The sequence below is a fragment of the Manacus vitellinus genome, unplaced genomic scaffold (genome assembly GCF_001715985.3).
Source record: "Manacus vitellinus isolate BGI_N305 unplaced genomic scaffold, ASM171598v3 scaffold_8_pilon, whole genome shotgun sequence".
NCBI classification, from domain to species: Eukaryota; Metazoa; Chordata; class Aves; order Passeriformes; family Pipridae; genus Manacus; species Manacus vitellinus.
Window position 1 is genome coordinate 20486329 of NW_021940864.1, and position 72089 is coordinate 20558417.

Below are 72089 nucleotides of genomic sequence, written 5' to 3' on the forward strand. Positions count from 1 at the left end.
TCAAAATGAGAAAGACAAAATGGCCTAGAGAGCCTCACACAGGGAAGGTTAGGGCCTTGGGAGACCTGGCCCTGCAGGCCCTGCAGTCCTGGCTGCCACAACCCAATCACAAATGCATTTCCAAAATGTCAGACATTCCCTCCAGAATTATGTATGCATCTTCACTCTAGTGTGATCGCAAATCAGTGCATGTACCTTGCCAGGGACTTCAAAGGGTTTTTGTGCAACACTGTAGTCACCTGATAAAAAGTTCTGCTTCTTTTTAGAGTCAGAGTCCTGGTCAATATTCTTTGAATTTATCACAGATAAAGACTGCCATTGCCTCAGGGCGATTAAAGTATTACAAAAAAAAAAGATGCAGATAAGAAAAAATGCACCAAGAAATGCATGTTTATTTATAAATACTGGCCAAGCTTGTTCGCTGCACGAGTCTGGTGTTCAGTACAACTCCTGAGGAGAAGGCAGCCAAGATAAGCAGGGAAGTCACCACAGCTTCGTGATATTCTACTCATCTTCCTGTTTCAGTTCAAAATAGATTGCAGGACATCTTGCCAAAGGTTGAAAATAAAGCCACCCTTTTTAAGACCAAAGAGATAATGAGGATCACATGAGCTCGCCTCCCATATAAGGCATTCCAATATCTGTTCAAATAATTTCCATGACAAAGATGTCTTGCAAGTGGCAGAGGTCAGTATACCCTGCCAGGCACATAAGACCAAGACTCTGCAGTTCTATAGCCTGAAGCAGTTGGACAACTACTGATATCCAGCTTGAAGATTTTTTCCCCTTTTAAGGGGCCTTTCTCTCCACAGAAGTTACAGAAAACCTGTACCTATGTAACCTGGTTACAAATTTAAATTCAGGAGGAAGGAATCCAGGTCATGACCACCTTTGTTGCAGAGACAAGTTCTCTTGGCATTTAAAATTTTACAGAAACTTACTTCATCTTCCTTTATTTCTTACTTCTTTGCTTCTACCTCCAGTTTTCAATTGTGATTATTCTACTTCTCTTCTGAGCATCTCTTCTACTGCATTTTTCTTCTATTTTTTTAATTTTATTTAAGACTTGAAGGACATAACACTGAGCTGAATTTTTCTTAACAAGGGTCAGCTTATACAGAACACACCATGAGAATTACTCTAATTTATATCTACACTAGAAACAAGAACATCCACCACAAAGATCTCTGCTGCTCTTTCAACTAGTTCTGAGATATCTGTTATTCTCCCTCTGGTACAGGTACAGGATCCAAGGTGTTGTCTTTCCTTTCCGTATTTGTACCTTGTACCCTTTCTCCTACAACCATTGCAATTAGTGGGGCACTCCATGAGATGAACAACATCAGTCACCTTTCTCCTTCAGCTCCTGGCCGAGTGCTCCTGCTTTTTTTCCTCACAAAGGGCTTTTCCTCGAGCAGATTCAACCCACCAACCTTGCCGAATAGTAACAACAAAGTGGGTTTTTTTCAGCCAAGTCAGTGAGTCGAGCGACCTAATGAACACGGGATTGAGCGCAAGGAAGGGTCTAAGTGTGCTGCTTTAGGCGGCAGCAGGAACCCGTGGCACGCCGGTGCCATTTGCTCCCTAGAAACGCACCGCGAAGCACCCGGACAAGAGAGGAACAGCGGCGACGGGAGCGCGGGGGGACTTTTCCTTCGGGCGCGTTCCCAGCGCCGCCGCCGGGCTGCGGGAGGGAGGGAGCGCCGGACGGAGACCCGGCCCCGCGGCCGCGGGGCGGTGGCGCTCGGGCGACACCCGGTGGCGCCATTGAGGTGCGGCCGCGTCTGAGGGCGCCGAGGGGAGACGGAGGTGGGGTGGAAATCCCTCCGGAACAATAACCCGAGGCTGCTGGGCGTTTCCCAGAGCCTGTGGTGTGTGGGCAGAGACTCGGGATCGTGGTGGGCTCCGCGCCCCTCCTGCCCGTGGAGCACGCAGGCTGTGCACGGCACAGTACGCGGTGTGGCTCCTGTCCCTGCCGTCTCCTGCCCCTGCTCTCACACGGGTCACACCCGCCCTGAAACCAGGCAGCGATGCTGCTTCTCACACTTCATTGCAAGGCTGTCGTGTGACCCGGCTCCTGTGGCAGCTGTGGTTCCCAGGCTGTGCCTGCCCATGGCTGGCACGGACCGATTAGCTTTTGTGCCAGGGCCGTGCTTCGGCACGGGTACCCCTTGTCCCGGCCTCCCGCAGCGCGTGTGCGCGGCAGCCTTGTCCTGAGCTCCGGTGCCAGCACCCCTCGGCAGGAGGGGGCTGTTGCGCCTTTAGCCTTGGCAGAGTTCGGGGCGCAGAGACAGTGGCAAATGGCAGGGTGCCGTGTGACTGTGAGACAGGTGGTGTCCCCAGGGCCGTGTGTGGCCTCGGGGAAATCACGTGGGCCGAGTGTGCCTCAAACCGCCTCAAACCCCTGCAAAAGCTTTGCTCTTGGGGACTGAGGGAACCAGCCAACACTGATTATGGGGAGGCATTTGTATCGTGGGTTGCTTTGGAGTCAGCCAGTACCCGACTTGTGCCCTGAGCTCCTCAGCCCGGTGCTGCTGGTTGCTTGCTCTCCAAACTCCCACTTGCAAGCCTTGCATTGGCAGTTCCAAACATCGTGGCACGGAGACATAACTGCATCATGACACTTAATAGTGGCGTGATGATGTTTTTGACAAAAATATCAAGGAAGATCTAAATGTTATTGCCCAACGTTAGTTTGCAGCCTAACACAAATGAGTAGAAAGTATCCTGAAATTAAACAGATTTCTTATTCTACACATTTACAAATTCTGCTTGCATGGTCATTTGGGAGAACACTGCACTAATTTTAAAAAAAATAAGCACTTTTTTTAGCATTCTTTCTGCATTTTGGAACCAGGATCTCATGCAAAATAGTGAAATGGATAACTTATCTACATCATTTGTTGCCTCACACTGTTGGCACTTTAGAGTAACTTGATGTGTATCAGAATTGTTCAGTGTGGTGCTAGATTTTATGCTTATTTCAAACTTTTTGCTCAGTAGGACTTGTGTGAGGAATGAAGATCTATAGACACCTTTATAGGCATTTTAAATTTAAATTTTTTTAATATAAAATAGAAATGTAAAAAAGGATTGGTTTGCAACTGGAAGATATACCATATTTTGGTATATATCATATATGCCACAATACTTTTGGAAATTATTTTTTGCCTTTGAAATAAGACCAAATAAGACCAAACCAACCTTTACATTCCCATTCTATTTACAAAGTGACAGACACAATCCCATTGAAATAAACACAACTTAATCAAAATGATTTGACATTAACTTTTCATTTTGCCAAATCTGGGACAAGCCCTTCCATTTCTGTATTTGACTTTTCTAGGTGTTTTTGTTGCTAAAGTCCCACTTTCCCAATAGAAGACTATTGGGTAAAATATAAAGTGCCTCCTTTATGAGCACAGATGATCTTGAAAAGCTGCTTAGTAACGTGCTAAAGTGGATTATATCAATATGTAATAGAAGTGTGTCAAGTACTTTATGTGCCTGTTTACATACAAATCTGTATTTGCATATGCATTGGAAAACAAACCAAGAAAACAGAAAAACATGTTTCAGTTGTTGGTGCAATTTCTTCTTAAAGCTGGAATCTTACTCTATTGCTCTCAGAAATAAGTGGTATTTCAGTTTGACTGAATTTTCATATGCCAGCGAAAATGCTTTGAAAACAACTACTCTGGCCAAAAATCTGCCTGTTTCAGAGTAATAGTGCAATGTTGCCTGAGATGCTTTTCTAGCCGTTTATTAGATTTGGATTTTTGAAACTCCATATTGAATAACCATGCAGTAGTTTTAAATAGTGTCTATAAGAAGTGGCAATAGAAGAAACAGTTTCACTGCTTTCACAGACAAGAGTAGTGCTTGTACGCCAGAATGTACTAGGAGGGATCTTCTGCAAAAATGAATTACAAAATTCTGGGCAGTCAAAACAGCCCAAATCACAATCTGGACCACAGTGAATAATGATTCCCCGTATAACCCACCGGATTAATCACACTAACACAGTTTTTCTATATTAGAAAAAATATGCAAACATTTCAAAGGCCGTAATTACCATTCTTGACAATGAATCTTAATACCGTCTTTTACAAGTGTTGCAGTTGCTGCAGCCTCTTTTTCCACAAGATAGCAGCACTAGAACTATGAATGAGCAAGGGGCTTGTAAGCCCATCTCGCCAAAATTCAGAAAGGCCACCTGCTTTATTTACTCCTTAACTTTCAGGAATCTGAAGCTCAGAATCAGAGGAAAAGCTTCTTAAACACCAGGACTGAGTGCAAACACCAATTAAAATAATAAAATGTACATTTACAGTTTACTTTAACAGACCCATCTCCTGAAAAAGCACATCACAGGACTTAAAACAATCTGCAAAACTAAAATGCTGTGTGTATAATTATATTTGTGTGAGTGTATATGCATGCGTGTGTGCATTGAATACAGTAGAAATCTTGAATATAGCAAAAGAACTCGTCTTCCTTGTACACAGCAAAAATCTTCTAAGTGATTAAAAGTTTGTTTATGCTTCCCCTTAACTTAAAAGTAATTTAATCACTTTTCCTCATACTTTTAGCTGCAATTATTGATTGTCATTGTCCAAAAGCAATCCTACAGTGAAGGAGGAACCCCTTTACCAGTACACGGCAATTGCCAAGGGGAGGTGAGCTCCCTCCCTCTATTCACTCTGTCCTACCTGAATGATTGTGTAACTCTCATCAAAACCTCCTAGTGTAAATATATATGTATCAAATAATGATTTGGGTTGGATTAGGTGTGCACTTGGGAGGCAAATTTCTTGGCAACCTTTGCTTCACCATGTACCAGGCGCAGAGCACACGAGTTGCACTTTGGCAATATCCATTGCAGAAGCACACCCAAGGCACTGTACCCAGAAATGGGCACACAGCCCCTGTGATCCGGCTTGGAGCTAGCCAGAAGTTAACCCAGGACACAGCATGGATGGCATGACATCAGCACGAGCTGTTTTGCCTACAGCCTGTCAGTCCCCACTGCTTGCTAATGTTCACAAAACCTTAGTGGACTAGATGAAAACTTAAAAGCAGAAGGGAAATTTTTTTTATAAGCTCACAAGTGGTAGTACAGAAAAGGTGCAAAAATAATGGAAGAACAGACCACATCACCTGCATGATGATTGTTTTTTAATGTGAAATTGCAGACATCCTAGAGCCATATAGTAGTTGATATTTACTAGAGGGATTGATCTGTGGAGTTCAGGAAGGAGCACACTGGAAACAGTAAAGCTCTTTAAAATACTTTAATATGCTCTGAAATAGCATATTGATAGGGAAGCTGAAAAAAAAGACACTTCTCATTCAAATACAGCAGGTGACATAGAATATGTGTGTACATACACATATATTCATAAAAAGTTTGACTCTTTTTGAGTTTTGACTCCCAAGGAACATAAAAATATATCTGTAAAACATACATTTATGCACACATATTTTTTTTGTTTTTATAACTATTCATATGTTTTTCCTCTTTGGAGTATACCCAGGCACTCCTAGGACCATTTCTCTCTATGAAGAAATCAGACAGTGCTATGGAATTACATCAGATATAGCCTCGACTATTTATTTCTATTGTTGTCAACACAACATATGCAAACTCTTCTGGGCTGCCAACTCTCATCTCTTGCATCAAGGAAACTGAATCACGTACCTTGGCCGGAAAAAACTAACACAGCTTGCATAAATATAGTTTGATAATGTCCTTGAGTTTCCTGAAGATGCAAAGAAGCAGTAACAGTGTGTACGTTTTTTCTTTTTCTCTTTTTTTTTCTTTTTTTTCCTTTTTTTTTTCTTTTTGAAATGCCATGCCATCAGTGACCATTTGTACTTGGCTGAAACTGCAGCACTGGATCCTATCGACAAAATAAATAAATAAACAGATGGTTTATTTATTAGTGCAGTTGAACTAATGAAGCCAGGTTTCCTATCAGGTTATATCTTACAGTTCAATTCCCTCACATCTAATAAAATGTGAGCTCTGCTCCTGTCCTTGCAAAATGCTTTTCTCCTGTGTGGGTTCTCAGTTGTGCACCAAGGGATAAGCAATCTTTCCTGTAGTGGTGGCACTAATTCAGGGCTTTCTCCTTTAAAAGATCAACTAACTCAAAGAAATTTGTCAGAAGTTCTCTGTAGAATTTGACTGAGATTGGCCAAAAATCCAAAAATATTGGAGAGGATGTGGAAGTACACTTAGATTTTTACGCCCAGCGACATACAGGCAGCAGCAGTCTCATCTCCCCTGGGAACTGTGCTAAGCAGTATATCTTTATTTCAAGAAAACAGAAAAGGTCAGTGTGCTATTTCCCATCATCTTGAAACTTCAATTGATTAATTCTTCATTAAGGGGACTGGGCAACTGTTCAGGGCAAAAGCAGCAGAGAATATAGACAAGTCTGATAGTGAATGCTTCCCTTTGAGGTAAGATATGATTTTGTTTTTATAGCAAAAAACTCAGGAGAATTCAATAAAACTTGATAGAACAGTAGGTTTTCTGGCAGGCTGGTTGCAAGTCTGGTCAAAGGTGTTTAAGCTTTCACAATGTTTGGTGACTTATTAACAATGTTTGACTTTATGCCTACAACACAACTACTGAAGTAATAAGTATGAACTGTTACTAATACATTAAAGGTTTTTGTGTTAGTAACAGGCAGTAGATTAATCTCTAGTTGGGGACAGGGGGTGGAGGAGCATTTCAGAAAGAACATCATACCATAAATGTACAGAAGAATTACAGCTGAAGAATTTTATGTCAATTGTAAAATACGAATGCCTCCCATACAAAAAAGAAACCAGCAGTAAATTAAGGTATACCTTGTCTGAAAACAGCATGAATCAATTACTTACGATGTCATGGTTCTCTGATCCATTGAACATAATCACTCAATAATAAGCTAACTTTTCTAACATGACACAAAAATACTGTCCAAGTTCAAGATTTCCCAAAAGACCAGTAAACAACATGGCCTGGTTTTACAAAAATAGTGCTGTAAGAAGGCTGGTGTCCTAGGCAGGTGTGTCTGTGTTGCAGCACTGGTGTGGTAAGGTCACGCCTGTACATCTGCCTGGGGCCAGGGGTGGATGGAGGCAGGATGTTCACAGGGTCTTACCACCCCAGAGGTGCTGGCTTTCTTGGAGCAGCCTTTCAATACTTAAAAGAGGGAAAACGACTTTTCACTAGTGACAGGACAAGGGGAAATGGTTTTAGATTAAAAGACGAGAGATCTAGATTAGATTAGTTAAGAAGAAATTCTTTACTGTGAGGGTGGTGAGGCACTGGAACGGGGTGCCCAGAGACGGTGTGGATGTCTCATCCCTGAAAGTGTTTGAAGCCAGGTTGGATGGGGCCCTGAGCAACCTGGTCTAGTGAAGGGTGTCCCTGCCCATGGCAGCGGGGTTAGAACTAGATGATCGTTAAGGTGCCTTCCAACCCAAACCATTCCATGATTCTATGATTCTATGAACTGGACATTTTTTCTTCTGTCACAATTGTCTGAAATAATTTCCAGGTTCAGGAGCTAATGGGTTGGGAAAGTGTCATGGTGTTGCTTGACAGAAGAACAGCACACGGACAACCTGGGGGCATAAGCTTTGTCTTCTTAGGAAGTAAGCATGAAAATACATTAAAAATATTTGGGGCAGGCCATTTTATAACAGATGGTTGTCTGGGCTTGCATGTTTTTTAGGACTTCAAGTACAAAGTTTCTTTTGAACTAGGAAAAATCTGCGTGCAGAAGAACAGTACTTTTCTAAAAAGTTTATTTCAGTTTTTTAGAACTTATGTCATATTCAGGCCAATTGAATTGTGTCCAATCTGGGTAAATGCATGTTTAGTTCCTCAGGTTGGAAAGCTGTTGTCTTCTGGAAGGTTACTACATACATGCAATAACTTCTGTGCTTCCAGACTGCTCTGCCTGGGTAAAAGGGCCACGGGTAAAAAACAAACAAGGACTTTGGGACCAGACAGGGGGACTTGATTTTCACACTTGCTACATATCCAAGAAGCTGTAGATGGCAATTCTCCTGGGCCATTACTTTTGAAAACAGGTCCCCTTGTCTAAGGCCTGCAGCCTGAGACAGTCACTTAGAAAAATCTCTGAAAACACTCACTTAGGTATTTGCATCCATAGTATTTTGTTTCAGCTTTGTGCTGTGTTTGCCCTTTGATTAATTCTCTTTTAAAAATCCTTTCCTGTTTTAATTGGCTTATAGAAGGATTTTAGCAGATTATACTGAAAAAAAAAGAAAACAAAAATTAAAGGTTATTCAACACATTTAAATTACCATTCCTGAACATTTGGAGATTCATGTTGTCTTGTTACATTTTAAAACATCGATGGATTGTGTAACTGAAAACCATTACTTACAGTAAAATTTGTTAAAATAATTTGAGTTTAGTGAAGTTTCCATAAAATTGAAAGTATTTTCATCCTTGGCTTAAAAATCTCAAATTACAAACATGAACAAATGATACTGTTGTTGTTGGGTTTGTTTTGTAACTAGGAAATCTGTAGAATACTTAAAGAGTATTCGTTTTTCCATTCTAACAAATTTCTGTCTTTCTCTCAGATTGCAGTTTGGTCTTATGTAAGGCTAGTTTCATCCTCAGGTTATTAATGAAGAATTAGTAAGGAGCTGTAGTTACTTTAAACTAAATCTTTGTTTGAAGATAAATAGACATTAGACTGATTTACAATTGCTAATTTGCACTAAGACTGAAAATTCTTGAGTTCTTGGTACCTCATTTAGGTAGTTTTTTTGTTTTTAACAGCACTTTGTTTACTTTTTAAAACTCGCTAGTATGTTTTTTAAGATCTACATCATGTTCCTTTGATTGATATGGCTGAGGATAATTTCAGTTGTTGGAGAGCAACTTCTTTCATTGTACAGAAACAGTGGTTTCCACAATGGTTTCCTTAAGCCCTCACACATAAGAACATGAGTTTTATGCTTGTCAGTCGTGGCGGGATGTTATGTATCAGCACCCTCCAGAAGCCTTCAGGGAGACAAACAGTCACAGCAGGTTGGCTGTGATGATCCTTCTTCCATTCAAGGACAGAAATAGGAGGCAGATCCAGAAAAAAATACTGTTAAACTCAAGTTCCGTCCCTCTACTCTGTTCTGTTGAGACCCCACCTGGAGTGCTGCATCCAGCTCTGGGGTCCCCAGCACATAAGGGACATTGACCTGTTGGAGGGAGTCCAGAGGAGGGCCATCAAGTTGATCAGAGGGATGGAGCACCTCTCTTAGGAGGAAAGGCTGAGAGAATTGGGATTATTCAGCCTGGAAAAGAGAAGATTTTTGGGTAACCTAATTGTGGCCTTCCAGTACCTGAAGGGAACTTACAGGAAAGATGGGGCAAGGCTATTTATAGGAGGTAGTGAAAGGACAAGAACAAATGGGTTCAAATTGAAAGGGAGTAGAGTTAGATTAGGCATTAGGAAGAAATTCTTTACTGTGAGGGTGGTGAGGCACTGGAAAGTTGTGGATACCCCATCCCTGGAAGTGTTCAGGGCCAAGCTGGATAGGGTTCTGAGCAGGCTGGTCTAGTTGAAGGTGTCCCTGTCCACAGCAGGGGGGTTGGAACTGGGTGATCTTTATAGTCCTCTTTCAACCCCGACCATTCTATGAGTCCCTCCATGACTCTGGGCAATCTAGAATGGGCTTTGGTGAAATCAGCCTTGGGCCTTTAGATGGCTAAAAGTGCAATGAAGCTTTTGTGTCGGGACTGCCCGTCTTCCTGGCAACTGGGCGGGGTTTCGCTGTGATTTTGAAGCTTCAGGTCTCCACTAATGGAGTGAAAATACAGTTTCTCTGGAGCTTAGAAGTAGCAAAAGGTTAAATTGGCGAAATCGAGCAGCCAACACAGACCGAGGACAGACACACGAACAGGTACATTTGCCCTAGAACGGCGTATTCGAGCGTTGTGTGTGGCAGGTGCAGCCGGGCGTCCCCCGGAATTCCCAGCGCTGCGGGAATCCCTCCTCCACAAGGCAGGCCCGTCTCCCGGGCAGCCCGGGCAGCAGAGCGGCCGAGGCCCGTCCCCCTCGATCCGGGTATCGCCGCCCCCTGTGCCGCGGCGGGATTGCTGCGGGGCTGCCCGGGCCGGACGCGCCGCCGCTCCCGGACTGCTCCGTTCCGTTCCGGCCGTACGTACGTACCAGGGGCGGGCCGGGCTGGGCTCCGGGCCGACGCTGCTGGGGCTGCCGGGGCCGGGGCCGGGGCCGGGGCCGGGGCTGGAGCGGGCTGCGGGGCGGCGACCGCGGGGCTCTGGGCAGCCCGCTGGGGCTGGGGGAAGTGGGGCGCTGAGACGCCCCTCCGGGCGGCGCTCCGGCCTGACAGCTGGGTTCCTGCCTCTGCAGTGCCTGAAAATCCGATTATATGAGTTTCTCGCATTGAAACAAACAAATCCCGGGCTGCCGGGATGGTTGGAAGTGAAGGCTGCGGTCCTGCGCGCGTGCCGGCGCCCCTCACACCCCAAACCCAGCTCCGTCCTGGTTTTGCTGTCTGATATATACACAGAGCCTTGTATTGCAGAACCTGCGAGAGTTGTGGTGTAACTTTGTGCCTGCGGCAGGCAGGTTCCAGCCTTACACGCCAAAGCAAAGCAAGTCGTTTGGGTAGGGTAAGGGAAGACGTCTTAAACTCTGTTATTGTTGTCTCGTAATTTTAGGAGCGTGCAGAAATGTCTCCCTTCGAAAATAAAGGAGTCATACTGGGTATAATGGCAGGGACTGCTGGATTAAGCCTGGTGGTGGTTTGGTACCGCAAGATCCGAAAACGTGGGGCAGCTGTGCGTGTACGTGCGTTCCAGGACATAGGTAACAGACTTAATTCTGTGGGCTTGCAAAATGAGGTTCCTAATGAGCAAGGAGCCGTGATGGTTTTACATGGGAGGCAACTGCAGATATTAGAAAAATTGAATGGCCTGCTACTAAGTGTGGATGAACTGAAGAGAGAGGTGGAATTTCTGAAAGAAGCTATTCCAAAGCTTGAAGAGCTTGTTCGAAATGAGCTTCAAGGGAAAGGTGATGTTCAGAGAGTTAGCCCGTCACACAGAGCAACAAGGCGGAGAAAAGCTGAGATAACTTCTGGTGCAAGAGAAACTACCAGCTCTGAGGAGGCGGAAAGTGAAGGAGGGTGAGTTAATAATAATTTGTATATACAACAGTACACATGCAGTGCAAATTGTATCAATACCTATGTGAAATCGTAAACAGGAGCCCTTTTAAAGTTTTATGTAGATTTTATACTTCTCTATATTTAATGGGAAAAAAACCCAGAAATTCAGATTAGCAGGTTTTGAATCAGAGAAGACTCTTGGTGACCATCTCTGAACCTGCACTGTGGCTGAAGTTGGCTTAATGCCAAGCATAATACAGATTTTTTTAGGAATGTGTTTGGTAATGATCTGATGCAGTATTGCTACATAGCTATGCAATGAGAGACAAAGTTCAGAATAATGGTGTAATTTGGAAAGTGCCTCTAGTAAGAAAGTACTCTTCTGTCTTTGCTATAGTTAATTCAAACTGTATGAATGCTCTTGTGCTTTTCATGATAATTGTTTTCTATGGGCCTCACAAATGAGTTATTGCAGTGTTCTGCCTAGAGGTATTGCTTACTATGAAGGCAATGTCCCAATGCAACACACGTACAAGTGACAATGTTTATGTATATTTGTGATTGTATACCCTTTCTAGTGGCTCAAAAAGTAATCATGAGTGATTTAGGATACTGACTCAGTAAGGTAGAAAGTTCCTAGTTTTAGCCCCTTCTTGTAGTCCCATTGTGGTTAATGGGATCTTTTATACTTGTGAGTTGAGGAATGTACTTGTGGGGAATAGGGCCTGGAAAAAAACAGACCTTTGCAGAGGACAGAGCAACTCATTACAGTAAACTTTTCTCAGCTTCACCTCCCGAGTCTGTGCCTCAATACAGCACAGTACTGAAGGATCAGATGTACCTGAAGTCCAGGGGAGGGACTATATTTTTGTCTTTTCAAACATTGCTTAATATACCCTCCAGTGGTAATGTAAAAATGGTGATGACATTACTCTCCTGTAATTATGACTGTGTTTTGGTATAATCAGATTAGATGCTTATGTGCAATTTAATAAGTGTATGTTTATAGCAACTGAGTTTTTTGAACCGTTTCCTCACTGTGTCTTACATGTCTGCGTAGGCAGCATTATGTCTGCAAATTGCCTACTTATGTCACCTTTTTTCTTTAAAGATATATTAATCAACTGTAATATTCTGAAGCTAGTAACATGCTGCATATAATAATTAATGGAATTCTGGTTTTAAGAGTTTCTCCACATTCATTTTCTCTTCCTGTGAACAGAATTTCCTGTTGTGTTACATCCCAGCCTACATGCTTCACAAGTCTTATATTTGGTACCATATTTTAAGACCTGTCAGTTCTACTATGAACTAGTTCTTTATTTTAAGTACTCAGCATTGGCAGAAGTATTCAAAGATATTCCTCCTTCATCTGGTGTAGAAAAATTTTGGTTCTATTAGTTTCTCAGATTATTTTATCTGTTGATTAGTTTGCATAGGCCTTTATGCTATGCCTAAAATATTTGGAGATGTAGATAAGACTAAGGGACCAGTTTATGAATAATCAGTCCATTGATGCAATATAGAGGTTATTCCACACCTAGTATTTCAGAAAATCCCGTTTTTTGGTCAGGAGAGATGGGTGGCTCTTTGAAAAGAAACCAAGGAAACAGGTTCCTGTTTGTGACGAAGAAGCTGATGTGATGATCCAATGCAAGTAATTATAGTGTGCAAGAGCGTTGAATGTGTCCTTAAGAGAGGCCTTCTCTGACAAGTATTTGTGTACAGTCATAAGGAAGGAAGATAGTTCAAGGTTATAGTTAGTGTTAGTCATTTGGGGATATGCTTTTCCAATACTATTTTTCAATCCCTTTTGAAAAGAGATGTTTTTTCCCTACTAATACCTTGTACTTGATGTTCTTGTTTTGCATATCTTCTCTAAATTTAAGATAATTTAATTTAAGTAATTTTTTTTTTTCTTCCTCTTGCAAATAGGTTGTTAATCCTAATGTGTGTACAGTTGCAGTGTATATAGCTTTTTCTGGGGTCTTCTGTAACTTTAAAGACTGTAATGCATGTTCTGTGAGAGTTTACCAGGAGAATCAATAGCAACACATGTTCTTTTTCCAGTTAATGTACATCACCACTTCATGTGCTGTAGGTATAACACCATGTGCATTGTTTTATACTGTTCTGATGTGAATTCCATACGCATTAATGCATTCGGTTGCTAGATTGTGCACTAGAGAAATGATTTCGCTCTTTGTTACTGATAAAACACTTTTTCACTTTGTGTACTCCATCTAAAGTACATGCAACGTGTTTCACTGCCTCAGCAGTATTTTCATGATATAGAAGATAGGATTTTGCTTGTGTTAAGCACTTCTGGTATTAACTGACAAATGGGTAGATGCTGGCAATTGACAGATAAAGTAATCTGAAGAGTTTTATGGATTTATGCTGGATGACTATACTGGTTTAAGGTTTGTAAACTTCTGGAAAAGCATTTAATGCTTCCTCATTTTTTCATGAAATATTTGAAGCTGACAGTATCTGATATCACCTTTTGATCTGCTGTGGGCATATTCTCAGTGTCACTGTTGGGATTCAACACCTTGGGAAAAGAAGCATTTTTGCCTTTCAAAATTATATATTTCTGTAAGTGGAAAAATATCACATGCTTTTTAATAAATGAGCTATAGTTTTACATGATAACAGGTAATTTAAATGGAAGGTGCACTGAATGGATGAGACATTAAATGCTAAAGAGCCTGCAGTTTCTAGTCTGTGCTTTTCTGTATTCTGTTCTTACTAGTTTGTTTCAGTTTCCATCATTTACTAGTGAACTTTTAACAACTGAGAATGGGTAACAAGCTCTCGTTCATTTACAAGTACAATAAATTGTGTCTAGATGATCACCTGAGATGGAGTGTCACTGAATTCTCCTTTTTGTGATTTTAAAGCTGTTTCCTCCCTGATGTGGCAGTGATGAGCCCCTGACATTGGTGTCATGTTTGGCTCCAGTCTTCATCTGGCCCCATGTCCCAGCTTTTCAAATTGCAGTTGGCATCAGTCACCACAAAGATTCACCACAGTACATTCTTTTCTGACAGATGTTCTGTTTATAATTTTTCCTTGAAATAGTTTAAATATTCAACAGGAAGAAACATTTCCCTTGCCTGCTTCTGTGTATCACTTCCCTTCGCATTTCTTAATTTATTTTGCTGCTCGTTTCTTTCAAATGCAACCTTCAGTTGGCCTAAGAATCCAGTTTGCCAAACTTTTCCTCAAAGGCCTCTTACCATTATGGGTGGCTACACACTTTGCTGGAGCATACAGTGCAAATTTGATCCAGATCAGTCTGTGACATATAATCTCCTTTCTTTTGAATTGGCTCGAGCAGATGAGACGGTGTTTGTGTCAGCTTCTGATTTTTCTAAGTTGGCAGGGAGACAACAGATGATATTTGATCTGTCTAAGAGCTGAGGTGTTGTGAACAAATGATACCTGGTTAGGCCCAGTGTCTGCCAGTTTACAGGCAATTCAACTCAGTCTTTGAACCACCAAAGTGCATTTACACCACAGTGGTGTTTTGTGCCCTATAGCTCAGGTTTTTTTAATCCAGTACTGGGTGCTGGGATTTACTGAACTGCTTAACCATAGTGGGGTGAGTCTTCAGCACAGTTTCCATTTGTTCTTTGATCTTTGAACAGGTCATTATGATACAGCTGAGTCCTGTTGGTTGACTGTTGCTCCTCACATTCTTATCACAGTTTTTCTCTTCTGTTTAAAATCTACTGGTAATAAAGGTGAAAACAAGTTGGCACTGACTTTAGACATTTTTTAGAAGGTCTTCCATTTTCTCAAATATTGATCAATGTGTTTATCACATGTAAATACTCACTTTTCTGTTTATCATCTGATAAAACCTCTTGCAGGCAAACACCAGGTAAAATTGCAGATTTCTGTTATATGGAATATTTGTAAAACAAACCATAATGACTCTTCCTGGTTTTGTGTTAATTTCCTTTTTGGATTAGTGTCATTATTCCACAGATGTCTGGAATTTTTAAACTGTGTTAAGAAGAATCTCCACTTCTGTTTGTGTTAGTAGTGATTTTTAGTGCTTTAGAATGAGTAGATGTGTAAGACTTAGCTGCTTTGTTAAAGTTGGTTATCAATCAACAAATAAATTGAAATTTGTGCTCATCAAGGTTTAAGATGGTCTGTTCCATATTTAAATTCTTTGAGGATTCATAAAGCAGATAAATAGAGGAGGTAGGAGAGAATTTCCCGGGACAGTGGAGGTAAGAGGGACTGGAGAAGAAATTACCTGCGCTCTTTGCTCTTTCTCAGCACAAATGTAGCCTGGAGATCAGATTTCTGTAGGAGAGATGGGGTGAGGAAAGGGTTGGTGCAGTGTGGTCTGATCTTAAAAGATTATTCTTCCTTGATGTTTTATAATTAGCTCCTTAGGGGTTCGCATCATCTGTAAGATAGTGACCTACTTCACACTTTTTCTATTTGAGTCTCCCAGTAAATACTCTCCTATGACTTATCTGATGTCATATGAATTTGATGTTTGGCCTCAATTTGATGTTTGGTCATGACAGTTTGATACAGTGCTGCTGGAAATCTCTGCTGGGCTTGTTTGGACTGACAGCCCAGTGGGCTTGGCTGTCAGCCCAACCTTGACCTTTATGTTTTTGCTGGGAGAGTAATGTTTTGTAATAATCACTTTGGTCTATTATCTAACCTTGAAACAGTAGTGAATTTTAGCAGATGTTTACGCAGCAAAGATAAAGAAGACAACATCAACATTGACTCCCAAACACTGATTCTTTACTTTCATATCTACCTGATTAGGTAGCATTTGAGGCAGTGCTCAGATTTCTGAAACTAAGGAAATTGCCTTGACTGCTTAGCTGTTGCTCTTTTATATTATCTAGTGCCCTTATTTTAGGTTGGTAATTGCACAAATCCTCAGTGTATTTATCTTTTAATTAGAGGGAATGGGGCATCCAAACCATGGGAGGAAAAATACTTTCCAAACATACTTTGCATCATAGAACTGTGTGCTGGAGCTAAAAGGCCCCACTCCCAAAGAAATACCTTGCACTTTTGGTAAAGTTAGGGCTCTTACAAATGCAGCCTATATATGATGTACCTCTGCAACCACTTCAAAAGAACTGTGGAAGAACAAGATGCTTCTGAAAATTAAAAGAAACGTTCAGTGACTGAATATAGTCTCTGCAGGATACAGCATAGGATGTGTCATCAACTTCAGCACCACCAAGATTATGTAAAACAAATCTGTAGGAACTTATGAAGTTTCCTATCTCTGCTCTGCTCCATTATGTTTTTCAGTTTAAACATTCACATGTGGTTTATGTATGTATTGTTTTATCTAAAAGTATTTTTGACTGCTCTTTCCCATATTACTGGGTTAATTTTGCAGCAAAGCTGTCATACCACATCTAGCACTTCCATACCTTGATAAGCCATTGTACTTGTTCATTTGCAGGCTGAAAGTGTGTCTGCTCATGTGTTAGTTATGGACACTTCTGGAAACAACATAATGAAAAAGGGATACTTAAAAACCATGATTAATAACCTCCACCAGTAACATTCTGCACTGGTTCTATTTCTGAAAAAAACCCAGATTTTATATATTTTGACTGTCATGGCGTACTTTGATTATTCAGTTATTTAATGTGTGCAGTACATTCCATGCTTTTTGTGCTCCTAGTAACCATTTAAAAAACTCTCTGAACCTAATACCTTTACATTATTATTTCTCCCCAGAACAGTATTTTCAAAATTGGAAATTGGGAAGATGAGGCTTTTCTTTCCATTTTTAGTGCATACATGAGCAAAACGCTACTTTTTAAAAACAATGCCATCAGCTGCTCCTCTGTGAAATTGGAGTACGCTAATGTGTGCTCATCACTTTGGACAGTAAGGCCACCTGCTTATCTCTGCGTGGTATTTATGCTTTTGTAAATATTTCTTTGTCCTTGACTGCCTTGTGCTGAGTACTTATGCAGTAAGCATAATTAATTAATATAAGATCTTTCCCAGTTTGAGATATTCTGAACTTCAGAATGCTCAAAAGAAATAATGAATTGATAGCAATGGTGTTATTTATATTGGCTTATATTTAGATCTTAAAAGTGTTTAACAAAATATTGTATAAATTATTCTTATAGCACTTTTATTTTGGTTTGTAAGCTCATTCCTATTTCAAAAAATAGGGAAATTGAAGAGTTGAAGAGACCTCTTCAGGGTTAGAGAGGATGTCTTAAAACACATGGATGATTTGAAGTGTTCTGTGTTTGAAACACAAGGCTACGTGTTTCTAATATGTACCTGCATTTTTTTAATGAAGTATTAAGCAGCAGAACAGGGTAATTGCTTGCCTGTTATGTTTGGAGTATGATTGTACTGTCCCTTTGAAGGTAAAGCTTTTGTAATAATAATAATAAGCTTGATACCATGAATAAAAAAATCCTTTAAGGTTGGACAACTGGGATAAATTGTGCTCTGAAATTTTTGCTTCTGAATTTAAGAATGCTTTGCCAATATTTTTATATAAAAATGGTTATTATTTTCTGTGATTTTAGTTATCTTACAGCTCATACTGATTCTGAAGGAGACTCTGAGGAAGAAAAGAGATGTATGAAGCCACCTGATGCCGTGGTGAAATCAGAAGAAGAAGAAGAATTATTTAGTTTTTTACAGCAGGTGGACAATTTGCACAAGGGTTCAGAGGATGATAAAAGGAAGGGCTTCAGACTGCTGCTTGAGAAAGATAACAAGGTATTATGGGGTAACTTAATATTGTGTTGCTATTAACTTATGCTTTGCACTGCTTTTAAGAACTTAGTATGAGCTTTAAAATGCACATAAAAATGGAAGATGAAATTTCAAGCATATTTTTAAAATACAGTGAAAAAGCAATATTTCAAGATGGTGTCAATATTCGTGTTGTGTGGGCATGAAACTTCTACAATTTCATATCCCATTCAGGCTCAATAACTTTGAGGCTTTGTTTGCATGCAACAAAGACAGATGATGGGCTTTTTTCTACATAAATGATACTTACTTTTACTGGTTTTGGAATAGTCTATGTGAGAAAATCCTGTGAAATTAAGTAGTAAGCAGACCTAGTGTTCTCAAGAAATTATAACTATGAGCATCTAGTCTGCTTATCTCTGATATCCTTCGTGTGAATTTTTCCTTTGACTTTACTGTGCACATATGTAACTCCAAATAAAATTTAAGGGTGTTTTGTTGTGCGGTGCTTTATTCATGGTACCATTTTCTTCTGGTTTGGCAAACATTCTGATTATATTTTCATTTACATATTGGAATACCCAAAAAGGTAGATAAGAGATTAATTGTGAGTGAGTGTAGTCCTTATGGCCTCCCTAAAGAAAACACACATCACTTCATTCAGGGATCTATTGTGCTTTACTGGGTTACCTTTTAAGTTTTTATATTAAAAATTTAAAAATAATATTTATATTCATTTATATTATATTTTTATATTTACATTTTTAAGTTTTCATATTAACCTGATTCATAAAATAAAACTCTTTAGACAGCCTAGAATGTTTCCAAAAGCTATGTTCTCTTTTGTTAATGAAAATTGGTCAATTGGTTCTCACATAAACTAAAAGTAGTATGTAGATAGGTGCAAAATAAACAAAAAATTATTACATGTTCTGATAACTTGCTTTAAGCATTATGAATGTAAACTGTTTAAATCACATTCTGATCAATTTAATTATGCAGCTGTGGTCTACTTTCAGTATGAAAACTGTGTGGACTTTCTGTGGAGACTTGCACGTGCTTATGGAGATCTGTTTGAGATGACTACTGATGCTGAGGAGAAGAGGAACTATGTCATTGATGGTAAGCAGAAGAAAAATGTTTATGTAGAATGATATCTGAATGTAATGAAACATACTTTAAACTTTAAGTTTTCCAGTGAAAGGAATTTGCAATCCAATAAATGGGAGCATTTGTACTGTAATAAGAATATTTTGTGCAATAAACTGCCACAGTATACAACTTCAGTTCATTTTTTCCTCACTGAGAGATCCAAAATTGGTGAAGGAGAAGTATTGTGGGTCATAGTCGAAGGCTGTTGACTCTGGATAGTGCCTTAAAATCCTGTATTTTGTTGAGAATCAGATGAATACAGAATGTGAAAAACCCCAGATACTGTCAGCAGTTTCTTAATTACATCTTTGGGAGAGTGTGAAGAATAAATAAATGCCGAGGTTGGGTCAAGGTTTTTTTTTCTGCTGTCCTGTGGCAAGGACCACTCCTGCATATATTGTGGTGAGGGTGGGGATGAAACTTTGTGAATCTGAAGAAACTGTTGACCAGAAACAGAAGTGTGTGACAACTGGTGTTGCTTCTAGGCATCTCTCCCTATGTATCCTGTTTGACAACTTAATCTCTGCAAGGTTCTGGTTTTCTTCTTCAGAGCACTTTTTCTTTGTTGCTTTTAAAAGCATTGCCCTTTCCTTTGCTGTCTGGATGCATATTGGCTGGAGGTACAGTTTATGTTTCCCTTTTCGTTTTGGACCACCTTCGTTTCATTACATTAGAACCTACATCTTCTCTACCTGTGTCACTCTCCTTCAGTCAATGCACTGTGCTTAAAATAATTATTTTTGCCTAGAAGTACTTCTCTCTCTCTTTTGCCTCTTGATTGCCTCTCTCTTTTTTGCTGCACCAAATGAGGTTTTTAAATGTATTCCAAGTTTGGGTTATTTTGTCTTTTGTGATACTTTTTGTCAGCTTTTTATTCTGTCAGCATTGACAACATCACAGACAAAGAAGTCTGGATGCCCTTTGTCATCCTAAAAGACAGTGTCATGTCTTTGTGCTGTTGTTTCACACTCCATAGCCAATCTCAGCTTGTTCTTCCTTGTTCCTTCCCTATTACCATCTTTTAGTTGCTTCTTTTACTCAGGAAGATTTGCACTGCCTTAGCTACTTAATCTATACTGTCTTTGCTTTAGTAGGAACTTGGCTATTTTGTATGGAAATCTCACAGTGCAGTGAGGATTATGACACAAAGTAAATTACAACAGTAAATTCTGTTGTTGGAGCCTTTGCTTTTACCAGTGACTACATGTAGCCTCAGCTGATGGAAGATAATGGCATAGCAAAAGACAGAGAGGTACAGAATGATGGAGTGAAAGTGGGTCTTACGTGTTGAGTAACCAGCCTAGTTTGGCTCATTTTCATGAAACGGGGGTGGTGGTAGCTTTTTTCATCTCAGTTTTTGGAAGTGGTGCAGAGGGATTGAGGCTGCGGGGGAGCTGGCAGTAGTTTCGTGGTTATTTTTCCTTCCACTGGGTTGGAGGGTTGTGTATGCTATTCTTTGTTTCTGTGAAGTTAACTTGCAATACAGAAATGTCAGTGGCTTAATTGGTTGCAGCTGAGACTCTGCAAACAGCAAGCATCTCATTTGAACTTCTTACTGGGAGCATGAATTTGATCAAATCACCTGCTGTCATCTTTATTCAGTTAGGGGAACTTTTAGTCAGTTAAGTGGAACTTAAGGGAAGTCTTTGTGCTAGAAACAAACTTCAGCTAGTTTATTTGTGTACCCAAGTCAGGAAACAGCTTTGCTGGTTCTTCTGACAGGTGCTTCTCCAACCTGCTGTTAAGAGTCTTCAGTCTTACAGACAACATGGTCTCCTTTGGCAGTCCAATCCAATCCTTCCCTAATTTAACTGCATCTGAATTGGATTTAAATAAAAATAATAATAAATTAAAAAAAATAGATGTATGCATGTGTATATGTGTATGTATACATATATATATATATGTATGGAAATGTAAATGATGTAAAGCCAGGATGTTACAATGTCCATCTAAATGTTTCTAAGAACAGGAAGCAGTTTCTTCTTTGCTGCTAGAGTATATCAGGTCGGTTTGTTCTTGGGAGACACCTAACAGGTGGAAGAGTACAATAAATCCTTTAATATATTCTACTCCTTTTACAGGAAAGATTAAAGCTGAAAAAGCTGTTCAGCTGGATGATGGGAGTGCTGAGAGTCACCAGTGGTAAGTTTGAGAAAGTGTGTAGTTTTAAAAACTTGTGTATATTTATCAAATCCTACAAACCCCCCAGCCTTCTTTGGCTCTAAATAGTGCCCACAGCAAGTTACATTTATCATACTACAGTTTGATATCAGTTTCATAAGTTACTCATTAATATTTTTTCATAACTTTATGGAACTCAATTATCCCCAGTTGCAGCTAAAAATTACATTGAAGTATTCTGTGAATTATGTACTATAGAATGTGAAACAACTCAATAACAATACTTCAGCATGACCATGTATTTTGTCCTTTCATTTTCTTGTAATAATCTAAATTCTTATAATTAAAAATAGATATAGAGGACTATGGAAATTTCAATTAACTTCTCAATTTTTGTTTATCATATAGTTTTCCTTCAAGCTTGACACTTATTTTAATTTCATAGGCCTTATCAGAACTAACAAACTCTGCAAATGTAAATATTTTTTATCAAATCAACATTATCAGGTAAAGGATAATTCTACTGAGTTCTAGCTGATAGTTCTTCACCTTACTATTTTATTAGTAAATATTACTGAGCTCCTGATTTCTTTTCTAATACTGTTACCTTTTCCATTTTTGTTTCTACGTTCTTCACTACTTTTGTCATTACATATGTGGGGTGGGATTTCACTAAATTTTTACATACCTAAACCAAAGAGTTTTATCTTAGGTTCCTTTCACAATCAAAAAGAAAGCAGCCAGTTCTGGAGTGCGGTTCATCTGAGTCAGTTTTGCCCATTTTGTCTTGCATGAGGGTGAGATGAATTCCTCCTGAGGTTCAGTTGACAACGTCTCCATTGCCAATGAAGGGAGCACGTCAGCTAGCTCAGGTTTAGATACTTGATTAGACATAGATCTTTTTGTTTAATTAGGTGACTATCTGGCTTGGTTTATGTGTTTCTGAAAGCAATTTACAGCCATTTGTGCTCTTTGCCTGACCACAGTCATGGTCACTTCTTCAGGGTGATGCTGGGGTGCCCATCTCAGCTAAAGCTATGTGTATAAACCACCACAAAATCACATGCAAGTATGAGTCCTGCCCCTCCCTTCCTCCTCAGCCCACAAGACTGACAAAATATCCTGTTATAAATACAGCTTCACTCGCAGAAACTATGCTGATAAAACCTTACATGTTGTTTAAGGACATGTAGGTGGTCTGCTGAACTTCAGACGTGAGATCCTGTACTGACAGGTACATCTAGCAGGGGAAGAACTACGAGTGTGAGATGTGTTCCAGAGGTTAGCTCAGAAAGCCAAATTGAGAGACTTAAGAGGAAAATCTTATGTTTTGTAATCTACTGCTTCTCGTAACAGGCAATGGATTTCTGTATGGTTTAGTTTTCATCCTTTTTGTATCTGGGTGAATGTGAAGGTTTTATCAGTTATTGTTTAACTGGTGGCTCTCTAATGGTATAGATGAACACTACAGATTTTAATAGTTTCCTATATTTTTTTTCCTGAATATATCTGCTTGACTTTATTTTCTGAAATCTTTCTGACTGTATGCATGACTTTTGAAGTGTGATGCCAGTATTGGTTATGCTTATCTAACTGAGGCTCTGAATACTGGGCAGAATGAGCTTCCATGATCCAGAGGGACATTGGTATATTTTTGTTTGACATGACAACTGTTTTTCAGTCTGTGGTCTCAGTAGATCCTTTTCTGCTGTGCTACTACTTAACCAGCTGGACTTGTTTTGTAACTTTTTTTTGGTATCTTGTTTTTTTTCTTTTTTATTCCTTGTAGAGTACTTTACACATATTTCACGTTTATTTCAGTCCATTTCTCAGGCATATTGAGGCCATTTAGGTTTGTAAATGCATCCCCTCCCAGACTACAATTTTATTTCAAAAGTGTTTTGTTGTTGTGTGGGTTTTTTAAAATCATTGACTTAATTAGTGAAATTTCTGGAAGATAATGGACCCAGCACTGAACTTTGTGGGACACCTATAATGATGCTCAGGTTCATATGAATCTGGTTGTGCAACCATCTCAACAGGTGATTTAGTCTAAACAATATTTCCATGGGTGAATTTCTGAGGAACATCAGATAGGACAAAGGCCACATAAATTTGAAGGTATTTGTTACATTCCTCTAATATTCCAGTCTTGTTTGTCTTATCAGAAAAGAATTTTTTTATATATACCATTTGTTCACAAAAAACTTGTGTTAACTGTTTTGTATGCTTATGCACTTACAAAATAATTTATCTTGGAATGTTTTCAGGTTATGCTGGTTTCCCTGTAACCCCTGTCCTTTCCTTTCCTTTGTTTCTGTAGATGGCAACTATATTTACCTTTTCCCTTTCTGTTGGGCCTTGCTGCATTACCCAGGAGACTTTGGAAGTCAGCTATATGTCAGATCTGGATTGCTCAAGTCTGGCCTAATGCAAATTTATTCAGTTTATTTAAACATTATTTCACATTAATCCATGTAAACAGGAAATAGGACTTCAGGGAGTCTTCCCTGTAGAAACTGCTCTCAAGGTTGTATGGAAACAGAATTTTGCCTAAAGTCATAAATAGATAAGACTGTGTGTGAACAGAAAACAGTGCAATACAATTAAGTCATGAATAAAGAACACGTGAAAGTAATATGAAATCCATAGTTAATAAGGATAATAAGAGAGAAGACGACTGAAAAGAAAAAATAGAACAAATATTTATACAAAAAATGCTAGGATCACTAGCAGGTAGTCACTTAAGTTCAGAGACAGAGGGCAGTACCCAGCTCCAGATTGACACCTGAATGTACTGTATTATATGTGTCTACATGTGAGTGAGGTACTTGTCTTTCACTTACAGGGGATGGAGACTTGAAAGGCAGCATGTGCCATTTGATGTGCCAGGATATTTGCATGGCATGGCAGATATCACACAGGACCTTTGTGGGTCTGTACACTTCCAGGCCAACATCTGGGATTGGTGGGAAACCCTAGGGCATCTCCAGTGGCAGTAGGCACCTGTGTCCAGGCAGGGATCCTGTTTGATCAGGATTGAACAGGGTCTCTCTGCTGGATGTAATAGGAGATTGGATACACAGAGATGAGAAGCTCAGCATGAAAGCAAGCTCAGTGTGAAAGTAATGACATCTCAGACCAGAATCCTTCCTTTTCATCTCACTGCCAATAGCGTTTTCTGAAGCTGTATAAGGTAAATAATCTTAACCTACATAAGAAGAGCCCATCTGTTTGATGCACAGTTCTCTCATTTTACATGCAAGGCTGTGTCAGTCTGTATCAGCTATTGATAAGGAAGCTGATTTTCTGACCTTGACTGAAGAAAGTTTTTGTTGATTTCTTACTGGTCTGTACTTTATAATTTCTGTGGGATTTTGATATTTCCAATCAGCACAACTGAGGTTTTAGCTCATGTTTGGTGTAGCTGCTATCTGTGTTGTCCATTCATGCATTATTTCCAATGTTCTCTTAAGCTGTTTAATATATTATGGTTTACTAAATGAGCGAGGATTAAATGATAGCCTGTTCTTTTTGTGGTCCTGTTCCTTGCTCTCTACTTACACTTAACCTTTCTGGAGTAGGGGGAATATAAGCAAAGAAGAAATTGAATTCAGCCTTGTTGGTTTCATGTTTTGTCATTTCTTCATTGCTAATCATTCTGCACTTTCATTTATGTTTTTTTTCCTTCTGGTGTATTTATGGAACCTCCTCCTATTGCCTTATAAATATTCCTAGTTTAGATGTGTGCTCGTTTCCATTTTTAGAGTCAATTGCTTTTGGTTTCTTAAGTTAATAGAGAGTTCCTCACTGGAGTTGAATTAATCTTTGAAACTATTCCCTGATACGACTAAAGGGTCATTTGCAGATGTGCTTTTGAATATCATCTCTTAGTAATACTTCTACAGAACTTTTTCTAATGTGACACTTCCTAATGATTTAATTTTCTTCATTAGAAATGTACACTGTGCCTGTCAAGCAAGGATTAGGGCTATGGACCTATTTGGAAGTTTCTTTTGGAAGCTTATCCCTGCTGCTTGAAAGCTCTATTTACTGCTTAAATAAGTTTTTGTCACACCTTGACAGACACAATTTTCCTAGTATAGATGCAGTTACATTGGCAAAAACATCCCTTTTCCAGAACAGATTTTTCTTCTGTTTTGTGAAACTGCTATAAAGTTTCTGGGAAACAGAACACACCTTTTGAGCACCCCAGGAGAATTTAGTGAAATGGTTCCATGAGCAAACTCTTGCTAATCCAGGCCTAGAGTTCGGCTGTCTTGCCTTACTTTTCATATTTACTTCAGTTAAGAACAAAGTGATGCCATATATCTTCTTGGTATATCACCTATATTTTTTTGTGAAATTGTATCATAAAATATATCAACACTTAAACTGTTTGACTTACTGATCAGAATACTGACAAGTAACCAGTATTCATCCTCAAATTAAATTTGATAAAACATATGCAGAAAGAAGAAAGCAAAATATCTTTAAGTAGTCAGTTAGTTTTGGTAATGAAATTTTGCAGCTGCAAATAATTTTTACAACTGAATCCAGATATAATCTCATAGTTGCCTTCAGTTTTTTAGAGGTCACCATTCAAAAAAACCTGAAGTCAATGGCAACACTGGAAAGGAAAAACATAGCTGTAACTTTTTATTATTTGGACGAACATGCTGAAGAGAGGCAGAGTAAATATTCTAGAGTGATTTGTGTCATTGTTCAGCCCGTGTAAATTTTTCAAAGAATTTGCATGCAGAATTTGACATCAGCCAGTTGCAGATCTTCTTGTGTTTTCCAAGCCTCAAACAAATTTGGTTTGTGGGTCAATGATTCCAAAATGACAGCTGTGAATCCTCACAGCTCATCTTGGATCATGGAGCTTCTTTATCATCCAGATTTTAATTGGAAGTGCTGTGTGAACAATTCAGTGTTCTAATTGGCATTATAATTGTGCTGTTTTACAACTTTACAGTTACAGAAAACACAATATGTAGGTGCATGTTAATAGGGGTTTTATTTAAAACTAAACAATCACTTTAAAATAGTTTTGCAAAACAAGTGAGCTTTTATATTGGGGGGAGATTGTTGCTGTTTTTTCTTCAAGAGTTTGGAAAAGATCTGGAAGGTTTCTTTGCTGTTGCCTGGATTCCCTCAAACATCCTTTTTTTTGCTGAGGAAAACTGATTACAGGCTTTGCAAAGAGAAGGTTACTAGAGAGGTTACTGGATGTGGGCAGTTTTCATGACATTTACTTAGAAAGATCATTCTTTGCATTGAGCTTTGGTTTGTTTGCCATGAACAAACTTTGTGCTACAGTCAGGTTTGGGTTGCTCTGTGGAACCTACCTGCTGGTGATAGGAGTCATACAGCATGTGTCTCATTTAGATGGAAGTGAGTTAGCAAGTGAAGAGTCCTCCTGAACCACAGCTGCCCCCAGAACTTTTCTCTATCATGTGTATGAGTGTTACTAAGAAGCACAACGATTTTCACAAGCCCTGGGTTATCCATGGAAGTGGATTCCAGAGCTTAGGGACAGGGAAGTTTACAAACTTCCTACAAAAAGGTGAGAATGTCATGTCAGTAACAGAATTTTAACAGATAGTTTGTCGGGTTTGGAAGGTGCAATGGCATAAAAATAATTCTCCAGTGAAAGAAAACTCTTTAAAATTATGGATTATGTTGTAGGATATTGTCATACTACCAACAACTTTTAAAATTAAATCCACACCTCTTTGTAACTAAATGCTTTAAACCTGCTTCCCTTAATTATTCCTTAGTTAGACTTAGAAAAAATCGATAACTTCCAAGCCACAAGCATCTGTTTCTGTCATGCAGCCTGATTATTCAGAAATTGATAGTTTGTGCAGAAATGCAAAGTTTCCAGTTAGTAGTTATTTGCCCTGTGTTTGATTCATGGGAAGACCAAAGAAATTTTATAGCTTAATTGTAGTCAATAATCTTTTTAAATACTTAATTATTTTTGTAAAAATAATTTAAAATTTCAAATCCAGAAGCCATTTCTGAAAAGCTGTAACTTATTCTGTAGTAAGTGGATCAGTGAAACACTGCAGCGTCCTCATGCAAGTGCAGAGGAGGTAGGTTTGACATGTGAAAAGATCTGTTTACTACAAGCTTTTTGCCAGAATGGTCACAGAGGAAATAAAACGGGCAACCTAGTGATTCCTTTTACATGTCTGTCAAGGAAAATTGTTGTGTTACTATCTGTGAAAGCTATTATTTCACTCTGTTTCCACATTTGTGAAGACTATCCTGCTAATTTCTTCAAGATTGTATTTCTATCTGTAACAACTGTCTGTTATAAAACAAGAAGTTACATTTCTGTCACACAGAAATATAACATAGTTTTGGGTTGCACAGCCTAAGAAATGCAGAATATGGCATCCACATGTTCTACTGGTGAACTTCTGTGAATACACATTAACACTGGCATGGTATACATACAGTAAATTATTAAGCCAGAATTCTTGAACGTCCTTACCTTCAAGGTTTTTTAACCAAAATAGGGGTTTGTTTCTAATGTTTTTGCAAGTATCACGTAAGCAAGTGTGAGCTACATCTGATGTTTCCCTGGACCTCAGCTTCAGTGCTCTGGTAAATTTTTAATATAAAAACTATATTTCTGCCAATTTCTACAATATAGACTCAGTTGTATTCCAAGAAGGGAAAGGGAAAGGGAAAGGGGAAGGGAAAGCGGGAGGGAAAGGGAGAGGGAAAGGGGAGGGGGAGAGGAGGGAAAGGGAAAGGGAAGGAATCCCCATGAAAAAAACCCACCTGAACACTTAGCTTCACACCTTGGCACATCTTACTTTGTGTGTTGTCAGTCTTACACATTCTCAGCCACTTCTTCCACACTCACACCCCAAGGAGGATGGTGGTATCTTTCCATCTCTACCTCTCCATCTAAACTCAGATGCAATTTTATAGATTAAGTATCTTGGCAGGAAAGTGGTACAATTTAAAGTATGTAAAACTGTGATCTCAGAAAGGATTATTCAGCAGAGTCATAATCAGTAACTTAAATTGCAAAATCTCCCTACATAGAAATTGATATCTCATTGAAATCATGTTAAAAAGGAGTTCGGCTACTTTGCAGAGACTGTCAGAATTTTTAAGTGTGTGAAACTGGTGAGTGAGTGACTGAGTGAGTGAGTGGATGGCTAAGAAGTGATGGCATGCACAGGACTGAGCCGTACGGAGGTGAGGGGACTTGAGAACACATTTAGAACTGGGATGAAAATGAACTTTCTTTTCACTGGGTCTCTTGTGTGCTACCCACACATTAGCCTTTGCTTATACTACCTTACATGTTAAATGTTTCTCGAATGAAGAGGAGGGAGTGGAAAACAGCTATGGAACAGACGAGTTGTATTCTTTGATATTGGTAAATATCACAAACTCTCCTTCAATTGGCAAAGTCTTACCATTTACAATTGAGAAAAACTTTCCTGTTGATACTAGGATGTTAAAATGGAGATCTAGATTTCGAAATGTAAGCCCTGTACCCACACATTTCCAAAGTCTACATGACATAAGAGGGTTTTTTAGATTTGGAATATATGAAAGGGTATATAGAAGAGTGAGGAACAAGCCTGGGAAGATGCATGTTATTTCTGATTTTGGCCCTGCGAGATTTATCAGGGAAAAGGTAAAACTTTCTGTATTCATGTGCCCTAGTGTGGCTTATTGCGGATTTGAGACTTCAAAATCTTTTCTGTAAATCCGTCTCATATGGAATAAGCTGTAGTTGCCAGAGTCTTGTGTGTTGGTAGCATTTTTGATATTAAGATTCAAATCGAGTTAATAAAACATAGTGTATCAACCTGCTGCTCTCCCTTTTGCAGCAGATAAGGTATGCCCCTTACAGTTTTACTTTGCCTGAATACATACAGAATTTCTGGAGCACCAGAAGGGAAAATGTTAAGTCACTTTGATCTGGACCCCTCTCCATGAGGGCCATGTAGGCATTTGGTATCCTTCTCTGTCAGCTACAGTTTCTTGAAAGTCTGAGTTTCAATTACAACATTTTTAACAAAAGGACATTATGCTGACTTATTACTGAGTTTCTTTGGTTGTGTTTGTGCTTATTAAAGGAATGTTAATTGTGGATGATTGACCTGTATGCCTCTATACCACGTTCAGTAACTTTTCTGCCATCTGTGAATGTTTTTTATGCCAACCCAAGTACTGTGTCTGCCTTAATGGGGTAATGATCATTGTGTTTATTTAGATGAACGTGTCTGGGGCTTTTTTTTTTTATGTTACCCAGGAGTAGCATTAGCTCAGCAGTTGCATCATTCCTTGCAGCTCTTCACTGGTATGATTTTTTCATTTTCTCTGTGAAGGCACTGTAAACAGTATTTTAGCCCTGATATTCAAAGTCTGTAAGACAGGCAGTGGTAGTGAGGAGAGCCAGTATCACTTGCTCTACCAAAATGCACGTGCGTTTTACCCATTTCATAGGGTATTTGCACGTTATTTTGTGATAAACTTTTTAGTATTCCCCTCTGCCACCACGAGATGGGGCAGGTGACCAGGGAGTGGCAGGGTTGAGGCCGGCCTGCGGCGAAGAATAAGGAGCAGAGGGAAGCGTTTCTACCTCCTGCCTCGTTTTTTCTGATCATTTTCTTCACTGTGAGAGTGGTGAGGCACTGGAGCAGGTTGCCCAGAGAAGCTGTGGCTGCCACATCCCTGGAGTTGTTCAAGGCCAGGTCGGATGGGGCTTTGAGCAACCTGATCTAGTGGAAGGTATCCCTGCTCTAGACAGGGGGTTGGAATTAAATGATCTTTAGGGTGCCTTCCAACCCAAACCAATCTATGATTAACGCTAGTCTTTGCATCACTGAAAATAAAGTTTGCTTTGTGTTTCAAACTCTTTGAAGAATATTTAAAATGCCTAAAGATTATCTTCTGGAAACAAAAGACACTTTTTTGTTTTCTTTGCTTTAGGATGTTGGGTTGTTTTGAAAATTAAACGCCAAAAATTAAATAATTCTTTTATATCAATTGGCTGGCTAGCCTAGTTCAAAAGTATAAAATTTAAAAAAAGAAAAAGACAAATATGTGAAAGACATTTTTAATTTTTCCTTGAAAAAGTAATGCATATTTAAAGTTAGTAGGTTAGCTTACTTTTAATACATTGAAAATTTTGTTGGGATATCCCTCCCCAGAGATTTTAGCTGTAAGTAAAAATTTTTCTTTGAACTAGTTTAAACTAAGGCCCTCTTTCTTGTCACGCACAGACAGGGAAATACTGCAAGATGCTGGATTAGCTTGTTCGCTTTTCATTGTTTTCTTTTGTAGCAGCAATCCGTTTAGCTATGGTATGCTGAGTTTATCTGATTAGCACTTAATGAGTGAAGGGAATAGGGGCAATGTTGCCTGAGTTACTTAAACCTAATGAAGTTTTCAGTACCTTCCCCCTCTTTCTAAATACCTGAACTTTCCTGACCCCCACCCCTTGCTTTTTCCCTCAATTGCAGCTCATTCCCATACAAAATGTGCTTCTGCTGCGGCTCTATCAGCAGTAGAGCTGCCATTAGCTGGATTTTGTCCAGTGCACGGTGGTCACAACATACATCCTGCTCAACAGTGTTTGACAGTCTGTCTGAAGCTCTTACAAATTCAGCTGTTTTTGTTATGCCGACTCTGTTCCTTACCTGGGAACACTTGCTGACCAAAAAATGCAATTACCTTTAGCATGAGTGTTTCTAACTTAAAACCATTAGGTATAACTGTAAGCAATAAAATAATTTCTTAATTGATGTTTTAATGAGGATTCACTGGAGCTTGAATAATTACATTATATAAAGAAATTCAAGAAAGCTGATGTTTAGTAATGCTTAAAACCTGTGTGTGCCATACAGATTGTGGTTCTGTTACCATAATTAACTCAATAAGCTTCTTGCATAACTCATATTTTCCTCTGGTCTTTGGCTTTCCCTCTTCTAAGATTATTTTTTCCTTTGATTTGGTATTGCATTGTAAAATATTTAGTAAAAAAGCAAAATTCTGAAAAAATAGAAAAATAATGTACATGAGTTTTGACTGTTTAACTATTTCTTTGATGGTTCTGTTAGTTTTATACAGAAATACAAAGTTGTCTTAATACCAATGAAAATAGGTCCAAGGAAAGTACAATTGATGTCTGTGCAAGAGAGTCCTTATGCATAGAGGTTCTATAATTGTTAAAGTAATAGGAAGAAAGCAATAGAAATTTAGATGGAGTGTCAATAAAACAGTAGTGTGGCTTAGGAGATCTGAATCTTTATAGATGGGGACCTCTGAAAATATTTTCAGTTATACCTGCTTAACAATACAAATATAATATAGAAATTATCTCACATTTCTTTTATCAGTCTCCCAAATTTTCGATAATCATAGTAATAATAATAGAAATAATAATGACCTAGTGATAGCAGTAGTGATCCTCTTAGAGCAGAACGTGTGTGTATGTTTTTAGGTAATTTTGAAGATATTAGAAGAATACCAGAAGTGCAGGAATGCACCAAGGTGCTTGAAAAGGGTAGAAGACAGCTGTGAACATTTTGTGTGTGCAGCTTCCTACTGAGCACACCCCCAGTATTTGCCTTCCCAGGTGAGGTTCTGCAGCTGACAGTATTCATGTTCCCAGTGCAGTACAGTGCAGAGCACAATGTGTCAAACTGCTGACAGTGGTAGAGCCAGTCTGGAAGTGTCATACTCTGAACTATATGGTAGAAATATGAGAGGAGAAATCTCTGTTTTTTCACTTCCCTGACAGCCCAGATAGTGTCATTTAAACTTCTTGTTTCCGTTATTATTTTGTTTTGATCTGTGTTTTCGTCTGCTCCTGAATATGTATAGCTTATGCCAAACTTCCATCCAGTATCGAGATGGAAAACAACCCCAGTTGTTAATCTGTGAATTAGGTATTGAAATATTTTGTAATTTAATTCAAAGGTTTATTTAAATCACAAAAAGTATGTGTGTGTGTTTTTCTTTTCCCCTCTCAGGTTTGCAATTATGTGTGGCTATATGTCTCAGTTTGAAAGTGTACAAAACAAAATCAGGAATGGTTATCTCTTTAAGGTATGTTTTTGTAGGATTTGGGGTTGGTTTTTTTTTTAAAAGCTATTCCTTCAAGTTATTTCCTTATATAGTGTCAAAGACAGACTTTTCCAGCACAGTAATTCAGCCTCACAGGTCTATTTTGGTGCTGAAGTTAAAGCAAAAAAGTTATTTTTATATATGCAAATAGATTATATGCTTTCACAATATAAGAACTGAGGTAGGATTCTGGGAACAGCATTATTTTGTAATCAAAGGGGGGAGGAAAAGGGAATAACAATTCTGTTTAGAAAATCAAAACATATGAAATAGTAAGTGATCAACTAACACAGTTCTGCAATCATCCTTCATGTCACCCTTAAGTAATATATTTTTTAACACTGTCCTTTTGAAGGTAATTGTGTTTTTTAGATTTAGTTACTTGTGTTATATGTGCTACTCTCCCCGTCCTTGTCCTCAGCATTGCTTAGACACTTTCCATCCATCCCTTGCCTTCCAAGCTGGTGTCCCCCCTTTCTGGGTGTCAGTGAGAGGCAGCAATGTTCCAGTTCCTGGGGAATGCCTAGTCTGGGTTCCTGTCACATCATGTCCGTGTTAGGACTTGGAGTGTGGCAGAGCTTTCCTGTGAGAGAGCAAAAATTACATCTGAGCTGTGCCAAGTGAGCTAAGCCCCAAGCACAGGGACAAGCTGGGAACGAAGGGATAATGACAAATAACATAAGTGCTGCAGCTGAGTTTTAAGAGTTCCTGGTATGAGCAGTAGCCTTTTCAGGGAGGTTTTCCTCCTCACTAGTAAATACTGCAATCTGTTGAATTGTGTGGAAATGTTAAGGATTTGGGAACATAGTAGTATGAAAACATAGCTCCTATCTGAATAGTTTCTGGACAAAATGATAGCGTAACAGTCTCTTAGATCTGTATAACTCAAATATTTTTGTGACTGGCTGAATTAGAAAGATATCTGGGGGATAAAAAAGAAAGGTTCAAGTGAAATTTATTTTGAGAGGCAAATGGTAGGGGTGAAATGACATACTTATTTTTTCTTCAAACTTAGGTTGAGCGATAAGAGCTTTCTTTAGTAAATTAAAGAGGGGAATAAAGAGACTCATCACCTGTAATAAAAATTATTTTGGAAGAAGGACCTCATTAGATACTTCCTAGGTTTTATAGTTTCACTATGAACAGAACCATTTTATTTTTTGAATTTCACATTATAGTAACAGTTGGTTGTGTCAAGTACCATTTCATTGGAGCAGTCACGTTCTAAGGTGGAAGAGACTATGCTTCAGTGATGTGTGCTGACATACAAGATCTATCAAAGAGAATAATTGGTTCCTCACTTATTTGATCTGTGATTTTTCTAATACTAACTGTAAATGAAATTAATTTAATTGCAGTTGTTGTTTTTCTTAAGACAAAAGTTCTTGAGTTATTTGATTGAACTTTAGAGTTGCTTAGTCATGTTCTAAATATGGCATGCCCTGTTGCATTGTGTGCAACTTTACTAAATAATTTTGTTTGTGGTTTCCCTCCATGAGGAAGGGGTTTGCTAGTTAATATATTTTTAGTTTGTTAGAAAAGAATTGCAGCAGAAGAGAATTACTGAATTTGTTTCTGACTTGCAGCAAACTGCTTAGAAAGTAAACACAATTGTCAAACAAACATCTAAAGGGATACTAATTTTCTTTCCAATAGGAGCATCTAGACAAGGCGATTGAGCTTAAGCCTCAAGATCCCTTTTTATATTACCTCAATGGAAGATGGTGTTATTCAGTAAGTTGTGTTTTATTTATTTAATATATGAACTGAGTATACTGAAAAATGATGATGCATTTGTGATTAAATATTGGGACTTAAGACAAAGTAAGTGTTTATTTAAGTAGATGTTTTGAGCTAAATGAAGCAGACATTTACATTTCCCAAATCAACTACCAGAAGTGTGCTGCTATCAGCACTTATCCTGTAATATAGATAGGTAAGCTGTGCTTGTATGTCCCTCGTTGTTGCATTCAAGTTTTTTACCTGAATGCATGAATGAAAAGTAACTGATGTTTGGAAGGGAGGAAGGGCAATCTCTTGATTTCAGTTCTTTGTTCTGCTACAAACCTTCGGGGTAACCTTGGGGAAGGTTACACTAAAAGGCTAACATAGCCTTTTAGTTACTGTATTCCCCATCCATAACTTAAGTGAAAGGCACTTACATGCTGTAGGATTATGTCTGTGGCAGCAAGGCTACCATACTGGCTTGGTAAATTCCAAGAGAATGTCACAAGAAAGAGTCAGGCATAAAAATCCATAATTCTCCAAAGAGTTTTGCAAGAGATGTAATTTGTGTCATGCCAGTACAACAGGTGATTTTAAAGATTACTTTAGTTATATTTTTATTTATATATTATAAAGATTATATTATATTATAATAGATTACATGATTATAAGTATTCATATAAGAAAAAATAAAATAATTGGTTTACAAGTTTAGCTGTTAATCAGTTTTTTAGAAAAATTATGCTTGTGCTTTAGTATGAGAGTTGTCTTATTCTTAGCCCACATCTTTGAGGGATCAGTTGGCTATCCTTACTGCTTCATTTCGGGTGCTGCGAGGAATCCTTGGTCAGAAGAAATTGTTCTTCCGTAGTCCATGCTGTAAAAGATGACTGTAAGACTTTTCAGAATAATAACTGCTAAGCACAGTGGATGCCAGTCCTGCCTTTTTTTTATGGGTACTTCCAATGCTAGTCAATACAAAGTGCCTGCAAACTGTAAAGAAGGAGTTGTGATACGTTGCAGACTTTGTCTTTATCTGCAACAGGACTTAATGCAAAGTAATCTTTCAGCAGTTTTTTTCACATTATATATTTAACTTTAAAAGAGCTTTCAGCAACTATATTTCTTTTCCTTTGATTTAAGTAAGGAATGACACCAGCTTTTTCAAAGAACTTGGCATTTTTCTTTTTGTCACACTGTATTCTTGAATATCAGCATTATCTATGCAAAAATAAGTTGGTGAAGATGGCACTATAGTATGCTTGCTGTCTTGCCTCTCAGGAGCATCTGTCTTACCAGTGATTGTTTAGTGCTTTTGTACTATGCTGTGTCCAACATCTGAACTGCAGCTTCCATTTATGTCAAACGCTCCCAGATGTTTTTCATGGGTTATTTCTCATGCGAGCTGCTGCTTTTTGGAGACATATAATCTCAGTATACTTCACTTTGTTCTCACTGGACTTTTTGTTACTCCTGTTCCATTGTCATGATAATCACTACTTCCTGGCTGAGTAACAGGTGTGGTTTGTTGTACTGTATCATTACAAATTCATGTTCCACACTTGCAACATCTATGTAGGGCTTCCTTACTAAACATTGAAACTACATATTAGCATTTGCTTTAGGTAATGACCTGACCTGCATTTCATTAAGTGAAATAATCTACCTAAACAGATGTAGCCACTGAAATATTTAAGGACTGATTTTGCTTTTTCTTCTTTTTTAAAATTCTTGTTTTCTGTGACTGCCATTACAAAATAGCAACCTGAAACACACAGAACAGATTTTTGTAGTACAAATAAATGCAAGTATAGGACTGAATAACATTTTGTTTTAGTTTCTGGGGCTGTCAGCTCTTAAAATCTTACTGTCTTTGCACACTTGCAGTGGCAGAATGAGGTAATTTGAAAACATTAGTTTTGAGGCACTACTATAGAAGCTGAATCTTAATCATGGCCCAGTGAGGTTGGTGATATTCTCATTAGTTTTACCAGACTATATGAGTAGGTTTCTGAGCTGATCCACTAATAGAGGTTTTGGCCATGTGTATGTTATAGGTAGTCGTAGGAGCTTGTGGAAAATGTGCCAAATTCCTTGGTCCTATTCTGCAGACTGTGGTGTTTCATGCTGTGGTAATTATCCCAAAAAAAGACTGTTGGCTGTGGCATTGGTTCCAAATACTTTGTCAGGGTATAGATTATGATAGAGCGCTTGAAAAATTGATTCATTGCTCCTCTATACAGGTACCTGTAGCTGGAGTGATAAATGTTCCTCTTAGACTCTCTGTTTTTAATGTTCTGTGCTTGAGGCTGGGAAGGTTGTGTTGTCCAGTGTGAGAGAATTAAAGAAGAAAAAGGGATGACTGAGGCAAGAAGGTTAGTTTATACGTTTAGCCTACCTGACTTTAGGGTCAGGTTAGGATTGGCCCAATATTTGTTCTTTCTCAAGTATTGCTTTCAAGGGTATTTTTGTCTAATTTTCATCACATACTCTTTTACTGAAGCAGTGTAGTTAAAAAAGATAACTAGTGTTTGATACTTTATAGGCTTTGGTAACACTTCTGTGAAATGTATTTAAGTCTTCCTAATACAGTCAGACATTTCCCATTCACTCCTTATTTAATGTTAGGGGATCTTATTACTATCATCTAGCACTTTTTTTGGGATGACAAACTCAAAAAATTAGGAATTACATAAGGGATTGTAAAAGGGGATGCTTCAGGTGTAACTTGGGGTTACAGTTCATTTTCACAAATGAAAATCAGTTGAAAAGACTTTTAGGTAAAATGTATAGTGGAGGGAAATAGAGATTTTTTGAAGGCTGAAATCTATATCTGGAGACTGCACGCTGTACAGGTAAAAACTATTTGATTTGTGGAATTTTGCCAGAATTTAGCTCTGACTGCCATTTCTCACCTTCCTCAGTGTAACACAGTACTTTACAAAGAGCAGTGATTCAGCACTGCAAAGTTTCTTACTCGTCAGTTATTCTTGCTAGGCCAGAAGTGAAGCTGTTGTAGCAGTGTTGTAGCACCTTCCAGCAGGAAAGATGAGCTATATTTTCACTGCCCTGACAGCAGCTGGGGTTTGTCTGTGATGCAGAGCCAGTGACAGTTGTGCGCCACCTTGTCTAAAAATCAATTTTTGCTGTTTCTTATTTCTCTTACCATTATAAAGTCAGTAGAGCTATACAAAAGAGAAAGATCATAGAATCATCTCAGCAGTGTTAGAAAATTACATCTGGTATCACAATCAGATAGGCAAGATTTTTACCAGTCATGTCATAGATGTCATGATGGGTAAAATTAGGAATTAGTTTTATTTTCATAGAGTTTTGGGCACAATTATCTGATAAATCTTTATAATTTTGGTGGGGTATGTTTTTACTGTTTTAATGTTTCAAATAGCTTGTAAAACAGAGTACTATCTAGTTAAGACTTATGTCTACTTGCCATTACAGGACAGGCACAAAACAGTTAGCATATACTTGTGAAACTGGATCAGAGTCTCTGGTAAACGCTAGTAGGGTGTTAAAAATGAGATCTCTCAGGATTTTCTTTTTGCAGGTTACATGCTATGTGTTGGATTTGTCTCTGGTGTATCCCAGTATCTGTTTTGGTTACATCAGGGAACAATAGATCCAGTTCCTTTGTATGCTCTGTAAGTCTGCTTCCCTTACTGGAAAGTGAAAAGCCCAGTTCAAGTTGGATAAATACCTAAATGCCTGTGCAGACTGTCCTGGTTTTTCAGCTGGCAAGAAAGAGAATATTTGTTTTGGAAGCCAGTATTTTAAAACTGGTGTCCTGTTACTTAATCTCTTCCAGAAGTCAAAACATTGCGAAATTATTTAATACAATTTTAAATTAATATATTGTAATGAAAAAGAAAAAGAAACTCTCTGGGATATTTAATTAGGTGTCATTAATATTTTACTGAAGCTGGATCAATGGAGTGATTTTCCTTTATGGAAGATAATTGTGTAATATGTCTTCAGTGAGCTATTAGCAAGGAAGCATTGGAGGAGGATATCCTATAGGGCTGAAAGTCAATCCTGGATGACTTTTTAATCCAAGTGGATTAGTTTCCTCAGTACAAACATCCTGAATTTGAAAAGAACTGTTACTGGACAGGGTTTGCGTCTCATAAAAAACAAATAGAAGACAAAACCCCAGCCAGTGTTTCATTGTATATATGTACTTCTCAAATCATAAATATATGTAATTTTTTATGATCTTAGGCTAAGGAAGAGAAAGCGATGCTAGGAAATCTATTTTCCCAGTATTTAGGGGAGAACCATGTTTCTGCATTGGTCTTCAGAGGAACAAGAGACCTGATAGGAGAGAGCTAAATATGACCTTCATGTTCAGCTGCAGTTTAACTCTGTGGGTACCTTTCTTCCATCTCTAGTACTGATGGAGATTTAGGTCGAATAAGTGGATGACAGCTTGTTCTTTGACAGATCTATAGGAGAGGTTGGTTGAGACAAGCATCTCTGTTTGCTTTGGGATACTGAAGAGTGGCCTCCTCTCCTTGGCAGAAGCCAGGCTATCATGATGACCCACTCCTCTCCAGTCCTAAGGAAGTTCAGGAGTTGGCTGATGGTCCCTCAGCCCTTTTTTCTCACTCTTGATTGAGTGGGACTAACTCTTTGTATGGCAGCTGGGTAGCAATGAGTGACCCAATACATTAAAACCTGATATTCTGTGGAAACACAGTGTTCCTGTGAATTTTCAGGCTGCTGGCAGGACTGACATCAGGGTTTAGGAGACCAAAAAACCAAAACTCACTCAACATTTGGAAATCATCTGTAGGGCACAGGCAATCTTCATTCTTTAATTTTTTTGTTGTTGTAGCTATTACTTGCTGCAGTAGCTGTTTTTCTTATTACTTTCTGCTGTCCTTTACCACTTTTGGAACACGCATTAAAGTGAAATCATGGTTCCACTGTAGTTGATGACAGTTACACTCTCTTTATACTTGATTTTGTATGGACCTACTTTGCACTATTGGAGTAACCTTTACTGTAGAAGTCAAATTTGTGCTACACTAGAGCATGCTGACCAGGGTTTCTGTTCCCTGTGCTCGCTCACACACAGAGAGTGCTTAATAAAGTTAGTTGGTGTAGTAGGAATTGTTTCCATTTCACTGAAGGTGGCGTAAGATTTACTCTAATAAAGTTATTTCAAATTAAAGACTGTGCTTATGTGCATTGAGGGGAATGGTATAATTTCCTGTTCATCATTATTGCTCTGGGCCACAGTTCTGTGTATTGCATAAAACAGGTTCTTTTCCATTTTTCCCACCTCAGTATAGCAGGGTGCAGACAGATTCAGGCGGGGTGCAGTTAAGCTGTTCTGATGGGATTCACCTCCCCTGTCTTCAGCAACCCACAAAATATAATTGTCTGCGCTCCTTTTGCAGTTGAAGGAAAAAAATAAGAGGAAAAGAGGAGCGTTCATCCTAAGCTAATGTAGGAGAATAGGAATTGCCTAATGGAATTGCCTCTCTCTGTATTGACCATGCAAGGAAGCTGAACAATTTGCATAAACTAGCCACTTCATTTTTTGATGGCTAGAGTTAGCTGCAATGAATACATCGAGCCACTGGCATATCAGTCTCACCGCTCAAAACATTAGAGAACTCTCAGACTATCTCTGAAATAGTCACAAAGTGTAATGGTGGAGAGAGTGCACAGAAAGAAAGAAAACTCACTGTTGTCACAGAATCACAGAACCATGAAGGTTGGAAAAGACCTCTAGGAACCAAACACTGTCATGTTCGCCAGTAAACTGTGCCCCAAAAGCCACATCCACACATCTCTGGACACTTCCAGGGATAGCCATTATACCACTTCCCTGAGCAACCTGTTCCAATCCCTGACTATTCTTTCAGTGAAGGGATTTTTTCTAATATCCAGTCTAAACCTGCCCTGGTGCAACTTGAGGCCCTTTGCTCTGGTCCCATCACTTGTTACCTGGGAGAAGAGAGTGACCTCCACCTCCCTACAACCTCTTTCAGTGCAAGTGGTTTTCTGTGAAATGTGCTTACATGCATTTCACTTTTAACATTGTTTTATCTTGGTGAGATTTGTAAAATAAAAATGGCCAAATGCATGTATGTTTGGGCTTTTTAAAAGTTTGAATAGGGCAAAGCAGCACCCATGCCAGACAAAATAAAGACTAAAACCTCAGTAAATCAGTTCTGATTAAATCTCACAAGAAAATAAAACAACTGCCAGGAAGAACTTGTGTTTTCAATAGCTAATTATAACTCCACATGGAAAAACTGCAATTTTGTTTCCTCACTGTTGCATAACAGCAGACATGAGTATGGTAATTGTATCTGTGTATCTCCGGGGTGTTGTGTGGTCCCGCAGAGAACAGTGTAAGCATATCCATTCCCTTTATTTTTTTTTTCTCCTCTCTTCCTCACTCTGTAAGCTACCTCTGTGTTGATGTGGTGGACCTAGAAATATAGAAAGCCTCTTTCTCTTCCAAAAGAAGAAAGAACACTGCATCGGGAGATTAGCATGAAGAAAACAGCACTTTTGCAAAAATGCTTTTAATGACTCTTGCAGAATATGTCCTAGAAACTATGTAACAGCGAGGGAAATGAAATGTGGAAAGAAATTATATACATAGCTATAATTTGAAGTTTTAAGGCAGTATGCTGAAGTTTGTAACTCAGTGTGAAAGCACTGCAGAGATAAATACCTTGTTGCTTCAGTGAGTAAGAACTCTAGGATTGCTGGAGAGCTTTTGTAAAAAATACTTTATTTCCTTAGAAGAAGCTTGAAGTTGGGACATGTGAGAGAGAATGAAAGTAAAAGCTTTATTTTCTTCATATTGTTTCTCCAAGCAGTGTTGCTCTTATGCAGCTAGAGACATTGGGACCAGATTAGAAAACATGGTCCTATGAATTTTCCTGTTGCATGCTGACCTGTATTTCTTGCAATGGTATTTTTAGGGCAGTTTGCAACAAGAAATACATAGAGCTTGGTGTCTATTCAAAAGAGAAGCATTCTGAGTGATGGCTGTGGATAATTCTGTGTGGGTGGATTCTTATATTTTACAATTATTAACTGACATCTACTGGATAATTGCTGGATTTAGGTGGAGAAGGTAGGGGGAACAGCAACAGCCCTGCAGATATTGGGAAGCCAGGGAATGAGGCAGGAATAATCTAAAACTATCCAAAACCATTTTAATTTTTACAGCAGTAGGACCAACTTGACTTCAAGGCTGAACTCTGTTATTTGAGTTGCAGCTCTTTCTGAAAAGAGATGTCCATATGTGACTCGTATTTCATCTCCAGGTCTCTGATGAAAGGCTCTCTTTCTTTTCCTGTGTATATCTCTTCTCTGTGTTGCCTCTGCACAGATCAGGCTAGAAAATACAGAACCTCGTTTTTTTCCCATTTTTCAACTCAGTTGTACTCTGTGACAGGAGCCATCAGTGCAGTGGTTCAAATACTTATGGAAAGGAAAAAAGTCCTGATTTTTCTTTACAGATGTGGTAAAAGTGGCCAAAGGAAAGTGGCTTCACTTCTCCATTTAAACAGGCTCTGCTCTTACATTGCATTTCCTAGCAACTCCACCCTTTGTTATAGATGTGAGATGTGTTTTGCCATGCTGGGGTGATGTAGCCAAGTACCTTATGGCAGTAACCAGAGCAGTTTCTGTCAGGTGTATATGTAAGGGAAGAAGTCATGTGCGTTGTGTGGGAATATGACAGTTCCCTAAAGTCCTTTCTCAGCCGTCCATCTTGCTGAAATGAGAAGAGGTCTTGGGCAAGCATTATTTGTCAGATTTGAAGAGGAAAAAATGAAGCCTATTTTTTTAACAGTGGCTGTCACCAGCTTCTGTGTAATAAATGAACTCGTTATACCAGCACCAAAAGCACTTACGTTTTTACTGTAGCAACAGCTGTTCATAATGTTGAAAAGTTGTCAAGTACATAGACTGTCATGCTAAGCTTTCTCTTGAAAACCTTAACAAGTTTCAAGCACTGTTTCTAACCTTCAGTTTTAAAAACAGGCTAGGTCTTATGAAACCTAAAATGTAGTTTAAGCTTTTTATATGGGAATAATCTTGTATCAAGGATCTTGGTATTTTGTCGTATGTGCACATTTTCCTGTTAACAGAATCCAAAATCCAAAAGACTGCTTTTAGCTGGCAAGTTGGCAGTATAAAGCATTCCTTTACAGGTTCTTTTGCAAAATACATCATGCAAGTAGTATAGTACATAAGACGGTATTTACTGTAAAACTGAGAGGCAGCCCTGAAGACATCTGACTTTTTAATTTAATTTTTTTATTGCAGGTAGCTCAGTTGTCTTGGATTGAAAAGAAGGTAGCTACTGCTCTCTTTGGGACTCCACCAACTTCAACAGTAGAAGAAGCACTGCAGAATTTCCTTAAGGTACGTCCTAGTCAATGGTTTTCCTATGTGGCTGTTTACCAGCTGCTGTATGTGACTCTTGTCAAGAAGTCTGTCGAACAGACCGTGTTCAGTAGCTATAAATCCAGGGCTCTTCTAAACACCACTGAGCTCTCTAATAAAATATTTTTTCTTTTCTGTTTTAAAATTAGTTTGGAGATGACTGGCTAGCACCTTTCTTTTCTTTCTTTTGTCTTGAGGATTCTTTAATTACTTGACATGATTAATAGTTACTGAATATAATGTGAGATGGATATAGATTAGTTATATATGCCATTGAAACAAATTAATCATAGTGATAATTGATGATTTGCCCATTTCTGTAGGAGGGTTAACATGGACAAGGAAAACTTAAACATTGTGATGCTTTTCTTTTTCTGATCTGAAGCTTTTTTTTTGTTGAATTTCAGTAGAAGCATTTCTTATTTGTGGAGATGAAATTACCTTTGTAGTGAATTAGAAAAGAAGGCTGTGTCATACAGGTCCATGTTCCTGGGCATTCTACTTGAACACACAGTGATGAGAAAACACCACATGAATAAAATAAATCTATCTTTCAATGTCTTCTATGGGAATCAGTTCTACTTCTGGAGCTGAAAAGTGTACAAGTTTTTCACTTGACTGAATTCAAAGCATAAACTTCCATGCTTACAATGACTTTCAGAAAGTTTCTCAAAGGATTGGACAGGCATATTTTGGTCACTTTCAGCAGTGCTTGTTTTCTCTGTTCTTAGTCTATTTAAAGATGGAATGGTTTCCTGAATTTTGGACGATACAATACATTGCCATCTTCCCAGTTTAAGAGATTTTATCTTTAAGGTCACATTCCAAAAGTGGTAGGAATAATTTGAAACATTTACTTTAGCTTCAGGGAATTTTGTGGTGGGCTGCAGAGTGACTGTGGTTTTAAGTCATCTTCTGCAACAAAAATTAAATTACTGTCTAAAAGACAACTGTTTGGGTTTCTTTTTCAATTGCTTGATTCTACATGGTTGTGGTGAAAGCAGCATTGTTTTGGTCCAAGGATCACAGCTACTATAAATTTCACTGATGTAATTTTTCTCTCCAGAAGCTGTTTGTTTATTAAAACTGCTTCTTGGCTAGTAGATAGTTGGTAAGGTTTTTACTCATCTTGCAAGCTTCTATGTCCTTGGTGTATTTTAAAAGGAAGACATTCTTGAACTTTTTTAACAACCTGAACTTTTCAGAAGGTGGTAGTGTGAAAAGAAATGTGTACCCAGAACTAGATGATACGGGTCTGTGGAAGAGAAATAATTGTAAAGTTGATTAACCCAGTTTGTTACTTGTTATGCAAAGTGTGAATGGTTGGTTGCTTTCTAATTTCTTTGACGAGGAAATAATTATTAATAATCTAGAGAGAGCAGTGTCATTCAGAAAAGTGCATGTGTCTGATAGATCTTGTACAGAATGACCTGATGTCTTTACAGAGCGCTTGGGAGAGAGGAAAGCAAGGAGTACAGAACATTTTTATGTGTTCAATGTCAGCATCTATTGTGCCTGGTCTAGGGTTTGAGTTTGGGGTTTTCTTGTTTTCTTGATGTTTTTTTTGAATTGCTAAACAGATTGCATTACACACAGTAGGGATGATTCTGTCTGATGTTTGAGGAAGTGTAGTGCATTACTAAAAATGTTAGCAGACCACATAAATCCCATCACACAAGTTTTAAGTCTATTTTCTTTCCTGTTTTTTATTATCTAGGCAGAAGAAATGCATCCAGGATATTCCAAATGCAATTATGTGTATTTGGCAAAGGTAACCAAGTTCTTTTAAAAATAATGATTTGTAGACTCTGGTATTCCTACAGTGGTCTGATTGGAAACAAAATGTTTTTTCTTCTCAGTGCTATAAAGATCTTGGCCAGAAAAACAATGCACTGAAGTACTGTGATTCTGCACTGTCAATTCTCTCAGTTACTAATGAGGTGGGTATTGAGAGTGATAACTTATTCCCTTGTGACTGCTCTCTTGTCTTTGGCATCCATTACTGCACTGTCGGTAATAACATAATGTTTCAGTTTTTCCTCTGAATACAGAACCTTCCTTTTTCCTCCACTCTAGGTTGTCTCATTACAGTTGTCTGTATCAACAGCTTTAAAAAAAATCTTTGTTTAGGGAACTGTCAGGGACTTGTCTGTATCAGAAACTGAATTGCACTCTTTGTAATTCAACCCACTTCATTAGACCATCTCAAGCATAAGGAGTTGCGTGTGTCACTCTATAGCTGTGCTGAAATTTTGCCTCAGACCTACATTTTTCTGAGTTGAAAGCATTCTGGATTTTTGCCTCACAGTCTCTATCTCTGCTCCTGAAAGCCGTGGTTTGTGATTCTTGTCAAGGGCAGTATGTTGGCTGCAGCGGAGGAAGATGAGTTATTCAAGGTAACCTTTGTCTTCAACCACTGTGCAGTTAAGAGACACAGTTCTTCCAGTTACATCTGCTGGAACATAGGTTGTTCTAAGAGATTATTAGATTCCTCTTTAGGCCCTTCAGAGTGTTTTTATGTATGTGAACACAATATTTCTACCAATATTTGAGAGATTTTAAGTTATTTAATTTCTCAAATATAAACCAAGTCATGGCAAGAAGGTTCACTCTGTCTGATCTCTGAAGCAAGTTCCATAATGACTAACCTATGATTGGAAACATCTTACCATCCTAGAGTGTGACAAGTTCAAACCTGAGCTTTGTCAGCCTAAGGGACCCCCTTTGAGCACAGCAGATGTGGTACAGAGAGGTGATCTCAGAGACAAATTGGCCCTATCCCATTTAATTCTTTGAAGTTAAAGACCATTAAATAGCTCTGTAACTTGATTGACAATAAATGCTGTGTGTGGAGCACTAACATGTTTATGTCAAGTGTTCCTGCTGAGAAGAAAGACCACTGCATGCCTCACCAGCCTCTGCTCCTGGGTGGCCTTATTTTTTGGCCCAGGTTATAGTATGTACCAATCATAAATTAAGTAATCATTGCTTAAGTTCAGTGTTTCTTTAAATATGTATTGGTACAGATATGACAGAAGCAATATTTTAACTCTGCTTTATTATTTACTTACTGTTAAAATATACCTTCAGCTTGCCTATTATGGAACATAGGAAAGACTGCTATAAATTGCCTGTTTAATACCCCATCACATTTCTGAAGTGTTAGCAGACCTGAGAAGGAGGGGTAACCCTGAGGTGAGAGCAGGAATTCAGGAGCAGTCTGAGGGGTAGGTGTATGTATTCTGGCAAGCAACGATGGTGATGAGAGTAAGAATGATACTGGTTTGTGAACAGAAGGAAGAGCGTCAACTGGGCCCCAAAAATCTTTTGTCAGTCTGAAGAAGACAAGATGATTTGACCTCTTCTGTTTTGACTAATTCTATAGATATCACAGATTTGTCTCCTTTATCTTGTTTACTTGTGATGTGTTTTGAGTGAGGTTTAGAAAAAAGAGTCCAGAAAAATATGGCATTAGGACAATAGTAAGTAATTTGATTTAAAAAAACCAACCAAGCAGTCAGCACAGGGTAAAACCAAGTGCACACTGAAAGGAATTACTGTGATATGAAGATCTGGAACACAAAGTCTGCTGATGCTGTTGCCTCAGATCCCATCTGAATTCAAGTATTACATGTTGTTTTGGTTATTGTGTTAGAGAAGGACTGTTAGTGATTTTTGGAAAATCATGTTGGAAATGAAGTGGTTCAGGGCTTGGAGCTGTACGTAGAAATAACATTTATTCAGATTAGTTTAAGGGAGGGAAGAGATTGTAATAAGACTAAGGAGGCATTAGGGAGACAGTAATAAATGGATGCTGATAAAGTGCCTGAATTGACTGCAGCCTTGTAGAAGATGAGGTTCGTGGTGTGAAACAAAAAGCACAGGTCAGCAGCAGTCAGAGGATTTCTTTCAGTTTGCCACAGCACAGGATCTCAAGATGGTCAGCAGCATGGTATGTTGTCAGAGTCATGTGAAACCCATCATTCCCAAGTGTAATCATGTGAGTTTTCTCTCTTTCTTCAAGCAGGGGAATTCCTTTATTGTTTTTAAATGTTGGCTCCTATTAAGAAACATGTATTTGTATAAAGGCATAAAATCAGGAGCAGACTGAGAGACAAAGCTGCTGGAAAGGTGCCACATTGAGGAAATGTATAGTATTTCATGATACAAATCATCCTGCAGAAAAATAATCATAGACAGTGGTTTACTTTATATTGCTTCTGAGCATCCACAGTTTCCAGTGACTTCAGGGAACCAGAGGTGCTTGGCACCAGTAAAGTAGCCTATAGCTCATTTTAATCCTCAGGTCAAATTCTCAGCTGCTGTAACTCAGGACACTTCTTTGACCCTTTCTCTAGGATTCATTTTGTGTAACATTTTGAGTTAAGTGATATTATTTTTGACTTGAATGTTGTATCGCATCCAAATATCCCTTCTGTGCATCTGTCCTACTACTTACAGAATATGTTTTAGTTCAAGGGGTAAAGGGGCTTCCAAACATAGCTAATTCTTGTTAAAGAAAAAAAATCAGATGGCCAGTTTCAACCCTTTTATGAGTCTTAAAAAGGTTTCCACAGAAATTGTAAAAGAAAAAACAAGTTCTTATTGAACAACTCCTGTAAGTCCTGTAAGTTAAGAATTACAGGATGATTTTTAAAATTAAGACAGGTTTTAAAAATAGTTTGGCACATTTTTAACCTAACAGTCTATGCATTATTTTTATTTTAAAAGGAAATATGTGAGTTTTGGTGAAAATTACATCTGGAAAAACAAAACTGGTGTTACAGTGCAACTTAAGAGACCTTTTTCTATCCTCTCTACTCTAAACAAAAACCTCCAATGAATCATACAGTTCTTCCTTGGCCATAAATACTGTCACACTGTAGAGTGGTGCTTCACTGCTGGAGGTGCATGGGACATTAAATTGTCCAGTTTTTCTCTGGTTGCTACCCAGGTGGATAACCTCAGGGTCCTGGGAAATATTTGCCCCTTCAGTAAAAGAGAACCTAATGTTCAGGGCTGCTGTGAGTTATTGTGAAGTGCCTCACAGCTGTTCTGTTCATCTAGTGGATGTTGTGTTACCCTTACTGAGACACGTTACTTTGTAGTGTGCTCAAAGCCTTGGTGAGTGTGACTATATGAAGGGCTGTTGAAACCAGATGTGATAGACTACTGAGATGGAACAAGATTGCTTTTTTTAAATTTGAAGACAAAAATGAAATTTAATTTTAAAAACACAAGTGTCTGTCTTGCATATAGGAAGGCAAAACACGTGTGCGTGTGTGTGCGCGTGGTTAAACACATGGTGCTTTGCTTGTAAGGGGAATAAGACACTAATTTCTTGTTTATAACAAAGATTGTTGGGTACTTTCAAGGCTGGAACTTGACAAAAATTCAAGTCTCAATGTAGGATTATGAAGTATAATAATCAAGAAATTTTTTCTTGCATCTGGTGACGAGCATGGGTATGAGAGTGAACTCTGTGCTTGTAGGACCAGTAAGCTCACCGCAAAGGAATTAACAGCCTAGCAGAGAAAGAGGTTAAAATCTCAGGGTTCTGGTCTCTATGATACTTTTTTGAAAATGAATCTATAAAGCAACAGTTACCTTACAAAAAGTGTAGTCTTGGAAGAGACGAAGACAGCAAAGCAGGAAAAATGCAAAGGAAATCTATTTGCACTGAGAGTTACTGAAAGTCTTACTTAAAATGCAGATAAAAACTTCCTTGAAGCTTAGACTGTCTTTTACAAAATTATTGGTGATTTAAAACACTTGGTTCTTCCTAGCAAGTAAAAATTATGGCAATTCAGAGTTGAAATAACTGAGAGAGATTTAGATGTTACAGAAATTGGTCATTATGGCATTCACTTCTTACAGGTGTAGAATGGCAGGAAGCAGAGACTTGTTAAAGACTCTACCTTCAGCCTTAGTGACATCTGAAACTCATGTGGAAGAGGAGGTAAATGTAATAATAGGCAGGAACAATGGCTGAATGTTTACACAGGATTGCAGCTGCTGAGGAGAAATCATGCCCATACGATTTTCTTACACTTTTTTTTACATCACCATAATCTCCCTGGTTATTAATTTTATTTTTAATATTGTAGGTAAGGAAAAGAGTAGGAGTCACAGGGGGATAGAAGGGAGGTCAGAGTATAAACTTCAGCACCCATCAGCTGTTCCTATTACAACAGACCATTTGTATATCTGGATTTTCAAGACTTTTCAAGAAATACTACTCTCGCCACCATATGTAGCAGTCCTTGCTGTGATATTTCCAACAGATATCATTTGAAGCTGCTGTGCTAATCTGTCCTTCTAAGTAAGTTTTTGAGGAGAAAAAAGTAATTTTATTTTGCTTTTAAAGTGAAGGGTATAAATTATGACTTGTTTGTGAAAAAACTACCGATTGAAACTATGTGAATAATATGGTTTGACCTTATAAAAATGTTTTTGTTTGCTCTTCAAACAGAACATTTTCTTTTCTCAACATCTTCTTCTTAATACAAAAAGCCATTCTTTTCAGAGCATACTTGTTGCTTTATATTTTATGCACATTCGTTTTCCAAATGGCCAGCAAAAGTCGATGGTGTTTCAATTGCAAAATAATGGAAGTGTCAAATTTGTGTTCTTTTTAAATTCTAAGCTATTGTTTTCCTTCTAATACTGTTCGTGGAGTTGAACAAGAATTTTCTGACAGCTACCACCAACCAAAAAATAAAATATCTTTTGAATATACTTAAAAAATATTCCTTGATTAGTGGTTTTGTATGCTCTCAGTGTGGGTGCTTCAAGCTCAGGGAATACACTTTTTAAAATCTCATTAGAAAGAGATCAGATTTTAATCTGTAAAATGCTGGGGGAAAATGAGACATTTGATAAAGAGTTGCTAAAAGAATTTGAAACTGCCTGTATTTGCACTTCAGATAATACAGTCTATATTTCTCTACCTTAGTGATTAGACCAATTTTCTATCTGCAAGTTTTTGAAGCTTTGCCAAAAGGTTTGTTTGCACTGTCTCCCTCCAAAAACAATTCCAAAAAGTGATGAAGATATTTTTTGTGGTGTCATAGTTTCATACATAAGGATAAAGTCTATCCTGATAAATACCAAGCTTATCATATTTGTGATTAAACTGTCTATCACAAAGCATTCATTTCAACATCCTGTCAAAGGTAACACAGGTTTAGCATAGCTCTTGGTCCAGCAAGACTGATCAGCTGATGATTCCTCAAGGTGCGGAGTGTTATCTCCTCTGCTGGCATGTGGGCAGGGGCATGATGCAGGAGCAGAGTGGGAGAAATGTTCACAGAGGTGGTGGTGCACTGCAGGATTGCAAAAACCTATTTTTAATTTTTGTAGTGTAGCTGGGCCAAATTATGCCTCTAGGATCTTGAAATATATGGTCTTGGATATGCAGGGTGAAGGAAAGCCTCGACAGGCATCTTTCTGAAGGGACTGTACCTGGGTGTGATTGTGTTCAAGCTCTTTCAGCAATAACTGTGCAGAAAGAAAAGTTGTAGGTCCCATCATGGTAGGGGCAGCAGCCAGACAGAAAGAGAAGGAGGGGAATGTCTTGAACACCAAAAGCTCCACATTGTGTACAGTAGTAAAAGAAAGCCAGATTATAGGTGAAACTTAGTCTTTTAAATTAGAAAAGAACTAGTGGATAAAAATTTTACATGGCTGTTTATTATTCTAGATTGTATTCTGCTGTTTTCTAATTTTTCAACAGCAGTCCTTGGACTAACTGAACTGTTTATTCACAGACTTCTGGGTGTTAAAGGGTATTTTTTCCCTCTACTTGAATTAATTTCCAAAAATGTGTAATTATTATCAGCTACATATTTTAAAGATGTACTTGCCTTAATCCTAAAGGCCTTGAGAAGTCACAGTTAATCCCCAGAGGCAGATACTAAAAATGTGAAAGAAAATAAAATGCCCTAACTTGTGACATACAGCAGTCATATAGAAACTGGCAAGTGGGTGATTGCATTGTGTATCGAAATATCTAAGGGGAAAAAATGGTATTATGCAATTTTTAGTGCCCACTACAGTCACATCATCTATGAGAGTTGATCATGAACCTGAGGAGGGATAGTGTTTAGCTTTGTGTGATTTATATTGTCCACAAGAGCTTTTGTTCTCTAACTGACAATCCTTGTGCATGTGTGGGAGTCTCTTCTGTTACAGTCCAGGATTTCTCCTGGAGCTGCAAGGGAATGATACAGCTGTACCCGAAAGCAGGAGTGTCTCTCAGCACCTCATTGCTGTTACTGCGTATCAGAGTACAGCTTTGGACCACCCTTGCAGCTCAGCTCGTTTAATATACCAATCTGCCCCGCTGACTTCAATGAAACCCTACAGGATGCATGTCAGCTTGGGATTTGGCAGTGGTTGCACACAATTATGTTTTTGTTGGCTGGTGTAACCATTTTGGTTATGGTCATGGGGGTGTATCTTTCTCTGTTGACAGTTGGGACTTTGTCAACAAGTGCACACATGTGCAGTGCCTGGGTTGAGTGTGTTTAGTGCATAAGGAAATAATTGTCAGAGATGTAAAATCATTATCTTTCTGTCTTTGCTTTAATTGCCATTTAATTTTTACATGCACATTTATATGTGTAAGTCTGTGTGTATATGTATTTATCGGTAAATTTTTTTCAGCAGAAATGAACTGTCAAAATGTGGACTACTTCCAGTTAAGCTAACATTCTCTTTTTCCCACCAGCTCTGTCTTCCTTCTTGCACTTTTTTCAACTCCCTCTCTTCCCCTGTTCAGTCTCTAGCCTCCCAGGTCTGTTTTTTCATGTGCATATCTCCTGTGAATGATGAAACATAAAAGAAAAGGAACTAAATAGGAAGAAGGAAAAATACAGTCTCTGACCCTGTAATTTGAATACCTTTTGTGTAGCAGTTTGCAGAACATTTTGAACTCCTATTCAACTCTGAAAATGATATAAGTGTTTAATAAATGCAAGCCTTGACAGTAGAAAGTCAAGGTTGAAAATGGCGTATTCAGTCAGTGCTGAACTAAGCCTTAGGGTGAACAAATGGAACGGACGCAAATATATTGCATTCCTCCTACGACTTGCACCTCTTCCTCTGCCTGCCACATTCTAAAGGGAGATCAGAGCCTGCCTGTCTGAAAAATAATTAAAAAAAAAAAAAAGCCAACCTTACTGTTCATTTACAGAAAGCCACAGACCCAGAAATCAACAAGGAAGAGAGTTGGCCAAATAGAGGATTTATGGCTTTGTCTTTCCATTAACAGTCAAGCTTTGGGCATTAATGAAGTTTTCACCCTTAAACCTGGTGCACTGAACAGAATCCTAGCTTCTCTCTCCTTTTAGCGTGACACACCTCTTGGTCTGGAAGGACTCTATTCAAAGGTGACATCATAGTTCCCTTCACTGACCATTCTCAGCCTTGTTTTTAATACCATTACTGATTTTTTTCCATGCTTTTGCCATATGAGTTCTTATTGACTGGAAGCTGCTGGCTCAATTAATTCAGCCAGTTAAGTAGTTTGCAACAATAATAATTCCTGCTTTTACTGATGTAGTCTTGTTTAGAACTGGCAAACCAGAGGTAGAACGCTTTGCACGTTTGCAGTTTCTTCTCCAGACAGTTCTTAGAACAGTCATGGGTTTGTTCCATTCTTTTTCCTAAGCCCAGAGGAAGATTCAGGGAAGATTGCCCAATATTTTTGAGACCTTTGCAACTTTTAAAGCTCATTGCCCAATACAATCCTTTACTTCTAAACAGAGAGACAATTATACAAAGTTGTTTGGAGATACATTTTTTAAACGCTACAAAGTGAGTAAAGAATCCCATGAAATGCTAAACATCATTCAGGTATGAGAAAACCAGTGTCTTTACAATTTTCAGCTTAGAAAAGTGTCAAAAGAGTAGAACCAGATAAAATGAAACTTTTCCATTTCTTAATACCGTGGGACAATATCTGTCTTTCTACTTTTTTGTTTAATAGAGTTTAGAATCATTTTCACAAGTTGACCACAGTCACTACAGAAAAGAGTTTATTTTCCCTGAATTAAGCAAGATATTGATACAAATTTAGAGATTTCCGATTTTTATTGAAAGCAATGGGTTGGTGCTCCAGGCAGCCAGTAGTGACGTGGAGTTTAAGGGGTGCTGAATTCAGCATGACATTTCCTTCTGTTAGAGTTATTTTGGCAAGAGCTTGCTGGCTTTGCAGTGTGTGCCTTTTAAGGCCTCTGATAAATGATTAGGCAGATAGTTTAGCCTATTGTTGCCAGTGGGAGTAAGGCAGTGACTCCAAGAGAAGTGTCCAGCTAATGTATTAATGCCTTAATCCAGACCAATAATATAATGTAGTTTGACATGTCTGGCATATGGTTTCTATCATCTCAATATTCTTCTCTGTTCTTCCATGACATTTTAGACAACTAACCAAAATAAAGAGAAGCAGGAATTTCTTCACCCATAAAATATATTTTAAAATGTCCTGTATTTTGTTCCAGCTCTTTGGTTGATTGGATAATGAAGTGATCCTGAAATTCAGTGATTACTTCATTGACTGTCTACAGTATTTTCTTTCAGAATTGCCTGTGGCATTATCGCTACTGGTCCCTGTGATTGGAAATACTTGCATAAAATCTGTGGTGTGCAGGTACTTTTCACTTGCACTGTTAAGTACCCATGGGTGCATGTGTTGGGTGTTTGGACTCTTACCAGCCTTCAGGTATGAGGTGCTGACTTTTGAGAAATGATGTTTTAAACCAAGGTGCAGTTTGCAAGCTAGAAGTTTTGCAGTGGTGACTAAAGCAAGTGGATTATATCCAGGGACATTTAAAAATAAGTAGAATAATGGAGTTTTTGTGCTGTGATTATATACTTACATGCATGTACCCCTTTCCAAACATACATGGAATAGCCAAAACATATGTCACTAGTTACCTGTGAGAGAGTCTGTGGCCTGGGTTTGGTTTAAAGCCCCATGCAAACTGTGCACTTAACACTTGGGCCTAAAAGAAGCCTTTCCCTTCTGCCTCAGGAGGTGCAACTATAGTGTTGGCTCTGAGCACAACAGATCACTTCCCTGTTGCTCCCCTGTTGGCTCCACTCTGCCCAGAGCCCAGTAGCATAGGCAGAGAGCCCACCAACACTGGTCTGGAAGATATTGAGGGTGTAGTCAGTCCATGGTGGCTATTACAGGTAGGTATGGCTGTATGCACTGAAACCACAATCTAACCTATGTCATTAATTACATTTCCCAATGTTTTCTTCTTAGGTTCATAAGAAATCATTCGTAAACATCACAGAAATATGTTTAGAAAAAACTGCACGCAGTTGGGTTGCCAGATTATGTCAGGTATAAGGGAAGGCAATACTTTATGTAAAGTACACCAATAAAAGTTACATCCCAAGCTGAAAAGCTTACTGGTCTGCTGAGAAGGCTATTTGTGGGCTAACATTTTAAGTGCTTTAACAGAGCTGTAAAGGGAGGGCTGCCACCTGGCTCTTGTTTTCACTTTATTTTTGTATTCACTGATAAATTAACTGACTATGCAGTCTTTATATTTTGTGGCTGTTGCAGTTTTGTGTTATGTCTGTTGTGAGTAAAGAAATGTGGATAGGCAAGTATTAGGCTAATGAAGGGATTTATCCTATCTAAGTTGATGCATGATTGTCTGTTTCTTTCAGGATAAAGAAGCCCAGAAAGACTTGGAGGCTTTACTTCTCACTCTGAAACTCTGATACCACGTACTTTTTAACTCTTCGTGCTGTAACAAAATTGCAAAACTAAAGTGAGAATCTACAGGGGCTGGAAACTGCAAGTGAATTTCAGCTAAGTCAATGGGAAAACAGTCATTGATTTTGGTTGGCATGGATCATGGCCTTTAAGCATTTGGCGATTATGATATGAAAATAATACACTGATTTTTGATTATTTATAATCTTGTTCTGAAGTGTAATTTTAGATTGCTGACACTGGGAGTCTGATTCTCTGAGCATGAAGTCCACTGCTGGCAATGGACATACTGGGGATTAGAATGCAAAATGCATAAATCTCACTCTTTGAAAGATTAATCAATTAGTACGTGATGCCAGCATAGAACTGTGTATAGCATAAACAAACAATGTTTCTATAGTAAATTATATTTATATCAACGAATTTACACAGATGTGTACAGAAGAAAATCATGAATATTTATGTTTACACATTTCTCTACTCTTATAAAATTATAATCTTGTTGAAGTTAAAGAAAGCTGTTGCCTCCACAAAACTCTTTTTACTTTAAACCTACTGTTCATTTTACACTGAAATGGGAAAATTTTATAAATTAAATATTAAAGCTTTAATTTATTTGTAACATCAAGTACAATATTAAAGATCAGACCAATGAAATTACGTGGTTTAGATTAATATATGTGACATTTAATGGATTAGTATCAAGACTTCCATCAAGTTTGTGAATTCTGGCTCTTTCTCTTTGAAGAGTTGCCTTGCGTGGTGGCATCAGTGTGTCTTTGGAAAACCTAGTCCAACATGTGTCCATCATTAGCCTTTTATATCATTTATGTAGCATAACCTGTACATAAAAATAGACTACTTAAAGACCTACTACTTCTGTCTGACTGTGTAGGACAGCAGTGCTTGCAATAAAATGTAACAGCTGGGGAAAGAATTTCCATTCACCACTGGACTGATCCAGAATTCACCAAAGTCTGTAAAAGAATAAAAGCCAGGGAATGTATCTGGAATAAGTATGCATTTCTGTTAAAGGAAATAAAATTGGATAAGGACAACTACATATTCCTGCGATCTATTTGATGTGTAAGATAACATGGTTTATGGCAAAAACAGGGAAATCTTCACAAATTGAAATATGTTTATTCTGTGGAAAAATAGTTTTTATACATCTTTCTCAATTCAAGAATGCTTTTATTTTAATACACAATTTCAGAGAGAAGGGGAAATACCATGAAAGATAAATCCTATCAAACAGTTTCTTCTGTGACAGAATGTTTTGATTCACACAGAATAATTGACTTGTGAACGTAGAAGCTGGAAAAGTGACACAAAAGACTTTACCAAAGGGGCTTTTGGTAAAGTCTGCTTTTGACATTTTCATAGTCAATGTAGAAAGCATAGTTTAAATGGATCTACAAGAGTTATCTGTGCTAGGGTTGTTGTTAACAATTCCCTCTCACCTAGGAAGATGTAATAAGAAGGCCTTTACTTAAGTCAGTTTTATGCTAATTTATATACTTTATAAAACAAATTGGATTATGCAATAGATACCTCATTTACAAGTAATTATTGATTATAAAGCCTGAAAGTGTATCAGAGGAATAGATTACAACAAGAAGTTATTTAAATTAGTTGCTGAAATTAGGTAACATAAGTAGGATTTGCTCTAGTAAGGGCAAATATAAGGTGTTGAATTCAAGTAAATAGCAGAAAGAGGATGGAGGAGACCTAACTAGTTATGGCAATTCTGTTGAAAAGGACATGCGGATTCCAGTGAATGGCAAATTAATCAAGGGTCAATAATGTCATGTTTTTGTGAAAAAGCATATTTCATGCTAGACTGAATAAATAAGCATATCCCATTAAATTCACATGAAATAACCTTTTACTCTAATTAGGCCTAATAAGGTCTAATGAGGTCTGAGCTGGAATACTATATCTGGTTTCAGGCATCACACTTCAGGGAGGTTGGGGGCTAGCTGGAAAGAGTCCAGTGGAGAGAGACAAGAAAGATGAGAGTGCTAGACAAGATTATTTTGTATGTAGAAATTGAAAGAATTTGGTGTGTTTAGTCTGTAGGAGCAAGGACTAAAGGAGTATTGACATTTTTAAAAAGCTATTGCAGAGAAGACAGTAAAAAAACAACCCCAAACCTTGTTCTCCAAACTCTGTGTTCATAGAACAAGAGGTAACTGCCTACCTTCAGATTAAGCATTAGGAGAAAATAATCCTGGCGATAACTATGCAAAGCCCTGCAATACATTTTCTGAGAATATTATAAGATCATTCACTTAAATTTTAATATAAAAGTTAAATAAGACTTTAAACATTGGCAGTGCTTTAGACACAGTTCATCCTCTGGCAGAGGTTGGACTAGATGACTTCTTAAGATCCCTCCTGGCCTTGCCATCCCTGGGGAGCGCATGACTCCAGATCCCTATGAGCCACAGGCACTCCTACTGGGGTTCAGAACTTGGTGGGCTGTTTGCACACGCTGGCTCTGCATTTGGGCCCAGACTAAGGAATGAGTTTGTACTCTGAAACATTTACCAGCATGTTTCAAGACTTGAAGTTAAAGATGTGCATCATATCTGCCCTTGACTTTATTTATCACAAATGTGGTTTTAATCCACAGGGTCACACTTTTAAATAAAATTTCTGATTTTATAAATTAAATTACCCATCTTTCTTTCTAGCGTTCTGAATTAAACCCATTCTTCTGTTTTAATTTTGGCTCACTACTAGTCTATGTGTGGAATTACAAAGTAACATCTGAGAGAGAAAAGGCTGGTTTTAATTATTCATTCTAAGTTGTCTTTGATAGTTCACAGAAATATTCCTCACACAGGTAAGACACTGCTGGTTTATGCAGCTAAGATATTTTGTGCTTTTAACAGTTTTATTAGTTAGTGTACATGAACATTCTCAGTTTTTTTGTTTCCACTTCGCTAATCTGAGAACTTTTAAAATTGAAGCATGTTCCCTAAATTGTTCCCTAATTGCTCCTTGAAATAAAGCTTTTGCATTTAGTTATAGGCCTAGGCTATCTGTTCTCTGTGTCATACCAGCTGGAGAAAAAGCAAGCATAGCTCCAGAGGGCCATATGTTTTCTTTTTTCTTTAAAATATCCACAAGCAGACAGTCACTTCCGTAGTTTTGTCTCCATGGAGGAACTAGATTCTGTGATTCTCTGAGTCTGTATTAACCCCTGCAGGCTTTTAAGCCATATGGAACAGATGGGACTACAGGCTTCCTGAAGCCATGGTGCCTGGGCTGTGGTACCCACAACTCCTTCAGTTCTTCTACTGTGCCATCTCGTTTGGTCTCTGCTCCAGTACAAACACTGTAAATTACCTGGCAGAATTTGTCTCTTTACATACTTTTAAAAGGTGAGTTCTGGGGGCCTTGGTCTGGTACCAGAATTCATGTGCTTCATTACAGTTAAAACTACTAGTTCTGCCTTCCTTGATAATTGACATAATTTTTATTTCTTGTGAAGCTAAGTGTTCTGTCACTGAATCCTGATCCCTTTGTGATTATCTCCCTGCAACAGCAGGTAATCATGGAGCAAGTTATAAATTTTTTGTAGCAATTGGCCACAGACACATTGTGGAAATGGTTACAGTGATACACTCTTTAAATTACACTTGTTTAAATTACTCTCTTTTCTTTTGCTGAGTCTTGGGATGAGATACTCCTTTCTGTGTAGTAATATCAGTACACTGATTTCTGAATTGGGAAGCTGTCCAGCAGTGGTGAGTAGCTGATGATTGAAAGGGACAAGTCCTATGTCCAATTAAAAAAAGAAACCACCTAAATCCACACCTACAACCCTGTTATTATGGTAGTAAAAGCCTGAACTAAAAAACCCCAAACAAACAGAAAAACAAAAAAACTAAGCCAACACTGAAACCAAAGCATCAACAGAAGAAATCAATGAAAAAGTGGCTACCAGAGATCCAGTCATGTTCAACCCAAACATATCAGCTTATCTGGATCTACTTATCTTCAGCCATCACTACCTGAACGCCTTCCACCTGAAGTACCTAGGAGTGTAGGGAGGTATTGTGAATTCCCGGAAGATCCATGGGTTTTCTGGAATTTTCCTGGACAGAGTGTCCAACAGTGGTAGTGGAGGGTAGTCCTGTGGTCAGTGTTCTTTCTTCAGCGTGCACAACAGTGCGTTACATCTACTCCAAATCACAAAATCCTACGGTAATGTGACAAAATTGTATTGCAGCATTCATCCAGTGCAAACTCAAGGAGTAGCTCTGAAGGGCCAACATTGTTGTTTGCTTTTTTTTCCTCTGTACATTCTTCTTTTCCAGCACTTCTGCTTCTTACAGACTTCCAAGTTCCTTGGAGAAGAAACAATCAAACTATCTTGACAATACAAAAAGAAGTAAGCTTTTCTGGCCCTGTCTCTGTTTGTGTAACCCATGCATGTGTGATGCTGGGAAATGAAGCACTGAAACTAAGAATGCGAAACATTAATAATTCTTTTGGAGGAAATATTTTACTCATTTCATTAAAATAAACAACCAGTTATTCTAAAAGTATCTGTGGGATCTAGTGTGAACTTGAATATGAACAATCTGAGCTCTGTGCTTGGTAGTGCTGCTGACCCATGATGTGACTGTGGGGTAAGCTACTTAGCTACATACCCAAGTTGCACACACGCAAACACTGTCTGTCCGCTCTTCATATGTTTTGTTTATTAAGATTAATTATGAGCTGGTTTGAATTGCCTACATGCATAAGCCAAAAATAGAGCCACACAATATTGACTGGGAATATTGTAACCTAAACATGTGTTAAGGATATGGGCATGAATATGGATGTACTTTTTAACCTACCAAAATAAGTTCAGGTTTCTAATTCATGGATAAAGGTAATCAACATGGCTGATGAAATTTCAGTCTCTGGAGAGAAATGTTCTTGTTTGTTGTTCAGAAAAATGTGGCAAATCAGCAAAGTGGATTCAGCAATTTATTTGTGTTCTCCTAATCTTGGAAGAGGATAATTCATGAAGAAATGAAAATTCATTTGTAAAGCTCCTGACTGTGGCTCTGGGTTAGGGATTACTGGTTTGGAGAATGCTAGGCAAGCTTACCTGGTGCCCTGTAAAATCATATATGAAGTCTTAAAGCAGTAATAAAATACATGTTTTTCAAATTAGAACAGCAGACTGCTTCTACAGCAACACTTTTAAGTGCAGCAAGGGGTTCATACAAAAGCACTGCTAGAGTGTGTGTTGCTTTTGATACCACCAGTGTATGGGTATTGGCAGTTTCAAGCAAAACAGTGTTCCTGGTGCATTCATCATGAATCCCTGAGCAAGATTTACCAAACAAAAGACCATAATTGAGTGTGTGACCCCACAGTCATTTGACATCTTCTTTCTTTTAGAACTGTTTGTCTTACTAATGAGTAGTTTCATGGGATTGGTCCTTATAAAACCTACCTGTAATATTTTGGTGCCATTGAGAACATGGCAGAACAGCCTCTGGACATCAGTGAGTCTCAGGCTTTGTGCTAAAATGGGATTTTTAAAAGTACCTGCATGACCTTGTGTGACATTTTTTTGTGTGCATCCTAATACTTGGTTCAGCTTGTTCCGGTGGCACACTGCTTTCAGCCCCTTTTATAGCCATTCCTACATGACCAAACATATTCATTCGGGAAATGAGAAGGCAGGTCTTTACAGCTGTCATGGGAGAAATTCAGAACAATAGATTGGGGGGGGGGGAAAGCCCCCAAACTACTGGACCTGGATCTGTGTAGTCATTTGAGCAATACTTTTAATTAGTTGTCTACTATACATCGTGTAAAGGACATTAGTTTATTCTCTACAGGGGCGGTTTTGTGTTCAGCCTACCTATTGTACACCACAGAAATTTTCCTCCCTGCTTTAACTTACTTCTCCATCTGAAACAATGGGGCTGACAGGGCTTCTTTCACCCATGTGGATGGTTTGAAGAAAAATGTGTAGAACGTGAAGAATACACAAGCAGTAAGCAGTAAAAAAGACCTCACCTTTTAGGCCTCTTTTACTCTTTCCATCAGTACCCAAAGAGCTGTCAGGGAAGATGAAGCTTTTGGAAGCCTTTACGTTGTTATTCTGGGCTGGTTTGGAGCATGTAGAAAGCCCATGCTGGTCTGTCCACAGACACACACGCACACAGCTGTACCTCTAGTGGAAGTGTATTAGCCAGTGCCCCAGCTGGGGAGCAGTGGCCAGTGAGACAGGAGAAGCAACACACCTGGATCAGCAGTGGAGAGAATGACCCCTGATGAGGTTCAGGTGGGCCCTGGCAGTGGAGAATTGGCACTTCTGGTGCACCTGATGGGCTAAGTGTCCTTTGGAGATGTGCACCGGTGGCTTGGGAGCTGTGTTACTGCAGGAATCTGAAGAAGGCGGCTGAGCCTCTGGCAGCTCCTGCCCTGCAGGGGAAGGAGGGGTGAGTATGTGCTCTGTGGGGTATGCACCTTCACACTGCTGTGTCTGTGTCAGAAGGGGGGTGTGTGGGACACGTGCAGTGGGTACCGTAATGGTAGGTGTTTCACAAGCCTGCATGTCTGCTCGTGGCACCACCCGGCATTAAGTTAAAAGAGAAAATCTGGAAGCTGTCCCTAGGAGACCTAACCAAAGGTGGACAGGATTTGGTAACTCTTGTAACGAGGCATGTTAAGTCTTGAATCTGTAACTACCTACATGCAAGACCTTCTTCTGTGCAGGGCTTTGATTCCTCTCAGGGCCTGCTATGGGACCTGGGAGGCCATGCCAGGGCTCTGTCACCACCTCATCCTCCTCTGGGGCACTGTTGCATGTGGCAAAGTGAGAGTGAAATGAAAATTGTGAGTTTCTACTTTCCTTGCTTCAAAAGATGCTTTTGTTCATGTTCACCAACCTAAATTTGTATGGAAAAGTACAAGGTAGAAAAGACATTTCAAATGGATTACCTACAAGCTGCCATTTTCCTGTGGTAAGAGCTTGTTGCTGTTAAGCGAACGTGTGCTAAAATCAAGCTAGAACAGTAGTGTGAAAACAGTGCTGTAGCTCGGCTTTGCGGGGGTATATTTTAACTGCCAGTATTTTATTCAGTTTTCTCCGTAACTGATTACAGCACTTAGTCGAAATCCTCGCTGCTGGACCTGCACCGCAGCCTCTGGTGGGTGGGGAGCAGTCGGCAGCTGCCGCCGGCGAGCAGGGCTCCGTCTGCCGCGCTCTGCGAGGCGGGATCGCGCTGATTCACGCCGGCTGAGACCCGCTTCATTAGCTGGCAGCCTTAAATGAAAGCAAAGGGATGCTGAGTTTTTCCTAAATTGTTGGGGGGTTGTTTAATCCTTAAATTTAGACTAGAGATGGAGCTTTTCTTACATCAAACAATGAGCAGAACAGAAGCAAATGTTGAGTATATCCACAGTGATACCTGCCAAGGTCAAACAAGCTGATTGGGTTCACCTGCACTGTAACATCCTGATTTCTGTGTTGCACTGGATTTACTGTGGTAGGACTGCTATGGATCCTGTCTTTTTTTGAATGTCAAACTGTAGTTACATGTGCAGAAATTGTATGGAAACTACAGTTTCTGTGTTTGTGTGTGTATATACATACAAAATTTTTTTGTATGGATAGATATATCTGTAAGTTTAGTAGAGGAATTAAAATAGATATGACTTGCTGTGTTTTGTAGCTATAAGAAACTTGATTACTTAGAGTATCTTTCTATCCTTGTGTGAAATGAAACCTTGAGAAAGACTCTGCCTGCACATCCTTATCCTAACTTCTAAATGCAGAGTTAAAAGTGCTTCATGAAAGGAGTTACCTTAGTTGGACCTCCCTCTGAGAGGAAAGATGGGAAAAATATCTGATGAATGCAAGATACCTTGTGTGCTGGAGAGGAAATGCAAGTTTATAACCCTGCAGGCTCACTTTATCTAGAGCCGTCAGTTCCTAATGGAAGTCTCTTATGTATTCAATTTGGGGCAGGCAGATGGTAAAGAAAAAGGTAATAGATTCTGTAAATTAACGTATTATCTTTCTTTGCCTTGCCTTCTCAAACTGTGAGCTTGTGAACTCTAAAGGGGTTACTGAGTCAGCAGGAGTCAACATGTAGTCCATGAACCCCGTCTCTATCATGTTCCCAAAATATTGTATCTGCTTCCAGAGAGTCTGTGGCTGAAGGGGGAGGATGTGGAGGGAGAGCTTTATGTGTTCAGAGGTGGGGGTTTGTCTTTTGAGAGTGCTTTTTTTGTAAAGGATTGTGGTTTGCAGAGAAATGCTTGAGGAGGATTGCCTAATACCCCTCTGTGGTATGTTTGACTTACTTTGGTTTCCTGAACTCAGTACTCATTCACTGAAAAGTAAAGTAACTCCTATGGGAGTGGGGAGGGGAGAGAAATTTCAGACAAAATTGAAGCTGCCTTAGGTATAAAGTATGAGGAGACTAAAGCACATCCCTGAATGGCTCCTGCTGAGATGTTAATAACTGGTCCTCTCACCCCTATTACACTGAATCTCTTCCAGTTTTCTTGCCAAAACAAGTGGTATTTTCAGTCGCACTCCAAGTAAGGAGAAGTCAAAATGTAACCTTAAACCAGTGAGCTTTAGAGGCAGCTTTGCAGGGGCTGTGAAGTGCTTTTTTTCTGCCAAGCGAATGGGCAGAACATTCAGCAGGAACCACGGGCCTTTCAGTAGGTTTGACCTGAGACAACTGGGGCCCAGTGGCCAGAGGGGAAAGTGTCCATAAAAATTAAGTCCCCAGCAGAGCTGTGTACATCTCCAGGACTTCAGTTTCTGAGGGTTTTGGCAAACTCTGTTTTTCAGTGTTGATCTTCTGTGACTCCTCCTCTCTGGAGTTGGCTTTGATTTTTCTGACACATGGCAGTCAGAAACAGACAAGTTTGGAACCTTAGTTTAGCATTTTATTTCTACACTGGTATTTTCATTACTATATACAACCTCCAATATATTTAATGCTTAGTGCATACAGTATATACAATTGATGGAGGGTAATGCTGTTTACTGAGTTATTTGATCATACTTCTAATTACTTACCTATTTTATCAGACCTTCTCATGTCTAGGATCAGCTTTTGCAACTAAGTGAAGGATCTCTTTTTTCAGAGTCTCATAAAGGCTACAAAAATGCTTTTAGCACTAGAGATGTAGGAAATTGTAGTCGGGTAGTATTTAGCTCAATATATTAAAATAAAATACAGCTGATGTGAAAACTTGGGTTTCAAGTTCAAAGCAGCTCAATTGCTCAAATCCACATTTTCTTTCCTCCCATGACATAATAGATTTTCCAGTAGCTATTGACAGATTTCAGAAGGATTTATCTCATATTCAGAGACAGGTTGAATAATTCTTGATATTGCAGTCATCAGGGCAGCCTTAGAGAGGCTCATGGTCTTCCAGCACAGATTGAATTCTCTGTTAGATTTTGCACATCACAGAACTCACAATTTCTAAACTGGTTGTAAACTTAAGGGATAGGAAGACCAACAGATTTTGTGGTGTAGGAGAGAAAACACTATTTCCATACGATGTTATCAGAATGACAATTTAGTAAAGAACTTAAAAAATCATATTCATGCCAGATTTAATATCTTTACTTTGAACTATATTTTTCTTACTAATTAACCCATTTCTCATGAAAGTAGCTTTAATGATTCCTTGGAACTGATTTGCAAAGAGGCATGTCCATCAGTTAAATTAAAAAAAAAATAAATTATAAGTGCACTATGACTATGCTTCCCTTAAACAGAGATCACGTAGCAGCCTGTAATTCTATCCTAATAAGAAGATAACCCTGCAAGGTCACATTTTGGGGAAACAGTGATGCTGGGTTGCTGCAGAGTCACCAGCCATGTGGTTCCCTCGCTTTATGGAAGCCCCATCCATTGTTTCAGTGGTTGGAGTTCTCGTTAGTCACATTCAAGACAGTACTGCAAACATTAGAAGAGAAAGGGAGGAGAAACCCTGACATGTGCCAGGATTTTTGCTTTGAGTTTCAGCAGTTCCCATCTGTTGTTCGGCTGGGACAGTGGGACACTGAGGAGTCTCAGCAGTGCTGGGCAGCAGTTGCTGAAGTGCCTGGGGTACAGTGATTGTTCCAGGAACTCAGTGTGTTGTTGATTCCACAATTAAATGCTATGGGATTTTAATTTGCTCTTTACTCATTTTTCATTTCCTTAATTTTTGGCATTCAGATGCAATTTTGCTGAAAAGATTGCCCCAGGACATGAACACTTTCCTGGAGCTGAAAGCTCAATTAGCAAAGCACTTTCCTAGCCTCTCCTCCTTAACACCCATCCCTTTCCCTAGGGAAAGGCTGAGCTTGCTGTGAGAGCTATGGCTTGAAATATGCACATAGGTTTCATGGTTACAGGAATCCCCAGCAAGAGGTTTGGTGAGGGTCTTGGCTGTGTAGATGTGCTGCTGTTACAATTGGAGAGTGAAATGATGAGTCTGCTTATCTGCTGGGATCCCAGGCCTGCAAAGAACAGGGAGAATTAAGGTGTAGTTAATTAAGGGGGCTGCAGCCTTGGCTGTTAAAGCACCTAACATAGCATGTGTGTCTGCATTCTGTGATGTCTTCTCAGTTCATGCTCTAACCCTGGCAACGACCCCATTTATTGGAGAAACTGATATATCTGCCATTAGAAAATAAAGAGACTTGTCTGCTCCTAAGTCCCATCATTGCCCTTGGCTTAGATGTACGAGTGCTACCCTGAGTTGTTTTACATGTTTGCATTTTATCAGGCATTACCAGTAGTGTATAATTTAAGGAACTATATTTAACTGCTGGTGACTGTGAGTTGATCCCGAACAAGGTGGTCAACTAAAATCGCCTTGTGTTTGGGAATAGGCCCCAGTGTTATTTACTAATTCCTGAAATGCAAGGGAGAAACAATGCAAACGGTGCATCTGTGTGGAAGATGTTTGGCAATATCATGTTTTCCTGCGATAACTCCTTATTGTTCAATGATTAATTATTGCAAGGACTATGTCCAAATTCTTTTCTCTTCCTCCTGCAAAAATATGAAACTCAGCTGCAGTACTTGTATCTCTTTACATGAAAGCTTTTACAAAAGGATTATGGGCAGGCTGTTTTCCTCCTTTTACATGGGAATTAGGTGCCTAAGTGACTTCTGGGGGATATGGTCTTGAAAGCTTGAGAACTCCACCCTGAGTTGGAGCAGAAATATATTGGAAGCATCTGATAATTTTAGTACTCAGGCATAACCCAAAGTTTTGTCCTGCTAATATAATCCATCTTCTGTTACTATAAGGACCAGTCGAATTTCCTTAGTAACAAATACCCTTTCTCCACTCCCAGAAAGCTTAGACTTATTTGCAACATTCAGAACCAAGGAAACTTCAGATGTCCCAACGCTGTAGTATCAAAATCTCTATGTAACTTGTTCCAGGACCACAGTGTTCAGTCCCACTGCACCATCAGGCTGCTTAATAAGATCCATGAGTCTTTTTCCAAAAGAGTAAAGTATATAATAAGCCATAAATCTGATCTTCTTTTTTATGCCGAAGGAAAAATGTATAAAAAAAGAATAGTGGTGATCTCATTATTCCTATTGTTTTTTCATTGATGGATTAGAGCAAAGCTTTTGCCACCAGAACAAGCTCTGTCAGAAGAGGTAGGCATCTCAGCTGTGAACTGTGACCATGCAACAATGTTTGTTAAGAGTTTTCTTCTAGCCAGCTTATATGGGCAAACTCTGCTACTTCTTGGAATGTTCTTATTAATAACTAAAACGCATGTTAGTTCTTTAATTGACCATGGATTAAGCTCTCAGCTATCATCTTGCTGACCAGACTGAACAGCAGGGAGATGTCTGGGTGCAGGTGAAGAATGCCCTTTGTTGGGAGATGCCAATGTCTCTTTTGAAGGAGACCAAGAGGCTCTATTTCTTATATGTTTCTGTAACTGCCTTGCAACTGTATCTAGTGAGATTCGTGGACTCCAACCCCAGCTTCGCTTTTAACAGCAGAATTATTTCTGACTTCTGCTGCTCATAACTCCATTTTTCCCTCCTCAGGGGTAACTGTGTGTGGAAACCTCTAATGCTGGGCTTCTAAAAGCTGATAGCCCCAGCATGACTGCAGGGTTATTGCTTTGCATCTGGCTGTGTATTTCTGCTGTGGAAAAAAGAGAACCTATAGGCTCTAATGTTGTAGAGTAGCCCAGCCTGAGTGAGATGTTTCAGCTGAGCCTTGGTCCTTGATTATCAAGGGTATGAGATATCATTGTGTCTCCAGGTGCACCAGACTTGGAGCCAAAGAGTGTGAGGCCTCTCTTGCCGGCCCATATCACTTCAGGCAAATGTGGTGCTCCCTCTTGTGCGGTCTCTATACCTGTCTCTCCTTGTTTGAACTCTTCCCTGGGGTTCCGGTGGGCAGGATCCCAGATAATATTGCCTCCTGAAGACAGTGTCCTGAGATAGATGAATGAATGTGTTTGGTTTTGCATGTGCAAATTTCTCAGCACATTCACAGCCATAGAAGTAGATACCAAGTTCATGTTCCCAGCTTTCCCAGACATCTACCCTTTAGATACAAATGCTGAAAGAGCTGAGTCTGATGTCACTGCAGCTAATTGGCCCACCTGTTCTCACTTGGTTTTTCTGTCAGTGCAGAATAGCTCTGTAGATAGCACAAACAATTCACCATAGGTATTGACAGCAATACAGGCATATCTGGATGAAATTCTAGGTACTATGCTACCTGGGAAACTACATTTCATATTCTGTTGTGGCCAAGGTTGTAGCTGGACAGTGAAAAAGAGAGGAATTTGCTAACTAGGAAGCAAATTGAAGTTTTCTAGGGGCTTAAACAGTTTACAGGATACTCCATTTTAATTGATATAAACCCTTCCAGCAAGGAGGCAGAAGGGGATTTACCAAGCTTGGAAATAATTAAAATCATGCTAAAACTTCCCTAACAGGTACTAAATGTGACATAGTGTGTGGTCTCCCTGACAGGGTTGCCTTTCCCTGTAAATGGGAAAGTGCAACATCAGATGTTTCAATGCATGCACATAGATAAACAATTCTTTTATGGCATATTAAGAACAGTTTGGTTTATAGCTTTTTAGATGCATCTTAAAATCTTGTTCTATAATGACTTTAGCAGAGCTGTCCAATTTTCAAGATGTGCTTCTAAAGCAGGATGAGTTTTGTACCTGTTTTTTATTAACTATATTACAAGCTAAAAATAAATCAAGTTGCAGACAGCTGACAGCAATGTGGACCCTCAATGTGTTTCATTAAAAATAATAATAATTCTTGGGAGCATGGAGGCAGAGATAAAGCTCTTATTGTCTCCTGGAAGCTGTTTGGCTTGTCTGGGAGAGGAAAGTAACCTGACAGTCTTTGAAATTTATTGATATTCATTAAGATCACTGGACTTTGAATGGAGCTTTAGTTAATTATGAACTTTAACCCCATGTTTCAGTTTGAACCTGGACAAAATACATGGCTTTGTCATGCCCTGCAGCTTACTGGCAGAGAAGTTTTCTGGTAGCGTGTTTGAAAGGATCCTGGGGTTTTATGTCAAAAGTTGACAACTGCAAGTGCTGAATTACAGTTAGGGTGGTCTAATTTTTTTTTTTTTTAAATCGGCATAGAGATGTAGTGATTCTCTCTAATTTCTTTTTTACTCACTCTTTTTTAATCTGAGTGCCTTTGTGAAGAATGGACTCAAACTGACTTGGGAGATAAACTTTTGATAGAGGAATTCATAGGACCTCTGCAGGAGTGCAAGCCAGTTACTGAGCACAGGTTGAGGGCCAGTACTTTGAAAGAAGCAATATAAAAAAATATAGTCTGGCCAAAGCTAGACAAAGGAAAAGAGGAGAACACTGGGATTTTTTTAATCTTTACTGTGTAAGCCTATGCTGCTACTGAAATTCATTTAACCAAGAGTTATATTTCACTGAAGTCTGTCTATTCAAATAATGCTGCTATTTAGCAGTCAGAACTAAAAAGGCAATAAACTACATGCTATAAACATGTCGTACCTCCTAATAAATTTGAAGACAATTTCTGTGCCGCAATTTAATCAAACTGGTTTTGGTGAACATCTGCAAACACATGTTTTTTTGCTTTGGATAGAAAAAAGCCTCTAAAAAATCTGAAGTAGAGTTTTGATAGCTGTTTTTGATAACTGACTAGAATGTTTCTGGAGACTGGAAAAGAAAGCCTTCTGCAAATGATTTTGACCAATATCTAGGCAAGGATGAGAGAGCAAAGGAGGGAAAAAATAAAAAAAGGAACACAAAACAAAACCACAAACCAAACACTGGAAAGGAAAAGGTGGAGTTCTAATTTCTAATTATTTTTGAAGTGCTGCTCAGTGGTCTGAACTCCCCTGTCCAGGTTTGGGTTGGCATAAATTGTAATTTGTTTCCTGTCATTAAAATTTAACTTCCAATGTGCAGTAAATTAAAAAAAAAAAAAAAAAGGCAATAAAATATAATGGCCAGACTAGAGGCTTAGGTGTTTGCAAACATGTTGCTCTATAGCTTTTCCTCTCTAAAAGCCTGACCACAAAGTTTGACTGCTGTGTATTGACCATTGCCTTGATATTTGGAAACATATGAAAATAGATAACAGTATTTTACAAGGAATTTATTTTAAAAAAACTGAGGAGGAAAGCTTAGATTCTTTGATTTATCACCATTACAATAAACACCGAATTCTGCGCTAAAACTCAGTGAGCAAACAGGGTGCTGTTTATTGTCCATGTCTTAAATATTGTGGCTGCTTCACCTACTGCTACAAGTAAGTTTGCTGCATGTAGTGCTTATTTGTTACTACAAGTATCAAAGACACTGAGGTGATATTTAGAAGTTCAAAAGGATTAAAACCTTCTAAAGATGGGGGGCATTTTCAACATTTGGTCACACCTGTGTACAGTGGTGTGGTGTCCCAGTGGTTCAGGAGAGGTTCTTTGTTAGAACCTTCACTTGTGAAGCATCCTGGACCAACCCTGCTCCTGCAGGTGACCACGCTCCTGGTTCCTGAAGTCAAGTGGGGAATTCCTCCCCCTCCCTCACCCCCCATTCTGTTTGTGCTGGCCCAGGTCTTCGGGGAGAGCCAGCAGTACATACGGTTCCTGTTAGCTGAGAAAACAGAAACATCTGGGAAAGACATGAATGACTTACTGACTCAGTTCAGCAGCAGGGAAGTCTCTTACAGTCCATTCTGGGCAGAGAGATCCTCCTATTATGTGCTGAACCAGGGAGCAAATGCACATAAAATCACATAAAACACAGTTCAAAACAGCAGGAGGTGGGCAGTAATGGCTGTCTTATATGGCCTTTCCCTCTTTCTGCCTCTGGGTTTGCCTCCTAAAGAAAGTGAAGGGAAGGCTTTTCTCATCCAGTGAGAATGAGGGACAGTGCTTAGGAAGAGTACTTCCTAGGGACAGCAGTGAGTTTCCCAGGGTGATGCCCATAAAGGTTTAACTTCAAGAGGGAAGGAAATTGAACCAGTGGTGAACATATTATTTGCTATGTGTTTACTGTAAAATGCCTATAGTCTTGTGGGTAGTTATTATTATTAATGTGGAGATAGAATGACTAGATTGGTTCCAGGAGGTCCTGTTTGATCAGTGTGTTAGACCAGATGAACTTCCAAAGGTTCCTTCCCATCTTGACCAGTTTGTGTTCTGTGACCTCAGGTAATTAAATTGATTTAGACTCTGCAACATGACCTGGCTAAATCAGTGTGGCTGATTTCCTCAATTCCTAAGGAAATGTGTTCCACCAGTGTAGTAGTATTGCTTTTTTTCCTAATCTAACTGCACCACCAAAGATGTTCAGAGCTTAAAATGTCTGTTTCTAAGCAGGACATACATAAATATAGGTATTTAGCATATGGCAAGTAGTAAGGGAGGGACACAGCACACCAATAACCTGCGTGGTAGGTGTTCGATATAAACATATTGTCTGTGCTCTCTCCTCAGGGGAGACAAAAGGGCAGATGAGATGAAATGCCCTCTGCAGGTGCATGTGTGTGCCATCAGTTAGAGCCTGTGGCCCCTAGGGTACCCTGGGGAGCTGTTGTACCTGCGGGTGGGACAAATTAGCATTAGCAGCTGCTTACATTCTCTTTCCTCGTTTTCATTCTCCTCTATGGAATCAAAACATTTCTTTCTATTTTCTCTGGCCTGTTATTTCTTCTTCTCTGATGTGTTCTCCTTCTCACTTCTCAACTGCCCTGATTTTCCCTATATTTGTTCCTCCATGCACACAGAATATTCTTTGCTATTGACCCTGAAGAACTATTGCTTCTGTTAGCATATGATCAAGCTTTGCTGGATTTCTCCAGAAGGCAGAAGGTGCCTTTATTAGAAAAATAAAAATAAATACATAAGGCTTGAGTTCAGTGAAATAACTGTCTTTTGCCACCTAAAGTTATGTGTATTTCAGGGAAATATTTGAAGAAAAGAGATAGATGACAAATCCTCAGAAACAAACTTCTTCAAAATTACATGAAGACTTTTTGATTGTATATGAATGTAAGGATGCAAGAAGCTGTGCTAACTGGATCTTTGCTAGGGAAAATGTTAGGGCTCTAATGACAATCTAGTCTGGTGGTTATGAAGAGTGCTAAAGAGGTCCAGTCACTTCATTAACTGTCTTTTCATAAGCCCTAGGAGAAAGCATCTGTCCTCTTGAGAGCTAAAGTTGTCTTTGGTGTCCAGTCCTCATGCATCTCTTCTGCTTTCATGATTTCAACCGTTCAGACAATTGATGGAGCGTGTATTTATTCCAAGAACTTCCCTAAGATTTTCTATTCTGCTGTGCAGTTTTATGGCTTTATATCCAATAAAAACTACTGTATGTGCTTAACTCTGGGAACAGGCTAGAGCTATTTACTCAGGCAGAAAAGTATTGTATTAGGGTAAGAGATTGCTTGTGCAGATAAGAAAGGAATCTTGTTGGCCTTAAGTAAGGCATGAGGATATTTGAATAGTATTCTATAGTGAATACATTATGAGACTAATGTTTTGAATTCAGTCTCTGCTGATGATTTCAAGGAAATTAGTACCTGATCCTTCAAATGCAGAGGACAATATTGTCAGTGTGCTGTAGATCTCTGTGCACAGATGCTAAATATCATAGTCTTAATGCTATCAGGAGTAGGTTGTTGGTTTTTTTTTTTTGTACAAGGTTTCAATTCAAGTATAATGTTACTGGAGGATCTGCCTTGTAATTCTGTGGGAACCTTCTTAGTTTAAATATTTATCTGCTGCAGATTTTTTTCTTCCTCTCCTTTATGGGAGTTCATCCTTGTTTAATTTTATTAAATATTATTTGTGGTGTTTCTGACCAAAACCCCATTGACTGATCTGCCCTCAGCTGTCTGTGGCACCGGTGCTCCTCATACACTTGGAAGATCAGGCTAGACAGGATGTTAGGCATGTGAGAAAAAGAATACTTATCTGGAGAAAGCTGGTGGAAAACACTTCTCTTTTGTTTCTGTGCCACCTGGAAGGGTTACCCAGAAAGCTTCCCTGCAGGGCATATTTTTCTGGAGTGTAGGTACAGCTCTTTCTCACCTCTGCCAGAAACAGAGGGATGAACATAGTTATGTCTTGGAACAAGTTGAAGCATGACACTGTCCCAGCAGCTATACACATGAATGAAGGGAAGGAAAATGAGCTTTGTTACAATGAGACGAAGGTTCAGTTAGGAATCTCATTTTTTCATTAGGGTAATTATTGTGAAGTTGAGTTTAATTTCTGGTGGCACCTTCTTCTTTTTTTGTTTCTTTTTTTTTTTTTTTTTAATTTGAATTGAGTTATTTAAATTTCCTGAACCACAAAAGATTAATAGCCTCACAATTTATGATTTTTCTCT

General features: G+C 38.8%; 1 protein-coding gene and 1 long non-coding RNA gene across 5 annotated transcripts; one reads left to right on the top strand and one right to left on the bottom strand.

The window, feature by feature from the left end:
* Positions 1–5327: 5327 nt before the first annotated feature.
* On the bottom strand, positions 5328–10251 carry LOC108641805. 2 transcript variants are annotated; one of them, XR_003916366.1, is made up of 3 exons: positions 10209–10251; positions 8158–8279; positions 5328–5903 (listed from the first exon to the last, which is right to left on the bottom strand). It is a non-coding gene; the product is annotated as an uncharacterized LOC108641805 (long non-coding RNA). The 2 variants fall into 2 exon arrangements; XR_001922285.1 differs by lacking the exon at positions 10209–10251 and adding an exon at positions 9504–9767.
* On the top strand, positions 9828–55256 carry RMDN2 (regulator of microtubule dynamics 2). 3 transcript variants are annotated; one of them, XM_018085300.2, is made up of 11 exons: positions 9828–9939; positions 10721–11187; positions 17733–17928; positions 18924–19026; positions 21141–21201; positions 32199–32274; positions 33949–34026; positions 42337–42435; positions 44174–44227; positions 44316–44396; positions 44765–44853. In XM_018085300.2, exons 2-11 carry the CDS (start codon positions 10733–10735, stop codon positions 44840–44842), a joined length of 1281 nt encoding a protein of 426 aa, XP_017940789.1. In that variant the 5' UTR covers positions 9828–9939; positions 10721–10732; the 3' UTR covers positions 44843–44853. The 3 variants fall into 3 exon arrangements, with proteins under 3 accessions (XP_017940789.1, XP_017940790.1, XP_017940788.1); XM_018085301.1 differs by lacking the exons at positions 9828–9939; positions 44765–44853 and adding exons at positions 10138–10200; positions 54145–55256; XM_018085299.1 differs by lacking the exon at positions 9828–9939 and adding an exon at positions 10138–10200.
* The last annotated feature ends 16833 nt before the right edge of the window (positions 55257–72089 follow it).

Coding starts and splice junctions, on each gene's coding strand:
- RMDN2 (XM_018085300.2), top strand. CDS start 10,733: ATGTCTCCCTTCGAAAATAAAGGAGTCATACTGGGTATAATGGCAGGG. Junction 19,027..21,140: donor GAGGAACTATGTCATTGATG/GTAAGCAGAAGA, acceptor CTCCTTTTACAG/GAAAGATTAAAGCTGAAAAA. Junction 44,228..44,315: donor ATTATGTGTATTTGGCAAAG/GTAACCAAGTTC, acceptor TTTTCTTCTCAG/TGCTATAAAGATCTTGGCCA.